The sequence below is a fragment of the Gossypium arboreum genome, chromosome 6, assembly GCF_025698485.1.
Source record: "Gossypium arboreum isolate Shixiya-1 chromosome 6, ASM2569848v2, whole genome shotgun sequence".
Lineage (NCBI taxonomy): Eukaryota > Viridiplantae > Streptophyta > Magnoliopsida > Malvales > Malvaceae > Gossypium > Gossypium arboreum.
The window spans coordinates 11,424,783-11,496,871 of NC_069075.1; the positions used below are offsets into that span (position 1 = coordinate 11,424,783).

At 35.8% G+C, this 72,089-nt stretch overlaps 2 protein-coding genes and 1 long non-coding RNA gene across 6 annotated transcripts; 2 read left to right on the forward strand and 1 right to left on the reverse strand.

The window, feature by feature from the left end:
* Positions 1 to 37,532: 37,532 nt before the first annotated feature.
* LOC108484914 (cytochrome b561 and DOMON domain-containing protein At5g47530-like) lies at positions 37,533 to 39,311 on the forward strand. The gene is made up of 3 exons (XM_017788798.2): positions 37,533 to 38,141; positions 38,359 to 38,613; positions 38,723 to 39,311. Exons 1-3 carry the CDS (start codon positions 37,533 to 37,535, stop codon positions 39,044 to 39,046), a joined length of 1,188 nt encoding a protein of 395 aa, XP_017644287.1. The 3' UTR covers positions 39,047 to 39,311.
* Positions 39,312 to 40,758: 1,447 nt separating this feature from the next.
* LOC108484193 (putative MO25-like protein At5g47540) lies at positions 40,759 to 45,433 on the reverse strand. The gene is made up of 11 exons (XM_017787893.2): positions 44,948 to 45,433; positions 44,538 to 44,699; positions 44,286 to 44,404; positions 43,824 to 43,898; positions 43,420 to 43,513; positions 43,022 to 43,081; positions 42,623 to 42,691; positions 42,124 to 42,222; positions 41,478 to 41,522; positions 41,272 to 41,374; positions 40,759 to 41,180 (listed from the first exon to the last, which is right to left on the reverse strand). Exons 1-11 carry the CDS (start codon positions 45,065 to 45,067, stop codon positions 41,104 to 41,106), a joined length of 1,023 nt encoding a protein of 340 aa, XP_017643382.1. The 5' UTR covers positions 45,068 to 45,433; the 3' UTR covers positions 40,759 to 41,103.
* Positions 45,434 to 45,568: 135 nt separating this feature from the next.
* LOC108486764 (uncharacterized) lies at positions 45,569 to 51,709 on the forward strand. Of its 4 annotated transcripts, none has more exons than XR_001871554.2 (5): positions 45,569 to 46,014; positions 49,544 to 49,685; positions 50,889 to 51,190; positions 51,308 to 51,366; positions 51,504 to 51,709. It is a non-coding gene; the product is annotated as an uncharacterized LOC108486764 (long non-coding RNA). The 4 variants fall into 4 exon arrangements; XR_001871555.2 differs by having other exon boundaries at positions 45,570 to 46,014; positions 51,308 to 51,349; XR_001871551.2 differs by having other exon boundaries at positions 45,570 to 46,014; positions 50,889 to 51,366.
* Positions 51,710 to 72,089: the final 20,380 nt, after the last annotated feature.

Consider the following 72,089-nt stretch of genomic DNA (forward strand, 5'->3'; position numbering starts at 1 on the left):
ATACTCATTTAGGGCAAGGAATATTCATATCAAATTCTGAGGCTAATCCCGCCAATCCAATTATTCCGATTCGGACGATCCAATGAAGTAGCGAGTTGAGAACAGACGATCGTGAGGCTCAAGAGAAGTATAGGAGCTTAGAGGAAAGACTCAAAGCAATAGAGGTACTGAAGCCTTCTCGCATTAAGTGCCAAAGAGCTCGGTTTGGTGCCCGATCTAGTTCGCCTCCAAGTTCAAGGTGCTTGATTTGAAAAATACGATGGCACGAGATGTCCAAAGGCGCATCTTGTCATGTTTTGCCGAAAAATGACCGTTACGTGAATGAAGACCAGCTACTCATACATTGTTTTCAGGATAGTCTAGTAGGATCGGCTCTTCGATGGTACAACCAGCTTAGTAGGGAAAGGATCCGATCTTGGAAGGACTTGGCGTCAGCATTCTGTGAGCATTACAAGCATGTATCGGATATGGTGCCAGACTGGATGACTTTGCAAATGATGGAGAAAAAGCCGTCAGAAACTTTCAGACAGTATGCGCAGAGATGGAGGGATATCTCAGCCCAAGTGGACCCCCCACTAATAAAAACGGAGATAACCGTTATTTTCATCAACACTTTGAAAGCACCGTTTTACGACAAACTAGTGGGAAGTGCCACGAAAGACTTTGCGGATATTGTAATATCTGTGAGCTTATAGAGAATGCCGTCGAGAGCGGTAGAATGGAAGGTCAAAAAAGTTCAAGAAGGGCAGCGCCCACGAAGAAGAAAGAACCAGAAGCCCACATGGTGAGAATGGGAAGCCGTTATGCCCCTAACCCATATCCAAACCAACCTCGACCTCGAAATTATCCACCTCCGAATTTCTATTACCCTCCTCAAACCCCTTACTACCAAACACCGCCTCCTTACTCTTCTTACCCTGTTTACACCACAAGCAACTCGAGACCAACCGCCATATTCCCATAAAATACAATACCCGTCCAAGGTCAACCCAAAAACGAGCAGAGGCCAGCAAAATCCAATTCCGAGAGACCACAATTTACCCCTATTCTCGTGTCATATGGGGAATCGTACCCAAAATTTTTGGAGAAGCAATTGATATCCCGCATTATATGGTACCATTGAGGCCCCATACCCGAAATGGTACGACCCAAACGCTAGTTGTGCATACCATGCGGGAAACCAGGCACATTCCACAGAAAATTGCCTAGCCTTTAAAAGGAGAGTTCAAGGACTAATTGATGCGGGTATCCTACGATTCGATAGTGCCAGTGATACAACTGGGAACCCGTTCCCTAACCATACTGAAGGGAATGTGAGCACAGTGGGGAAAGAAGATGAATGGAAAGTCAGAAGATGTGTTTCAGAAATAAGGACGCCTCTGCAGAAAATCTGGGAGGTACTGGTTAAGAATGGATTGCTCTGTCGCCCCGACGGTAATCTCAGAAAAAAATGTCAGGTTTTTTGTAGTTTCCATGGAATCATAGGGCACAACATTCAGTCATGTGAGGAATTTAAAAGGGTCCTTCAAAACATGATGGATAATAAAGAGATTGAGATCTTTTATAAAGGCGAAGAGGCCGATGGAGGAGAAATATGCGCCTCTGACCATCAATTGTTAGGTTTTCCGTATAGTGTCGACCGACCGTTAATAATTTATTACGACGCGAAGAAAGAGCTGGTGAAACCAAAATTGATAATCGAGGTACCATCTCCTTTCCCCTACAAGGACAATAAAGCAGTACCATGGAAATATAACGTTAATATCGTCACACCAAGATGAAAACCCAAAGCCATATTTGGGGCGTCGGGAAGTAGGTCATTTCACTCGTAGTAGAAGATGTTATTCAAGGAGGTGAAGAAGAACGGTGACTTGAAACAAAAGGAAAAGCACCGATGCGTGGATGAAGAGGAGCATGAAGCGTGCGGCTGAACAAGAAGCTAAAAAGCACGTGGACGAGGAAGAAGCACAGAATTCTTAAAATTTATCAAGCACGATAAGTACAACGTGGTAGAACAATTGAGCAAGCGGTCGGTAGCGAATCTCAGTATTATCTCTGCTGTTGAATTCGTAACCACACCTAACGCTTTCTTTGAAAGTGTTAAATCAAGCTTATGTGGCAAACAATATATCCGTTGAAAAATTGGATAGATGGATGAACAACTTGAATGCGGATAATTTTATTTCTTTTAGTGATGATGAAATACCGTCCAATGGTAGAGGCTCAGTGAAAGCATTGCATATCACAACTTTGTTGTAAGGGCTATATAATACCGAACATGCTTATCAACAATGGATCGGACTCAATGTTATGCCTTTGGCCACACTTTCTAGGATTAGATGGATTTATCCTATCTAAGGCCCTGTCATTCTGATGAAGGGCATTCGATGGAACAAGACGAAGTTATGGGAAAATCGAGATCCCTCTAGAAGTGGGTCCCTACATATACAATGATTGAGTTTCAAGTCATGGACATTACACCATCATACAATTGTCTCTTAGGAAGATCTTGGATACATTCTCTTTGGAACGGTCCATCATCCCTCCATCAAAAGGTGAAATTTATCATGGATGGTCGTTTGGTCCGTCGAGGAGAAGAAGACATTGTAGCATCTATTTCGCCGACGCACCATATATTGAAGTGAGTAAAGACACTCTGGAATGTTCCTTCTGATCTCTTGAATTTGTCAATGCCACATTCGTCGCTGAGGGAAACATAATTCCCGAGCCAAAACAGTCGAGAAATACCAAGATGGGTGTCAAGTTGACTGTAGGAAAGGGAGCCCGAGCAAGGAAAGGTTTGGGAAGGTACCTACAAGGAATAGTCAGGGCTCTAAAGCCAGTACATCACAAGGCCCGATAGGGTTTAGGGTTTCAGTCGGACATGCGTCAAAGAAGAAAACAGTGGAAGAAAGATCAGGAAAGAAGGATCGCGAGAACACTAGGCCGAGAACCAGAATGGGAGCCCATGGAATTCCCTCATTTATCAAGAATATTTACGTCTGCGGGAATGATATACCCAGGGCAGTATAGTGCACAAAGCATAATGTTAATGATCGAAGAGGGTTTTCAGAATATCAGTATAAATGTCATAGACAAAGGAGCTGACACAAGTAAAGATGTCTCAAAGATACGCCTTCGTCCCCCGGGTTTTATGTTGAACAATTGGACTACCGAGGACCTTCTTGTAGTTTATAAGTCTTCAGAGTAATGCTCAAACGTTAACATTCTATTGTGTCCTTAGATATAATAGAATCCTTTTGTAAGAGCTTGCATTCGCTCTTTATCATGAATATTAATGAAGATGCATTTTGTCATGATCTTTTGCATTACCACTAATTTCATAATCATTTTCTCATTTTATAGCCTGTCCTTACATTTGCCTCATGCCATGCCATAACATTTTGTTTGGATGCCCCTTTATAGTTTCCTTTTCTATTCAACTTTCAGGTGCTCAGATGTCAACAGCATGAACAAACCCGTTACGAGTCCTGAAATCGATTTTAAGAAGGTTGTTTGTTTAGGAGAATTCGAAGCCGAAGAAAATGCTGAAGACTATGTCTCGTCTCCTGACTTGCTAAGAATGGTGGAACAAGAGGATAAACAGATTTTGCCTCATCAAGAATCTGTTGAAACAATAAATCTGGGAACTGAAGAAAGGAAGCAAGAAGTGAAGATTGGGACTTCTATTTCAGGGGGCACCAGGCATAATTTGATTGTTTTGCTCCGCGAGTACAAAGATGTATTCGTATGGTCATATCAGGACATGCCAGGATTGGATGAAGATGTAGCGGTCCATAAGCTCCCATTAAATCCGAATGCAAGCCCATTCAACAAAAGCTAAGACGGATGAGGCACGAGATGTTGTTGAAGATAAAAGAGGAAGTCAAGAAGCAATTTGATCTTGGCTTCCTACAAGCCTCAAATATCCGAATGGGTGGCTAACATAGTCCGGTACCAAAGAAAGATGGCAAAGTACGAATATCGTAGATTATCGTGACTGAATCGAGCAAGTCCTAAAGATAATTTTCCTTACCACACATTGATACGTTGGTGGATAACACAACAAAACATTCATTGTTTTCTTTCATGGATGATTCTCGGGGTATAATCGGATCAAGATGGCCCCGAGGATATGGAGAAAACTACCTTCGTAACAATGTGGGGAACATTCGCTACAAGGTGATGCCATTTGGGTTAAAGAATCTGGAGCAACATATCGAGGGCTATGGTGACGTTATTCCATGACATGATGCATAAGGAAATAGAGGTCTACGTCTACGATATGATTGCTAAATCCCGAGGGGAGGAAGAGCATGTAGTGAACTTGAAGAAATTGTTCGACAGACTGAGAAAGTTCCAGCTAAAGCTCAATCCAGCCAAATGTACGTTTGGAGCTACCTCGGGAAAGTTGCTAGGCTTCATTGTCAGTGAAAGAGGTATCGAAGTTGATCCAGATAAAATAAAAGCCATCTAAGAATTACCACCTCCACGCACGCAAAAGGAAGTTAGAGGATTTTTAGGGAGATTAAACTACATCGCCCGATTTATCGCTCAACTTACCAACCAATGCGACCCAATCTTTCGGCTTCTTCGAAAACATAACCCGGGAGAATGGAATGAGGAATGCCAGGTGGCCTTTGATAAGATAAAACAATATTTGTCCTGTGACAGCCCAAAATAGACCCTAGCCGGAATGTGGTTTCGGGACCACAAAACCGAGGCATAACAATAATTTAAAATTTATTTCGATGCCTATAATATGTGAGTATTCATGTATGACATTTTTTGATGATTGATTTAGTGTTATAAAGGTGAATTTCACTAGAAAGGACTTGTGTGAGAAAATTTAGAATTGAGATAGGCAAATGTGGAAGTGGCCTATTGATGCACACTAGAAATGTTGTCCTTGCATGTCAAATTCCCCAAATTTGACTATAGTGGCGGCCATGGTGATGAATATGGGCAAAAGAAAACATGTCTTAAACATGTTTTGCTAGTGGTGCATGTTAGAAATAATAAAATAAGAGTATGGAAAAAAAGGAAAAAAAAGTATTCATCTTTCACCATAGCTCTTGGCGAATGTCCTAAGGAAAGAAAAGAAAAATTTTGCTCATCCATTTTCACTTCTTGGCCGAAAATACTAAGGAAAAGGGGAGGATTTTTGCTTCATGCTTGGTTTGGAAGAGATCTAGAAGGAGATTTGGCTAAGTTTGCATCAAGATTAAGGTATGTATGAGGTTGTGTTAGGAGTTTCATGCATGTCTTGGTTGCTAACTTGATGTGCATGTTAGCCATGGCTCAAATCTTTGTTATGCCATGGAAATGGTATTTGGCCAAAGTTGTTATGGTGATAAAGCCATTGCATGCTAAGTGTGAAGCTTGATGATGATGCATGCAATGATGGATTTTCTACTCATGAGTAAGATTTTGAGTTTTCTCTTTGTTTTATCATGATTGAAGTTGAAAAGGAGCATGATTGTCATATTCGGCCATGATGCATTCTTGAGCATGATTCATGCTTCTTGCATGTTAGTTAAAATTTGTGTTTTGGATGGCTATGGACACCTTGAAAATTCGCCATGCTCATATATGCATATAGATGATTGCACATTATGTTTTGGTTATGAACTAAGTGATGAATATATTGGTTTAAAGAAGAAGATGTGGAAGAATGCTTGTGAAATTGCAAGCACAATTGACCTAGCACACATGTAGGTGCTTGATGCTATATTATAAGTTTTGGGCCACAATGTGCAAAGCATTAATTAGTAAATTGCATGCTGTTTTTGTGAGGTATTAAGTGCAAAATTGACCTCAACATGTACATGAATATTCGCCTTGGGTAGCCTATTGAAGGCCTTAGCATTTCCTTGATGCTCGAATAAATTGTATTGAATTGCTTGATGTAGTATAAAATGTGCATGACCATTGTGTATTCAAGCTAAAGGGTGGCCATATGACCATTTAAACTCCTTGTCATATTCGGCCAAAAGCTAGCACAATGAGGTTTTAATAAATTGAATTTGTTTGAATTAGCTCAAGAGCTTAGAGGGCCACAATTGGACAAGGGGAAGGAGAAAGTGATCGAATAGCCGAAAAAGCCGTTCGACAACATCCGAGGTAAGTCCTCAAGAAGTGACCCTACTTGAATTGTGTGAAATAAAGTATGGATGTGTATTGATTATTGATTGTGTATGCATGAGTATTTGAATTCTACCCGGGCTAAGTCCCGAAGGCGAATATGCTTGTGACTATAATTGCGTTTGAGCCTTAGTAACGAAAATGAATTATGTATGTCCAATGATAATTGATGTATGTGTTCATGGAAATTGAATGATATCCGGCTAAATCTCAAGACAATCATGCTGGAAATTATATCCGGTTAAGACCAAGGCAATTGCGCTAGTGGCTACATCCGGCTAAGACCAAGGCATTCGTGCGAGACATTCTATCCGGCTAAGACCAAGGCATTTGTGCACGTGATTATATCCGGTTATATTCAAGAATCTTGGGCTGGAGGTGAGTGTTGGTTGCTGTAATGAATTCAATTAGTACACTCGAAAAGCCCAAAGGATAAGGTACGTTATATGTGCATTGGAAAGTCGACATGTTTGAGCAACATTCGCTCAATCGACTAATGAATTTCAGTTATTGAATTGATTGATATTTTGTGAAATCATATAATGATGAAGTGTGAAGTAAGAATGTGTATTAATGAAATGATGCATTTGGCTATGTGAATGTATTGCTGTAATTAGAGTTGATTATATTCCTTGAGACTTACTAAGCATAAAATGCTTACCCGTTGCTTTGGCTCTCGCTTTTTTTAGATTTCGTCAAGCAATTGGATTTGGGATCGTTGAAGTCGAAGTCATTCACACTATCAAGCCTCCATTTTGGTATAAATTTTTGATTGAACTTGAGATGGCATGTATAGGACTACCTCTTGTTTGTTAAATATGTTGTAATGTAAGTATGTACGGCCATGCGAAAATGGCTCGAAAAGGGAAGCATGAACTTAGACTAATTGTGGGTTGTATGTATATATTTGGTGTCATGATGTGGCTATGGCTTGGAAATGGGAATGTTGGTCATATGATCAGCCATTGGCATGGATAAAATGACCATATATGAACCTATGTATGGCAAGACTAGTTGATTCATGGAGACTACCAAATAGGTAAGTCCTACCTTAAAAACAGATGCTGCCAGCTGCAGTGGCATGAATGTGAAAAATCACCAAAATTCATAGGAATGGAATTAAATAGTGAATAAGCTATGTAAATGAACCTTGATGAGTCTATTTTCATATGGAAGAAACGAAATGGTCATAGGAGTTACAGGTTAAGAGATATTAAAGCTATTGTGAGACAGGGCCAGAATGGTTTCTGGGTTCCCTGTCGCAACTTTAAAATTCACTATAAATTATCCAAAAAGAATTAGGAGACATACCTTATATGTACAGATTCCATTTTGAGTCTAGTTTCATTAGAAACAAACGACACCAGCATTAAAGCCCTTTACAGAGAGATATTCAAGTTATACCGCGCGAAGGTCAGAGCAGTCGATCCCTGTAACATGGGTAACTTTAACTAATAAACTGTACCAATTGGCCCGACCAAAATCCTAGAAATAAATCCATGGATGGATATATGAGTCTAAATTCAGGAAAATTTACGAAACCAGTTTCCGAGTTTTGAAACTCGAGATATGATTTTAAGGCGACAGTGACGCAGTTTTCCAGCCTGACTGGAAATGTCAAATTGGCGGGCAAAACATGTGAACTTGGCTTGTTAACCCTCGGGTCCGACACGGCGATGGTCTCGGGTTTGGGGTGTTACAATTTTATTGGTATCAGAGCCACGGTTTAGTCGATTCTAGGACTACCGTGATGTGTTTGGGGTCTAGCTATACATGCCATTAAATGATGAATCGATAGTGTGATGATTTCTGACAATTTGAGTTTATGTTTGTTTATAGCAATGGATCCCGATCCCAACCGAGCGATAGCTGATGATGTGGAGAGTGTGGCGCCTGCTCCCGCGCAAGGGACAGCGCCGGCGGACTCTCAACCTATGGCCAGCAATCCTAATGACGAGGCTAGGCAAGCCTTTTATAGTGTGATGAACGAATGGTTTAATCAATACATTTGAACCAACACTACTGTTCCACAACCTCCATTCCCGACAAATGCAACCCCAAGACCTACAATACCTCCGGTGATGACCAAATAAGGTCAAGTAAGCCCCAGTCGATAGGATTCAAAACATGGGGCCACTGAATTTAAGGCTACGGATGATGATGATGCCGAAGCGAGCTGAATTATGGTTAGATAACACTATCCGGGTGCTTGATGAGCTATCCATACACCCGATGAGTGCTTAAAGTGTACCATCTCCTTGCTACGCTGAGTCCGCCTACTATTGGTGGAGTACTCGACTTGTGGTGCCTAGAGAGCAAGTGACTTGGGAATTCTTTCAAACCGAGTTCGAAAAAAGTATATCATCGAGATTCATCGACCAAAAGCGGAGGAATTTCTTGATCTTAAGCAAGGTTCTATGTCCGTTACCGACTACGAACGAAAGTTTGTGAGGCTTAGCCAGACACGCGAGAATGCATTTCGTCCGAAGCTATTATGTAAACGCCGAGGATGGGCTGAATGATGATATAAGGATGTTTGTTGGCATTCTCGAGATACGAGAGTTCAGTAGTACTTGTTGAGCGAGCTTGTAAAGTCAAGAGCTTAGAAAGGAGAGACAAAAAGCTGATGTGGGGATTGGAGAATTCGAAGAGGTCCTCGGAAAGTCTCTTCAACAAGCATCAAGAGATTTCGAGATGATGCGAGCCGGTCTAGAGGCGTTTGGGCTTTTCTAGACGAGGACGCGATCGACCCCTGTGACCACACGAGTCACTTCGATCGCTGATGGTGGAAATGATCGCCGAGAGAGGGCGGAGTGTCCACATTGTGGCAAATGGCATTCGGGAGCTGTTGGTTTCGTGATCGCCCTGCTATAAGTGTGGATCGGCCGACCACTTTATGAAGGATTGCCCGAGGATGCATGAAGAATGTAAGTCGAGTGCAAACCCGGTGCTACCATCGCCGAGGTAGGCCACCTAGAAATATGGGCAATGTCGTTGGCGGTCGAGAGGATCTAGAGATGCTACCATCAGATCCGAGGCTCGTGCTCTGCTAGGACTTATGCCATACGCGCACGCCGAGGATCTTGCCTCTCCGGATGTTATTACCGGTACTTTCACTCTCTTCAATACAAATGTGATTGCTTTGATTGACCTGGTTCTACTCATTCATATATATGTGAAACCTTAGCATCCAAGAAGACTTTGCCTATTGAGTCTACTGAGTTTGTAATTCGGGTGTCAAACCCCTTGGGTCATTACGTGCTTGTTAACAAAGTGTGCAAGAAAAGTCCCCTAGTGTTTCGAGGTTCTTGTTTTCCGGCGGACTTAATGCTTTTGCCGTTCGATGAGTTCGATGTTATTCTTGGTTTGGATTGGTTGACCATGCACGATGCGGTTGTAAATTGCAAGAGCAAGACTATCGATTTGAGGTGCGCGAATAATGAAATAGTTCGGGTTGAGTCCACGGACTTAAACGGGTTGCCAGCTGTAATATCAGCGATGTTGGCCCAGAAATATGTAAGAAAAGGGCGCGGCGTACCTTGCGACGTGCTTTCGATGACAAGGAATCGAGAAGAAACCCGAATCTGTGCCGTGGTTTGTGAATACCGGATGTTTTCCGAGGAATTGCCGGGTTTACCACTGTTCGGAAATAGAATTTGGCATCGAATTGGTACTGGTACCACTCAATTTCGATAGCTCCGTATCGTATGGCACCAACAGAATTAAAGGAGTTGAAAGCTCAATTGCAAGAATTGGTGGATAGAGGTTTTGCTCGCCCGAGTTTTTCGCCTTGGGTGCGCGGTGTTGTTCGTGAAGAAGAAGGATGGAACCATGCGATGTGCAGATCGACTATCGTCGACTTAACAAAGCGACGATAAAGAACAAATATCCGCTGCCACGTATTGATGACTTGTTCGATCAACTGAAGGGAGCCTCGGTGTTCTCGAAAATAGATTTGAGATCGGGCTACTATCAATTGCGAATCCGAGATTCGAGACGTGCCCAAGGCGCCTTGAGCGAGATATGGTCACTATGAGTTCCTAGTGATGCCGTTTGGGCTCACTAATGCCCTCGCGGTATTTATGGATTTAATGAATCGAATCTTTAGACCATATTTGGATCGATTAGTAGTCGTGTTCATTGATGACATCTTGGTCTATTCAAGAAATGAGACCGAACATCTTGAACACTGCGGTTAGTCTTTGCAAATTTTACGGGACAAGCAATTATATGCTAAGTTCAGCAAGTGTGAGTTCGGTTAAGAGAGGTTAGCTTCTTGGGTCATGTGGTATCTGATCGGGTATTCGAGTCAACAGAATAAAATTTCAGCCATACTAAATTGGAAGCCTCAGAAATATTACCGAGGTTGAAGCTTTTTGGGGCTTAGGTTATTACCGACGATTTGTAAAGGCTTTCAACGATAGCCACGCCGATGACGGCTTACTCCAAAAGGACGTTAAGTTCGAATGGACGGAGAGATGCCAAAAAGTTTCGATCAACTGAAAACTTATTTGATGAAGCCCCAATTCTAGTGCAACCCGAGTCCGCAAGGAGTTTGTTATCTATAGCGACGCCTCTCTACTTGGGTTAGGTTGCGTATTAATGCAAGAAGGTCGAGTTGTGGCCTATGCGTCGAGGCAATTAAAGCCACATGAGAAAAATTATCCGACTCATGATCTCGAATTGGCGCCATCGTATTCGCCTTTAAAGATTTGGCGGCATTACTTATTTGGTGAAAGGTGCCATGTATACTCGGATCACAAAAGTCTCAAGTATTTGATGACCCAAAGAGACTTAAATCTGCGACAAAGACGTTGGCTCGGTGTTAAAGGATTATGAGCTGATCATTGACTATCACCCGGAAAGGCGAATGTGGTTGCGGATGCCTTGAGTCGTAAATCGTTATTCACTTTACTGAGCGATGAATGTGCACTTGTCTATCCGATCCGACGGTGTGTTAGTGGCTGAATTGAAAGCCAAACCATTATTGACACACCAAATTCGAGAAGCTCGAGAAAGTCGATGACGAGTTGGTTGCAAAACGGGCTGCGTGTGTTCGAACAAGGACTCGGAGTTTCAAATTGACGATGACGATTGTTTGAGGTTCAAAAGTCGTCAGTGTGTCCCAAAGAATTGAACTCATTTCGATAATTCGAATGAAGCCCATTGTAGCCGAATGGCAATCCACCCGGAGTATGAAGATGTACAATGATTTGAAACGTCGCTTTTGGTGGCATGGTATGAAGCGAGACATCTCCGACTTTGTTTGAGATGTTTAATATGTCAACAAGTGAAAGCGGAACATCGTGCCTTCGTGGATTACTTGACCAATCACGATACCCGAGTGGAAATGGGATCGAGTCACAATGGACTTTGTATCCGGACCGCCATTGTCGCAAGTAAGAAGGATGCGGTTTGGGTCGTGGTAGATCGATTGACTAAGTCGGCCCACTTTGTCCCCCCGTCGCACGGATTTTCAATGGACAAATTAGCGGAATTGTACGTTTCTCGATTGTGAGATTACACGGGTGCCTATTTCTATCGTGTCGATAGAGATCCGAGATTTACCTCGCGATTTTGGAAAAAGTTGCAAGAAGCTTTGGGTACCAAGTTGCATTTCAAAGACCGCCTTTCACCCCCAAACCAATGGTCAATCCGAGCGGATAATTCGGATACTTGAGGATATGTTAAGATGTTGCGTCCTCGAGTTTAGTGGTTCATGGGAGCGGTATTTGCCGTTGATTGAATTCGCTTACAACAACAAACTTTCAATCAAGTATTAAGATGGCACCCACGAGGCCTTATACGGTCGTAAATGCCTTACGCCATTGTTTTGGACCGAGCTCGGTGAAAGCAAGATTTTCGGGTGGATTTGATTAGGGATGCTGAGCAGAAAGTGAAAGTAATCCGTGAAAGTCGAAGATAGCCTCCGATCGTCGAAGTCGACGCGGATCTCGAGGCGTAAGGATATCGAGTATCGTGGGTGATAAAGTGTTTCTCAAGGTATCGCCTTGGAAAAAAATACTCAGGTTCGGCCGTAAGGGCAAGTTGAGCCCGAGGTTCATTGGACCATATGAAATATCAGAGCGAGTCGGTCCAGTGGCATATCGCTTGATTTTTCCCCCTGAACTCAAAAAGGTTCACGATGTCTTTCACGTTTTGACGCTTCGACGCTATAGATCCGATCCATCGCACGTGATTAGTCCATCAGAAATTAAAATTCAAGCTAATATGAGTTATGAGGAAGAACCGATTCGTATCCTATCACGAGAAGTGAAAGAGTTGCGAAACAAGCGGGTTCCGCTAGTGAAAGTGTTATGGCTCAAGCACGGGATAGAAGAAGCTACTTGGGAGACCGAGAACTCTATGAAAGAACGATATCCAAACCTATTTACGGTAAGATTTTCGGGACGAAAATTCCTTAAGAGGGGGAGTTGTGACAGCCAAAATAGACCCTAGCCGAATGTGATTTCGGGACCACAAAACCGAGGCATAACAATAATTTAAAATTTATTTTGATGCCTATAATATGTGAGTATTCATGTATGACATTTTTTGATGATTGATTTAGTGTTATAAAGGTGAATTTCACTAGAAAGGACTTGTGTGAGAAAATTTAGAATTGAGATAGGCAAATGTGGAAGTGGCCTATTGATGCACACTAGAAATGTTGTCCTTGCATGTCAAATTCCCCAAATTTGACTATAGTGGCGGCCATGGTGATGAATATGGGCAAAAGAAAACATGTCTTAAACATGTTTTGCTAGTGGTGCATGTTAGAAATAATAAAATAAGAGTATGGAAAAAAAGGAAAAAAAGTGTTCATCTTTCACCATAGCTCTTGGCGAATGTCCTAAGGAAAGAAAAGAAAAATTTTGCTCATCCATTTTCACTTCTTGGCGAAAATACTAAGGAAAAAGGGGAGGATTTTTGCTTCATGCTTGGTTTGGAAGAGATCTAGAAGGAGATTTGGCTAAGTTTGCATCAAGATTAAGGTATGTATGAGGTTGTGTTAGGAGTTTCATGCATGTCTTGGTTGCTAACTTGATGTGCATGTTAGCCATGGCTCAAATCTTTGTTATGCCATGGAAATGGTATTTGGCCAAAGTTGTTATGGTGATAAAGCCATTGCATGCTAAGTGTGAAGCTTGATGATGATGCATGCAATGATGGATTTTCTACTCATGAGTAAGATTTTGAGTTTTCTTTGTTTTATCATGATTGAAGTTGAAAAGGAGCATGATTGTCATATTCGCCATGATGCATTCTTGAGCATGATTCATGCTTCTTGCATGTTAGTTAAAATTTGTGTTTTGGATGGCTATGGACACCTTGAAAATTCGCCATGCTCATATATGCATATAGATGATTGCACATTATGTTTTGGTTATGAACTAAGTGATGAATATATTGGTTTAAAGAAGAAGATGTGGAAGAATGCTTGTGAAATTGCAAGCACAATTCGCCTAGCACACATGTAGGTGCTTGATGCTATATTATAAGTTTTGGGCCACAATGTGCAAAGCATTAATTAGTAAATTGCATGCTGTTTTGTGAGGTATTAAGTGCAAAATTGACCTCAACATGTACATGAATATTCGCCTTGGGTAGCCTATTGAAGGCCTTAGCATTTCCTTGATGCTCGAATAAATTGTATTGAATTGCTTGATGTAGTATAAAATGTGCATGACCATTGTGTATTCAAGCTAAAGGGTGGCCATATGACCATTTAAACTCCTTGTCATATTCGCCAAAAGCTAGCACAATGAGGTTTTAATAAATTGAATTTGTTTGAATTAGCTCAAGAGCTTAGAGGGCCACAATTGGACAAGGGAAGGAGAAAGTGATCGAATAGCCGAAAAAGCCGTTCGACAACATCCGAGGTAAGTCCTCAAGAAGTGACCCTACTTGAATTGTGTGAAATAAAGTATGGATGTGTATTGATTATTGATTGTGTATGCATGAGTATTTGAATTCTACCCGGCTAAGTCCCGGCGAATATGCTTGTGACTATAATTGCGTTTGAGCCTTAGTAACGAAAATGAATTATGTATGTCCAATGATAATTGATGTATGTGTTCATGGAAATTGAATGATATCCGGCTAAATCAAGACAATCATGTTGAAATTATATCCGGTTAAGACCAAGGCAATTGCGCTTAGTGGCTACATCCGGCTAAGACCAAGGCATTCGTGCGAGACATTCTATCCGGCTAAGACCAAGGCATTTGTGCACGTGATTATATCCGGTTATATTCAAGAATCTTGGGCTGGAGGTGAGTGTTGGTTGCTGTAATGAATTCAATTAGTACACTCGAAAAGCCCAAAGGATAAGGTACGTTATATGTGCATTGAAAGTCGACATGTTTGAGCAACATTCGCTCAATCGACTAATGAATTTCAGTTATTGAATTGATTGATATTTTGTGAAATCATATAATGATGAAGTGTGAAGTAAGAATGTGTATTAATGAAATGATGCATTTGGCTATGTGAATGTATTGCTGTAATTAGAGTTGATTATATTCCTTGAGACTTACTAAGCATAAAAATGCTTACCCCGCTGCTTTGGCTCTCGCTTTTTTTTAGATTTCGTCAAGCAATTGGATTTGGGATCGTTGAAGTCAAGTCATTCACACTATCAAGCCTCCATTTTGGTATAAATTTTGATTGAACTTGAGATGGCATGTATAGGACTACCTCTTGTTTGTTAAATATGTTGTAATGTAAGTATGTACGGCCATGCGAAAATGGCTCGAAAAGGAAGCATGAACTTAGACTAATTGTGGGTTGTATGTATATATTTGGTGTCATGATGTGGCTATGGCTTGAAATGGGAATGTTGGTCATATGATCAGCCATTGGCATGGATAAAATGACCATATATGAACCTATGTATGGCAAGACTAGTTGATTCATGGAGACTACCAAATAGGTAAGTCCTACCTTAAAACAGATGCTGCCAGCTGCAGTGGCATGAATGTGAAAAATCACCAAAATTCATAGGAATGGAATTAAATAGTGAATAAGCTATGTAAATGAACCTTGATGAGTCTATTTTCATATGGAAGAAACGAAATGGTCATAGGAGTTACAGGTTAAGAGATATTAAAGCTATTGTGAGACAGGGCCAGAATGGTTTCTGGGTTCCCTGTCGCAACTTTAAAATTCACTATAAATTATCCAAAAGAATTAGGAGACATACCTTATATGTACAGATTCCATTTTGAGTCTAGTTTCATTAGAAACAAACGACACCAGCATTAAAGCCCTGTACAGAGAGATATTCAAGTTATACCGCGCGAAGGTCAGAGCAGTCGATCCCTGTAACATGGGTAACTTTAACTAATAAACTGTACCAATTGGCCCGACCAAAATCCTAGAAATAAATCCATGGATGGATATATGAGTCTAAATTCAGGGAAAATTTACGAAACCAGTTTCCGAGTTTTGAAACTCGAGATATGATTTTTAAGGCGACAGTGACGCAGTTTTCCAGCCTGACTGGAAATGTCAAATTGGCGGGCAAAACATGTAAACTTGGGTTGTTAACCCCTCGGGTCCGACACCGGCGATGGTCTCGGGTTTGGGGTGTTACATGTCCAGTCCTCCAGTGCTAGTACCGCCAACTCCTAGAAGACCATTGATATTGTATTTGACTGTGTTCGAAAGTTCAATGGGTTGCGTACTGGGGCAACACGACGAGTCAGGAAAGAAAGAAAAAGCGATCTACTACCTCAGCAAAAAGTTCACTGAATATGAGGCAAAATATTCGTCCATTGAGAAATATTGTTGCGCTCTGGTTTGGGTAGCTCGGAGACTCAGACAATATATGTTGTATCACACGACATGGCTAATTTCAAAGCTGGACCAAATAAAATACATGATGGAATTGCCGGCACTATTAGGAAGAATGGCACAATGGCAGATCCTCCTTTCGGAATATGACATTGCCTATGTAAGTCAGAAGTCGATAAAAGGGAGCGCAATAGCTGATTTCTTAGCAACTCGAACGACAGAGGAATATGAGCCTTTAAGATTCGATTTCCCAGACGAAGACTTAATGTGCATCACAGAAATAGAATCCGAGTCATCAAAAGAGAAGTCATGGAAGATGTGCTTTGATGGTGCGTCAAATGCTTCGGGGCATAGAATTGGAACAATCCTGGTATAACCAGACGGGAATCATTATCCGTTCACTGCAAGACTGAATTTCTTCTGTACCAATAACATAGCAGAATATGAGGCCTGTATCATGGGACTTCGTGCAGCTATTGAACGAAACATCGAAATCTTAGAGGTGTACGGAGACTCAGCCCTAGTGGTTTACCAAATCCGTGGAGAGTGGAAAGTGAGGGACCCAAAATTGATTAAGTACAGTGATTTAGTGGCTGAATTGATCAAAGAATTCAAAGAAATAACTTTTCATTACTTCCCGCAAGAAGAAAACCAATTGGCTGATGCCCTGGCCACCTTGGCTTCAATGTTCAAAGCAAGTAAAGAAGCAGAAATAATGCCCCTCCAAATGAGCATATACGAGGTCCTGCACACTGTTGTAGCATTGAGAAAGAGGCAGACGGACGGCCATGGTTCCATGATATCTTAGAATATATCAAGAATCAAAGCTATCCCGAATAAGCGAATGAGAACGACAAAAGAACAATTAGAAGAATGGCAGCAGGATTTGTTCTTGATGGGGATATCCTGTATAAAAGAGGAAAGGATCAAGTACTTTTGAGATGCGTGGATGATGTTGAAGCCAGAAAGATACTTGAAGATGTCCATGAGGGAATCATGGGACACATGCCAATGGTTTCATATGGCGGAAAGACTATGAGACTCGGTTACTCTTGGTTGACGATGGAAAGCGATCGCATTAGTTTTGCGAAAATGCCACAAATGTCAAATCTACGGCGATAAAATTCATGTAGCCCCTTCGCCCCTTCATGTCATGACTTCTCCGTGGCCTTTTTCTATGTGGGGCATGGATGTCATAGGGCCTATTTTCTCGAAAGCTTCTAATGGACATCGATTCATTTTTGTGGTCATTGATTACTTCACAAAATGGATAGAAGCCGCTTCGTTTGCCAATGTAACCAAGACTGCAGTTTGCAGGTTTTTAAAGAAGGAAATCATTTGTCGATATGGTTTGCTTGAAAGAATCATTTCAGATAACGCAATGAATCTGAATAACAAGATGATGAAGGAAGTATGCGAGCAATTCTAAATAAAGCATCATAACTCCTCGCCCTATCGCCCAAAGATGAACGGGGCTGTTGAAGCAGCCAATAAAAATATTAAGAGGATCATTGGGAAAATGACTGAGACATATAAAGACTGGCACGGGAAGCTACCATTTGCTTTGTATGCATATCGCACATCTGTACGGACATCTACGAGGGCAACTCCTTTCTCTCTGGTCTATGGAATGGAAGCTGTGCTACCTATTGAAGTTGAGATCCCCTCTCTACGAGTCTTAATGGAGTCGAAATTAGAGGAAGCAGAATGGGTTCGAGCTTGATATGACCAGTTAAACCTCATCAAAGAAAAACATCTAAAGGCAATTTGTCATGGACAGATGTACCAGAAGAGAATGATCGCGGCCCATGACAAGAAGGTACGGCCAAGAGAATTCCACGAAGGAGAACTCGTGCTGAGAAAGATTCTCCCAATACAAAAAGACTTTTGAGGAAAATGGGCGCCAAATTGGGAAGGTCCATACGTCGTAAAGAAGGCATTCTCGGGCGGAGCTTTGATTCTCACCGAGATGGATGGGAAGGAGTTACCTAATCCAGTGAATTCAGATGCTGTGAAGAAATATTATACCTAAAAAAAAAATAGATCAAGGTGAAAACCCAAAAAGGGCATCTTGATTAACACAAAAGATTAGGATGAAAACCCAAAAGGGCATTCTAATGAAGTAAACCCGGGCTTAAAGATCAAGGCGATTGAACGGTGGGTTAAACAGTGAAACTATAGCATTTGAAGCATTTTTCAGTAGCTCAAAATCTTCTACGTAAGAAGCCATGCTAGAAAAGATTCTTGATAAGAAACGTGGAAGAGTTCGTGTGTTGAATATCTAGAGCATCTGTATCCATTGAATGCGATCCGTTTTCTCTTTATGACACTTTCTCATTATCATTGGTTAATTTTCTTTGTTTGCCACGTTTGAAACAAATAAATGTGAGGTATCCCTTTGTCCCTACCTGACCATTTTCATGCATCTCATTATGTCGTTTATTTTCATGATAAATAGTGAAATGACATACTCTAAACAAAAGAAATGTTAAGCATTACCTGGATAAAGAACTTGATAAGTACAAGATGTGAGGTATCCCTTTGTCCCTACCTGACCATTTTCATGCATCTCATTATGTCGTTTATTTTCATGATAAATAGTGAAATGACATACTCTAAACAAAAGAAATGTTAAGCATTACCTGGATAAAGAACTTGATAAGTACAAGAGCCTCAACGCAAGGACAAAGTTCAACTGAGGGCAGAAGAGTGATATCTGAGAAACGTCGATTACTCGTAAAGCTTGAAGACAGGTATAAGGACTGAAGAGAAAGTCGAGAATCAAAGCAATGAACACAGATCCTCAACAATCGTGGCTAAATGGACATACGACAAACATGCTTAAGGAGCACTGCATAATCATGTAGGCATAAAAGCATTTAAGACAAACATGTGCATATCATGATAACATCATACATGACATATACAGGTACTCCAACAGAGTAAGAAATCTTGAATGAGAGTCGCACTAAATCAAAGGAAAAGACACCCGAATTCTACCAAAGGACAGGTTTTGGTATTTTGATGTTTTTAATTCATGCTTTTCAAGGAAACTCAACTCATATTGCGAGAGATGAGTTGAGCCTCAAGACACGTTGAGGTATTTTTAATTTTTGTTTTCAAAATCAACTCATATTGCGAGAAGTGAGTTGAGCCTCGGGACACGCTGAGGTATTTTTAGTTTTAAATTGACTCATATTGCGAGAGGTAAGTTGAGTCTCAAGGCATGTTGAGGTAATTTCAATTTCTACTTTTAAATTTATATTTTTCAAAAAAATTCAACTCATATTGCGATAGGTGAGTTGAGCCTCAGGACACGCTGAGGTAATTTCAATTTCTGTTGTTAAAAAAAAATCAACTCATATTGCGAGAAATGAGTTGAGCCTCAGGACACGCTGAGGTAATTTCAATTTCTGTTTTCAAAATTCAACTCATATTGCGATAAATGGGTTGAGCCTTAAGACATGCTGAGGTATTTTCAATTTTTGTTTTTCAAAAAAAAAAAATCAACTCATATTGCGAGAGGTGAGTTGAGCCTCGGAACACGCTGAGGTAATTTCAATTTCTGTTTTCAAAAATCAATTTATATTGCGAGAGGTGAGTTGAGCCTCGGGGCACGCTGAGGTATTGTCAATCTTTGTGTTTCAATCTATTTTTCAAAAAATCAACTCATATTACGAGAAATGAGTTAAGCCTCAGGACACGCTGAGGTAATTTCAATTTCTGTTTGTCAAAAATCAACTCATATTGCGAGAGGTGAGTTGAGCCTTAAGGCACGCTGAGGTAATTTTCAATTTCTATTGTTAAAAAAATTAACTCATATTGCGAGAAATGAGTTGAGCCTCAGGACACGCTGAGGTAATTTCAATTTCTGTTTTCAAAATTCAACTCATATTGCGAGAAATGAGTTAAGCCTCAAGACATGCTGAGGTATTTTCAATTTTTGTTTTTCAAAAAAAATCAACTCATATTGCAAGAGGTGAGTTGAGCCTCGGGACACGCTAAGGTAATTTCAATTTCTGTTTTCAAAATTCAACTCATATTGCGAGAGGTGAGTTGAGCCTCGGGACACGCTGAGGTAATTTCAATTTCTGTTTTCAAAAATCACCTCGGGACACGCTGAGGTAATTTCAATTTCTGTTGTCAAAAATCAACTCATATTGCAAGAGGTGAGTTGAGCCTTGGGACACGCTGAGGTAATTTCAATTTCTGTTTTCAAAATTCAACTTATATTGCGAGAAATGAGTTGAGCCTCAAGACACGTTGAGGTATTTTCAATTTCTGTTTTCAAAAAAATCAACTTATATTGCGAGAGGTGAGTTGAGCCTCGGTTCACATGTTGAGGTATTTTCAATTTCTGTCTTTCAAAAAAATCAACTCATATTGCGAGAGGTGAGTTGAGCTTCAAATCACACACTGTGGTATTTTTTCAATTTATATTGCGAAAGGTGAGTTGAGCTTTTTAATTTCTGTGAGAGGTGAGTTGAGCCTCGAGTCACATGTCGAGGTATTTTCAAAATCTGCTTTTCAAGATAAGTTTCAAAAATCAACTCATATTGCGAGAGGTGAGTTGAGCCTTGGCTCACACGCTGAGCTATTTTCAATTTCTGTTTTTAATGTCTCTTTTTAGAGAGTCAATTCATATTGCGAAAAATGAGTTGAGCTCAGGATCACATGCCGAGTAGAGAATAAAGATTGAAACTGATTGAAGACGTCAGATTCTGTCTCCTTAAAGTTGCAGTGGAGTTGATCGAGGGCATCAGATCTTGCCTTTCTGAAGTCACAGAAGAAAACACCACAAACCTTATCTCACTGAAGCAATAGAAGAGCAGATTGAAGTTGTAGATCTCACCTTTCTGAAGTAACAGTGAAGTAGATCGAAGCCATAAATTTCATATCCTTGAAGTTACATTGGAATAGATTGAAGCTACAATGCGTATATCATAAGATGCAGTGGAGTGAACCAAAGCTACAAGATGCGGTGGACTGAAAAGGGACTAACTAAACAAGAAGAGTTCTAAAGCAAGTCAAGACCTAGTAAGACCGGGCAAATTTGGTCTTCCTTGAAAGTCTTTGCTCTATTCCTGTTGCACGACAATGAGCAAAGAGAGGCAGCTGTAGAAGCCCAAATTGCCCGGGCCCGATTTCATCAAAACCCAACCAAACCTCTAAACCCACTAAAACCCTTAACCCATGACCCATTTACATCTACCCAAACCCATTACAAAACCCAAATATTAAACCCAATTCAAAAGCCCATTAAGCCCCCCCCAAAAAACCTAACCAAAAAAAAAAGAAAAGAAGAAAAAAGAAAAACCTAACCCCCCAAAAAAAAACTAAGAAACCCTAGCCACCTATCCACTTTCCCACTTGCCCCATTTTCCGCCCATTTTTGATATCCATTATCTACCACCACCACCTACAAAATAGAAAAAGAAACAATAAAAAATCATGTAAAAAATGGCTATAAAAAGCCATTCAAAAATCATGTAAAGAGGAGGGGGGATTTTACAAAGATTGAAAAAAAAAACACAAAAATCCCTTCAAATTTTGAACACAAAAGAAACATCAATAAAAAGGTTGCATCTTTTTCTTTTTTCCTCTTCTTTCGAATCTTTTTTTTCTTTTTTTTGTGTTGTTTTTTCTTTCTTTATATATACATATATTGTTAAAAAATTTTACCTTTTTACCATGTAGGTGGGTGGTGGTGATTGACATTGACGGCGTGACCGATGATCAACCGATGACCGGCCCCCTTGGCCGGATTTCCTTTCCCCTCCTTCTCTCTTCTTCCCCTTCTTTTTTAGGTATTTTATATATATTATGTATATATTTTTAATGCCATTAGTTATATATTTCTTATGTATATATTCTTAAATACTATTATATATACATATATATATATATATATATATATATATATATATATTTTAAATACCATATTGTGTATATATTATTATTACAAATTATTACTGTTGCTAGTATTATTATAACTATTATTAAATTAGTGTATATTTTATGTACATATGTATATATATATATATATATATTTTGCACATATCATTATTTTATATTATTGTTGTAAATTTTTATGTATATATTTTTATGTATGCGTTTCCTAATATTTTCTTTTATTGTAGATATTATTATTATTATTACATACTTTTATTATATGCATATATATATATATATGTATTTTTATGTACATATTATTATTTTATATTATTATTACCAAATATATCATTTTATTGTTTTTATTTTGTAAATATCATTATTATTGTTATTCTAATATTCTAGTATTCCATGTTAATATTTTTCATTAATGATATCATTTTTTAAGTCCTTTATCTATTTTAATTTCTCACTTTAGGAATATTTTTCTCATGTTTTAATCAATTTCAAAAATAAGGCAATGTACCGATTTAATATTAAGCCATCGATTTCATCGCTATGTTGGGTGAAATTAAATTACTTGTGTTAAAAAACGGACACCCTTTCTAAAAAAAATCAAAACTAAAATTCTCATTTTTCAATCGGATCACGATTAAATATTATATTGAACTCGTATTTTTGAAAATCAAGTCAACACATGTTTATGAGATACCAATTTTGGGCGTCGCGAGGTGCTAATACCTTCCTCACGCAGAATCGACTCCGAACCCCAATTTTTCTCTGGACTTTCATGTAGACCTAAATTTGGCCTTCTTTTTGTTTTAAAATAATTTTATTAGGTGTCCGATCACACCTATAAAAAGGATCGGTGGCGACTCCTTTGTTAATAAAATCGAAAGTTGGTTTTCAAATGTTTAATAAATCGTCACAATTAGCGACCAAGCGAAACTAAATTTTTTTTACGTCGCTACACACACTACATCAGGAAGATCATAATGTAAAGATTGAAGAATTTCATCTAGGGGTTGCATGAATGTAACCTTGCCCAAAGGTCTTGGGAATGTCAATTTTTCCAAACCATCCACTACCTTGTTGCCCTTTTTAAAAGCACGTAGTAAGTGAATAGTCCAATCTAGTTGGAAAATCTCTTTGATGAAACGGATCATAGAAGGTTCACATTAATTCTTTCCAGATTATTGAATTACTTGAATAGCTTTCTTGTCTCAAGCACCACTTTTTTCAACCCAAGACTCCACGCAATTTGAAGACCATCGAGAATACCCAATAGCTCAACCATGAGCACTAAGCAACTCCCAATATTTCTTGTGAATCCTGTAATCCATAATCCATACTCCCGCTTTATGTGTTTTAATTGCTGTTCCTTTTTTTTTTGTTACTATGCTTTAATGAGGTAAAGAGTTTATGCATTGTTGCTCTTTTTTTTTTTTGGTGAAAAAGAAAGTACAAATTACATCAATTCAATTGTCTAAAATTTCAAGAACTTCAATCGGGGCCACATCAAATACTTGTAAGTTCGACTTCCATGTTAGGCTAAATTTGGTTAACCGATTTGTAATAGAGTTATGTTCTCTAGGCACATGTCTAATTTGCCAATGCCTTTTAATTCTCATGATTTGACGAAGCCTTCTAAACAAAGTAATACCTGAATCTTCCAATCCAATATCATTTAAGGTCTGAACCACATCCAGATTATCGGTTTGGATCGTTGCCTGTCTATAGCCTTTACTAAGCAGTATAAGTAGTCCATCTAAGATACCCCATAATTCAACTTCAAAGGACAAACATTTACCCAAGTACCGATTGAAACCCAAAATCCAGTTTCCACTTTGATATTGTAGCATATTGTTATACGCCTTGGCTTAGGATATAGTCACAGGTCTAAACGAGAAAGAATTATATGGTTACTTAAAAGGCAAATTCGTCCTTGATTGACCCCCCTCTCAAAATAACGTTTCTTTTTTATAGAATAATTGCTTATCTTTTTATTTCATATTGGCAGCCTTTTATAGACGGTTAATAATAAAGAAAAGAGTCCTAATAGAATTCCTAACTTAGAGTTTTTGAAGGTAATAAAAACCTAATATGATAAAGAAAATAAGTAAAAATAAAACTCTTAATAAAACCTGATATAATAAATAAATAAAACTAAAATTCCTATTGCAATAAAAGCGTCCATATCATTACTCCTATTCTCGGAGTTGAGCTTGTCTTCAAGTTCAAATTCAAAATAAACTTCAAAACTTATCCAAAATAATCTATCTCATCATCATCTTGCTTGCCTTCAACATTTGGTACTTCTATCTAAAATAACCTTTTACATTTATGTCCCATGAAATAAGACTCATCACAATTATGACACAGCCCATTAGCCCTTCTTTCCACCATTTCTGTCTGTGTCAATTTCTTAATAAATGGTGCAGAAGAACCTATTTTACCATTGTTCCCTATTGGTTCTATTGTTTGTCCCCTTCCCTTTGCAATACTCTTAGTTGTTGGAATGATTGAATTGCTGCCAGTGTTTTGCGAAGTTAGCCAGTTTAGGATAGCTTGAGATGACAATTTGGAAGAGACATTTTGTTTACGCTCCAATGTTCATGAGAAAAAAATAAAATAAAAAGGAACACACAAATTTTACGTGGAAACCTTTTCGGGAAAAAACCACGGGCAGAGGAGAAGAAAATTTACTATGTCGAAAATTTTAATCAATACAAGAGGAATAGACTATGCCTATTTATAGGCTTGTAAAGCCATATTCTAGTAGGATTGAAACACATTATCCTAATCAATATAAAATAGATGGAGTTTAATAAGGTTTAAAAAATCTTATTCTAAAATAAAATAAAAGAAGTCTAGTTCTATATGGATTTTACTTTTATTTTATTTTCCATTGTATTTTATTTAAATAAGAATTTGGGTCACTTAATTCTAACAATCTCCACCTTGACACAAATTCTCAATGAACAAGTTCTTCATCACAAACTTTCAATAAACAAGTTCTCCACCTCTTCCATAAAACCCCTTAAGGGTTTAACTTCAACAATGAACACCAACCAAGTCTAAGAAATGCTCAAACTTGGTTATAGGGAGTGACTTAGTCATCATATCTGTAGGATTTTCATGAGTACTAATTTTGCTCACAACAATATCACCACGAGCAATAATATCACGAACAAAATGATACCGAACATCAATGTGTTTTGTTCTCTCATGAAACATTTGATCTTTTATAAGAAATATGATACTCTGACTGTCACAAAATACTGTGCTGATTTGAAGGTCTTCATTGAGTTCACTAAAGAGTCCCTTCAACCAAATAGCTTCTTTACAAGCCTCAGTAATCGCAATGTACTTTGCTTCAGTGGTAGACAAAGCGACTGTAGATTGCAAAGTGGCTTTCCAACTGATTGCACAACCTCCGATTGTAAAGACATAACCTGTGAGAGATTTTCTTTTATCAAGGTCTCCAGCAAAATCAGCATCAACATACCCAATGACTTCATCTCTAGTTCTTCCAAACTATAAGCAAACATCAGTAGTACCTCGTAAGTATCTTAGAATCCACTGAACTGCTTTACAGTGTTCTTTACCGGGATTCGTCATGTATCTGCTAACTGCACTGACTGCATATGATAAATCTGGACGTGAACAAACCATAGCATACATGAGAGATCCCACTGCACTAGAGTATGAAACATGTGACATGTACTCAATCTCATCATCTAATTGTGGAGACAAAACTGATGAAAGTCTAAAATGGGCTGCTAAAGGAGTACTAACAGGCTTAGCACTCTGCATATTGAACCTGCAAAGAACTTTCTCAATGTACCCATTCTGACTTAGGTACAATTTACTTGTTTTTCTATCTCTGAGAATCTCCATTCCAAGTATCTTCTTTGCTGGTCCTAAATCTTTTATCTCAAATTCTTTACTTAGTTGGGTTTTGACATTTTTTATCTCTCCTTTATCTTTTACTGCTATCAACATGTCATCAACATAAAGAAGTAGATACACAAAAGAACCATCACTATTTTTCTTAAAGTAAACACAACTGTCTAAACTACTTCTTTTAAAATCATGAGAAGTCATAAAGGAATCAAACCTCTTGTACCCTTGTCTTGGTGATTTGTTCAAAGCGTAAAGGGACTTTCTCGGCAAGCAAACATAGTCTTCTTTTTCTGAGACTATAAAACCCTCTGGTTGTTGCATGTAAATATCCTCCTCAAGTTCTCCATGTAGAAATGTAATTTTTACATCTAACTGCTCAAGCTCCAAATCACGCATGGCCGCAATACCAAGCAAAGCTCGAATCGAACTATGCTTAACAACTGGAGAGAACACATCTGTGAAGTCCACTCCTGGAATTTGACTGTAACCCTTTGCAATAAGCCTTGCTTTATATCTGGGTTCTTCAACTCCTAGAGTCCCTTCTTTCTTCTTAAACACCATTTACAACGAACAACCTTTTTACCTTTAGGAAGTTTCACAAGGTCACATGTTCTGTTTTTGTGGAGTGAATCCATCTCTTCTTGCATAGCAAACATCCACTTTTCTGAGTCTTCGCAACTAACCGTCTCAGAATAATTAGATGGCTCTTGATTCGCATCTATATCTTCAGTCACATTTAAAGCATAAGCAACTAGATCAGCCTCGGCATACTTCTTTGGAGGTTTAATTTCTCTTCTAGTTCTGTTTTTCGCGATAGAGTATTGTGGTGAAGAAGCAACTCTATTCTCAATTTTTTTCTAGCTTGAGGAGTTGACTCTGTATTAATCTGATGCTCCACCTGCTTTTGATTTTCTTTATTGGAAGAGTCTTTAAGAGATAAGTTAGGTAGTATAACAGTTTCATCAAAAACAACATCTCTGTTAATCACAACTTTTCTATTTTCAGGACACCATAACTTATACCCTTTTACACTAGCTTTATAACCAAGAAAAACGCATTTAATGGATCTCGGTTCCAATTTTCCATTATCAATATGAGCATATGCAGGACATCCAAAAATCTTTAAATTAGAATAATTAGCAGGATTACCAGACTATACCTATTGTGGAGTTTTTTTCTCAATGGTAACGGATGGTGATCGGTTGATCAAAAAACATGCAGTAGAGACTGTTTCTGCCCAAAATGACTTCGGTAAATTGGCATTTGACAACATACATCGAACCTTCTCCGTGATCGTTCTGTTTATTCGTTCTGCAACGCCGTCTTGCTGTGGAGTATGATGAACTGTCAAGTGTCTCATGATCCCTTCTGACTTGCACAATCTATTAAACTCATCAGAACAAAACTCTAAGCCATTGTCTGTGCGGAGGTATTTTATCTGTTTTCCCGTCTGTTTTTCAATCATAATTTTCCAAGACTTAAATGCAGAAAACACATCACTTTTCTGCCTCAGGAAGAATGCCCAAACTTTTCTGGAAAAATCATCAATAAAGGTTAGCATATAATTAGCTCCACCTCTCGAAGGTACTCTGGATGGCTCCCACAGATCAGAATGAATATACTCCAACGTTCCCTTTGTGTTATGAATTCCTCTAGTGAATCGAACTCTCTTTTGCTTCCCAAAAACACAGTGCTTACAGAAATTCAGTTTGCAAATTCCTTGCCCTTCAAGAAGTCCTCTTTTGCTCAATTCTGCCATGCCATTCTCACTCATATGCCCTAGGCGCATATGCCAAAGTTTAGTAATATCATCATCGACAAGGAAGAGGAAATGACAATTGCATCACCCGAATAAAGAGAACCACGCAAAACATATAACTTGGCAATCTTTCTCTGCCCTTTCATCACAACAAGGGACCCTTTGGAAATTTTTAAAACCCCACTTTCAGCTGTGTATCTGTACCCTTTTGAATCAAGAGTACTCAACGAAATTAAATTTCTTTTCAATTCTAGAACATGCCGTACGTCACTAAGTGTTCTAACAATTCCATCAAACATCTTAACTTTTGTTTCAACACCTGCGATTACACGAAGCATTATTTTCCATCAAAACAACACCTTCAGACACTGTTTCGTAAGTTGTAAACCAATCCCGATTGGGACTCATGTGGAAGGTGTAGCCTGAATCAAGTATCCACTCATCGCTTACTTTAGAATCATTGACAAAAGCACTAGAAGTTCACCATCGCTGTAGTCTTCTACAACATTAGCTTCACCGGAATTTTCTGGTTGTTTTCCCTTTTGATTCACAGCTTCCCTTTTAATCTTATTTTGTAGCTTATAGCACTTAAATTTAATGTGCCCTTTCTTCTTGCAGAAGTTACAAGTTTTACCTCTGTTTGAAGACTTCGATCTACCCTTAGATTTACCACGAGGATTCCGTTCATGTATCCTACCACGATCATCATCAGTACTCCGATCTTGTCTCCTACGAATAATGAAACCCTCTCCCTAAGAGTCGAGTTTAACTACAAGATACTTCATCTTATCATACGAGGTTAAAGAATCATAAACCTCATCAACTGTGATATTATTATTATTAAAATATATATATTATCGTATTTGAAATTTTCATTATTATGGTTATTATTATTATTATTTTAGTTTTTAAATAAATTTAGAAGTATTTAAAGTGTGGGAAAAATCTTGGTTCGATTCAAGACTTTAGCAAAGAAATTAGTTTTTTTCTTCTTAGGGGAACTGGGCAATAAGGCTTTAATAATAAAGTAGGCTAAATTAGGCAAAAAGGAAAGCTTGGTCCAGCAGCAGTGGCGCTAGGAGGTTGTAGGAGTGCCTGGGTTCAAGGCACGGTGCGCTCATAAGTTGCTTTTTATTTTAGAAGCCAGGTTGAGCTAAGGTAAAACTTAAGTATAGTTGCGACCGAGTTATACCACTAAGAGGCTTGTGGCACAGCGGCAGCAGTGCGTTAGGAGTCCCAGGGTGGTTCGGGTTCGAGTCCAGACGCATGTATGTTCTGTTTTATTTTTAAAAGAACTCAGGACGTTAGCAGGTAAGGTTTAAAGGTAAATGCAACGCAATTATATCAAAGAAGGAAGCCCGTCCCAGTGGTCAGCAGTGTGTTGGGCACCCTGGAGGTCCCGTGTTCGAGCAGCGTTGCGTGCGTGAGGGTGCTCCTTTTTTATGTGCTTGCGTCTGAAAAGGGTCAGACGGATTGAAACTTTCCCCAAAGAAGAAGGTGCAAGGTGAGTCATAGCGGAGGACTCCTGCGTTGTTGTTTATAAGGAGAGTTTGAATTAAATTCAAACTATGTTGTTGGCTATAAAGAAGGAGATAGGCACGAGATTTAAATTGGGATTATTCTTAGCCAATTAGCCGAATCTGTTTCTTTTTATTTTCAATTGATTTTTATTTTGCTCATTCACTTTTCAAAAAATCTTCTTCCTTATTCTTAATTTATTTATTCCTTTGATTTTCTTTCCCAATTAGCCGAATCTTAATCTTTTCTCTTTTGATAACCTCTTCTATTTTTGTAACCCTTTCTTCTTCAATTTTCTTTTTGAAAACCAAAATAAGCATACCTCAGAATGAGTTTTAGAAGCCGAAACTAGATCCTTTATTGTTAATTTTCTCTTGGTTCAAACTCATTATTCCTTCCATTATTTTTAAGACTATAGCCGATTGCCTCAAATCCCGAAATCCCAAAAACTTGATTCCTCTTGTACCGATTTCCTTAGCCAATTCTCTTATTTTTCTCATCATCTTTGGCCAATTCTCTTATCCTCTAAACCCCAAGTTTCTGTCGACAGTACCACAGTAAAACCCTCATATTTTATCTTTCTCTACACTATTGCAAAAAAAAACCGAAAATCCCACACTATCCTAGGGACATAGCCGAATACTGAGATCACTGAAGGCTCGACTTTTGTTATCATTTGAGGGCTTAGAACTGCATCAGAATCGAGTAGGAACTAAGGGGAATCGTTGATTGAAGGAATCGGTGGTAAGTCTTTCCAACCTAGTCTTTATTTCGTACTTTAGAAAAAGCCGAAACCCCTAAAGGTTAGGGAGGCTGTCGATTTGGGTTTATAGCCCTAAGGGTTGTGATAATTACTTTATTTTGATAATAGTGTGATCTAGAGGCTGTTGATCAAGGGCTTGGACATGTGGAACAACTGGATCTAAACTTAGTCGCTAACTTCGGCAAAGGTAGGATCGCTAGTGCCTAAGGTGTTATTGGCCGAATATGGTAAGGAGTTAATATGTAGTTCGTTTTCGATAGTTAGATTAACGTGGTAGTAATACAATTGTAGGCAGTTCGTGCGTGGATCTCGTCAATGAATCGTCATAAAATAGGTGTGTAAACGACACCCACTCATAGACTAGATCGGCAAAAGCTGAAAAGCTAAAAAGCCGGCATTTGTGAACTTGCGACCGTGCGAGTGCTTGTGAGGCAGTTTGGTTGTTAATTTTGGTAATGGCAAGCAGTATGATTGCAGAGTGCGCAATTTCGTGCACTTTGGTATATTTGGGCTTAATGGGCCAAAAACGAGTTAGCGGGCCAACGGGACCAATTCGATAAAAATGCTCGGTAAGTGCTTCTGTTAATGTGTTAATGGTTATAATATGTATGTAAACTCTAGAATAGTAAATTTTATTGGAATACCTCTAAGTATGAAAATTACCATTTTACCCCTAAGTGCAAAAATGACCGTTATACCCCTAGGGTTAATTTTGACTGAAATGCATAATATTCTGATTATGTTTGTTGTATGCCATGACATGTATATCTATTGCATAGGGTTGGGTTTTGTTATGGAGGAAGAACCTGTTCGGTGGTCGTGCCACGATTCGATATAAGCGACTTTCTTTGCGGATTATAGTTAGTGCATGGCCGGTGCTAACATCGTAAGTGTAGGGATAGCGTGGGTGATTTATTCCCCACAGGAAGTGTAGGGATGGACGGAGGCAAGTGCAGGGTTGGATGGGGTTATCATGTATTAATCATATGAGACTATATTGAAATGGGCCCAACTGTGCTGATATGGGCAAGGCCCAATATATCTCGACTTGTATAGGGTTACGGCCTAGATTGATACTGATATGGGCTAGGCCCAGTATACTCTGTTACCGTAAGAGGCTATGGCCCAGATTAATATTGATATGGGCTAAGGCCCAGTTAACTTTGATTTCTGAATAGGGCTTAGGCCCAGTAAAGCTTGAACTAATTTGGGCTCTGGTTGGGATACTTTACACAATGAGTTTTCCAAACTCACCCCCTTTTTTCCCATCTTTGCAGGTGAGCCTTAGATCGATGGACTTGGAGCTGGGCAGGATTCAGAGTGGCCACGAAGATTAAATTTCTGGTTTTTAAATAAGTTACAATTAGCTTCCTTTTAAATTTCGCATTTATTTTTGATTATTTTTATTTTGGTTTAAGTTGTAATAAGGCCGCTCTTTTTATTATTTTTAATATTTTGGCTTATTAAATTGGTTAGCTCTAGGGCGCATTTTATAAAAGTTACTTATTTTCAAAATATCACGATTACGAAAGCAAAGCTTAAAGAACGTAAACGCGTTTTCAAAGGAAATAAATATTTTAAATAGACTTAAACTTAATTTGTTGTTCGTGGACAAGTAATATGCTTTAAGTGTGGCAATGGACGTATGCATGTCTAGGATTGGATCCATGAAGAGCTTGGTACTTAAGCAGTCCAATAGACTCACCTCCTCTTTTCTGGCTTCCTACCTAGTGCACAGCTTCCATTCACTTTAATCTATAACGAAAATATTCTTTTCAAAGATTTTTAATTAAAACATGATTTTTACAATAACGCTCCAATGAGTTTTACATCAAGAAGGGTTTTCAATGAAAACACGGTTTTCGAAAAACACCTCAATGTGACATGCCGAATTCGGCCGTAACGTCTGGGCCGGCCTAAAAGTTTGGCTCGAATCTGGGGTGTCACATTGAAGTGTTTTTCGGAAACCAAGTTTCCATTAAAAACCCTTCTTAATAATTAAAAACTTGTACCCTTTTTAAACCTTGCTAGAAAACCTCAGCTGAATAACATTCTTAACAACTTTGCAAAAAATCCTGGCAGTTGCGAAGCTTAATTTAAAAACAATTACGGTTACGTGATGTTTTGAACAACAGTAGTTGCTTTGGAAAACCGTGTTCTAATACTAGCAATTATAAGAACAATAAATAAAATTCCAAATTTAAAATCCAGAAAATTAAAAGCAATAATCAAAACTATAACATAAACAGTGTGTGTGGCTTCCTCCGAGCCCCTCGCAGCCCCGATCCGTCTAAGGATGGAAATTACCTGAAAGGTTAATAAACGAGGTGAGTTTACAAAAACTCAGTGTGAAATTTCCTACTATATAAAAGGAACAGTCAGTCATATAAAAGAATTAAAAGTTGGCCCCAGCCCTACTTACAGTTTCAGTATCAATTGGGCCTTAGCCCATTTTAACAGACAGTACCAGATGGGCTTTAACCCATTACAGAATAAGAAACATTATCAGAACTAGAATCAGAATCAGAATCAGAATTAGGTGATGAAATTAGAATCGAATCGATGTAATGTGAATCAAAATCGAATCGATGTCGTAATGTAATCAAAAATCAAAATGTGAATGCAATCCCAACCCAATCCAGCCTATAACCAACCGCTACACTCTACCCGTACCAGCCCTACACTCCATGTGGGGAATAGCTCAACCCACCCAGCCCTACACTCCACAGTTGCAGCATTGCTACTCAGTTATCAGATATTGTGACAGAGTCACTAGATACAGATATTATGGCAGAGCCACTAGAACAAATATTTGTGGCATAGCCACCAGAAACAGATAATGTGGCAAAGCCACTTAACAGAATACGTGGCACAAAGCCATCAATAACTACATTATGTTAGGCACATAGCCATCAACTAGAGTAACATAACCGGCACACAGCCCTAGGTAAATGTGATCGACACAGAGTCGTCAATAACCATATATTGGCACATAGCCTTAGGCAAATACGTTTGGCACACAGCCATAATCAGGTTGCCACAGAGCCATATGTAGGTTGACACAAAGCCATAATCAGAAGGCTTTAAGCCATTGGTAGCTGTATCATGTTAGGCACATAGCCATCATGACGGTAATATAGTCGGCACATAGCCTCGGGTAAATATGATCGGCACTCAGCCATTGATCGGTCCACAGTCGTCTTGGGCAACCCGTGTGACCTTATCAAATTAATATGAATATACGGCTCTTAAGCCTTCGGTGGATCCACAGTCGTCAAGCAACCATGCGAGCCTAACAGATCAGATCTTCCTTCGTACAAAATCCCAACCCATGCAACATGTCATGTATGCAGAATGTCATGCCCGTATTTGAATCAAACAATCACAGTCAAGTCATTCATATACCAACATATATTCACAATCAAATTCGTCAACCACACAGTCCAAGTCAGTCACTTGGCCACAAGGGCAAAACAATCATTTAACACCTTAGGGGAAAAATGGTAATTTACCCCACAAGGTATCTCGGTAATTCCACCCTACAGTGGTATTTCGATAATTCTACCCTACAGGGGTATTCCGGTAATTCTACCCTACAGGGGTATTTCGGTAATTCTACCCTACAGGGGTATTTTGGGATTTCTACCATACAAGGGTATTTCGATAATTTTGTAAATTGAGGGTAAAACGGTAATTCTGTAAATCAAGGGTACTTTGGTAATTTTACAAGTTGAGGGTATTTCAATAATTTTACAGGTCGAGGGTATTTCAGTAATTTCACAAATCAGGGATATTTTGGTAATTTTACAAACTAGGGGTATTTTGATAATTTTACAAACTAGGGGTATTTTGGTAATTTTACAAACTAAGGATATTTTGGTAATTTTATAAACAAATGGTATTTTAGTAATTTTACAAACCAGGGGTATTTTGGTAATTTTACAAACTAGGGGTATTTTGGTAATTTTATAAACAAAAGGGTATTTTGGTAATTTTATAAACAAAGGTTATTTTAGTAATTTGGTAAACTAAAGTATTCTAAACAGGGATAACAATACGAATGGCCCTAAAGCCTATTCTCGGCCTGAATGGGCCTACATGCTCGTGTGGCCCTTTTAGCCCAAATCTAGCCACAGATATGAGATTCACCTAGCCTAGTCCAATATCTACTACACAATCAAACAACTTATCCAATTGGGCTCGTAGGCTCATTGGGCCCACATGACCCCTTTTGGCCCATCGTGGCCCGAAGTAACCATCCTACAGCTAGAGTAGTGAGAAAATACACACCTGATAGGAGACTGGAGTTAATCCGCGCTCCGAGCACTCTTAGCCGACGCCCAACCCAAACGAGCACGCCATAAAGCGAAAGGGATCAGCCAAGAAAGGTACTTTTACTCTCCTCATGGCTCTTTCTATTTAAAGCCAGCTTCGCATCCACTTTTATGTTAGCTTCCTGATGTGGGGTCCCTTCATCACCAGAGTTTAAATTCAACACCAACTCTTGCCGCTCCCTCTTAGCAAAATAAATGCTCTTTGCTTGCCATGGGATTCGAACCCATGCCTCCCCTTAAATGCTCCACACGCTACTTGCCACTAAGCCACAAGGCTTTTTGTGTCACAATTTCTCCAACAATATTCTTAAGGCCTACCTACTACACCCAGGGTTTGATTCACCTAAAACCAAAATTTTTGCTAGAGTCCAAGTTTGAACCTAGGACTTCTCCAACACTTCTCAGCACACTTAACCACTAAAACAAGCCTTCATTAACGAAATTTTCACGCACAACAGAATATTATAAGCTGCCTTTAACCGCTCCCATGCTCAAGGCCCAAAACTTCTAGGCCCAAATTCAGGGTGTTACAGAGAGACTCGCGGCTATATAAAATCGTGTCTCTAAAGGTTGAATAAGACGGGGGCAACGAACAAAGTAGAATCAACCCTAGATCTTCCTTATCATACTGAACCTTCATGGCCTCTAAGTTTGAGAGAAATTCTTTAAACACTGTTAAGTGTTCGTGTACAGACGCACCTTCCTCCAAACAATGAGCATAAAGACGCTGCTTCATATGCAACTTGCTTGTTAGAATTTTCGACATACATATTTATTCTAGCCTCTTCCATAATGCAGCGGCAGTCTTCTCTTTCATCACATCCTGCAAAATTTCGTTGGAAAAATGCAGATGTAATTGTGTTAACGCATTTCGATCCTTACGCTTCTTCTCTTCATCTGTTAATGTTGAAGGAATCTTATCTATCCCTAGCAGGGCATCCTCCAGATCCATCTGTGCAAGAACTGCTTGCATCTTAATTTGCCACAATGCAAATCTGGTGTTGCGATCTAACAGTGGAATTTCATACTTCAAAGACGCCATTACCGTGATCAAGATGAACAACCCAGAAGCTCGGATACCAATTTGAGAATAAAATAAAATAAAATAAAATAAAAAGGAACACACAAATTTTACGTGGAAACCTTTTCGGGAAAAAACCACGGGCAGAGGAGAAGAAAATTTACTATGTCGAAAATTTTAATCAATACAAGAGGAATAGACTATGTCTATTTATAGGCTTGTAAAGCCATATTCTAGTAGGATTGAAACACCTTATCCTAATCAATATAAAATAGATGGAGTTTAATAAGGTTTAAAAAACCTTATTCTAAAATAAAATAAAAGAAGTCTAGTTCTATATGGATTTTACTTTTATTTTATTTTCTATTGTATTTTATTTAAATAAGAATTTGGGCCACTTAATTCTAACAGTTCAAGCCATATTCATTGCAACTCCAAGGTTTTCCAGTTGTTGCATCTCAATATCAATTCTACGTTCCTCTACCAACCCGGCAGTAAAGAGATTCACTTGTTGTCGAGGTTTAAGATTAGCAGCCCTAGCCAATAGTGATAGAAATTGGCGTTGGTATTCCTCTACAGTCCCAGTTTGTCTCAAGTTGGCAAGTTCCCCCAAAGGGTTATTACTCATAGGTGGCTCAAACCTTATATGACAACATTCTTTGAAGCGCCCCCAATTAAGATTTGCCTCTTTTTCTTCCATTTGATCAAACCATAATTGTGCCTCTCCTAATAGATGGAATGAAGCTAAGCCTACTTTGTCTTTTTTGTTAGTTCGTTGATTGCCAAAAAAAATCGCATCTTTTCAGCCACCTAAAGGATCTCCAACACCATCAAAAGTGAGAAATTCTATCTTAGAGTATCGTGGCACCATGTACCCATCGTGTTCCGAGTCTGAATTCATTTTCCTGCCTCCGCTACTGCCCCGTTCTTCATTATTTTTCTTTGAATCCCCTTTCGTTATCTTTTGGACCGAAAGAGATAATATTGCCACCTGTTCCTCTAATGTTTGTTGCCTTGTAACCATTTGTTCCATGAAAGCCTCCAACTTGGTTGTCAAAGTCGTTTCGTCATGTAAGGCTGCTGGCTCGGATACCAAGTTGTTATGTGCCTTGGCGTAGAATCTAGTCACAGGTCTAGACGAGAAATAATTCTTGTTTCGACCCATGGTTACTCAAAAGGCACATTTGTCTTTGATTGAATCCCTTCTCAAAATGACGTTTCTTTTTCATGGAATAATTGCTTATCTCTTTATTTCATATTGACAGCCTTTCATAGACTGTTAATAAAAAAGAAAAAGTCCTAATAGAATTCTTAATTTAAAGTTTATGAAAAAAATGAAAACTTAATATAATAGAGAAAATAAATAAAACTAAAATAAGATATAATAAAAAAATAAAACTAAAAATTCCTATTGCAATAAAAGCATAAATATTACATACCTCCGGCAGAAGCATTCCTTGCAAAGAAGCTATATCATTGTCAATTCACTTAGTGCCTAAAATCTACAATCAATCAAGAGATAGATTGAGATAAATCATAGCTTTAAATGTGGCATCTGATTTTCGCAACTTAGATTCTTATTAATTTGACTCTATTAAGGGAAAAGGGTTGAGATCATGTCTACATCCTCACCTTTTTTAGCCCTCTTTTTCTTTATGTTTTCTTTTTGTTATAAGTTTGCTTGTTGTTTGAACTGTCTTTTTTTTCACTTGTTCTTTTGTAACTTGTTTGGGATTTTTTATTTTTTTTTATTTTTAGTCCTACTGCTAATCTATTGATCTTGAATAAGTGAATATTCACTAAGTTGAAAAAAAATTAACATTATAAATAGAGGAATTCACTTATATTATATGTGTTAAAGAAAAGATTTACACCAAAGTAATTTTACACATTTACATAACGTTTTGTATAATTAATATTTTAACAATCCACTTAATATAGATAATGCATATCATTTTTAGTAAATTAAAATGTTTAATTGTTTATTTTATATAAAAATTAACCATTAAATATATTAATAAAAACAATATTTTATATCAATAAGATAAAAATATTCAATTGAAGTGAATTATAAAAGTACATAAATTAGTTGAGTTGTGCAAATCCACCCCAATTTTTTTATATATGGGAAGTTTATTTGTCAATTTTTTTTATTTTTTTTTGTTGTTGTTTTAGGAGTAATACTATACTAACATATGAACTTGATTTCAGAAAGTTGTAGTTGCCCGAATCCAGCATATTGTAAAAATAAATATACTCTAATTGATATTTATCAACCAACCGACCAAGAACCTAACATCACCTTCTTACTCCTATATTTAACCCCTTCCCTCTTCTAATTTCCCCGCAAATTCTCTCTTAAGGGAAAACACCCTGCAGTTGGTTGCTTAAAGAACCATGGCAAGCATGGTAGAACTTGCTTTATATCTCTGTCTTTTTATGTGTTTGATTTTAACATGCTATGCACAAACTTGTGCCAAGTATGCCTTCTCTAGCAACCGTGTCTTCAAGTCATGCACTGATCTCCCTGTCTTAAATTCCTTCCTTCATTATAACTATGACGTTTCAGGGAAGCTGGAGATTGCCTATAGGCACACTGGGATCACTTCCTCTAGATGGATTGCATGGGCCATAAATCCAACATCCAAAGCTATGGTGGGGTCGCAGGCACTTGTTGCCTATCAACTGAGTGATGGAAGCATGAGAGCCTACACATCGCCCATTACTCAATACCAAACACAGCTGCAAGAAGGTGAGCTTAGCTTTGATGTCTCGGACTTATCGGCAACGTATTCGAACAATGAGATTATCATATTTGCTACTTTGGGTTTTCCCAATAATGACACTACTCTGAATCAAGTTTGGCAAGAAGGTGCCATGTCTGGGAACACCCCACAAATGCATGCTACTTCTGGTCCTAACGTTCAGTCCTTGGGGACCTTGAATCTGCTTTCTGGTCAGGCTGGAACAATTGGAGGAAGAACCTCAACACAAAGAAAGCAAAACGTAAGTAACTTAAACCGACCGTCATATTTCGTGTTTCATCCATATAAATTATTAAGGTACAACCCTTAAATATTTACATTAAGTTTTATTTACTTGTAACAAAATCCCTTTACAAGGTAAAAGTCATTGTTGAAGAAAGCAAATCGTAAATTGTTATATTTTGGAAATCAAATTTAATCGAGAGTACTAACACATTCCTTGATATAAATTTTTGCAGATTCATGGGGTGCTAAACGCAGTGAGTTGGGGTATCTTGATGCCATTAGGTGCTATAATAGCAAGGTACTTGAAGGTATTCAAATCCGCCGATCCTGCATGGTTTTATCTGCACGCTTCATGTCAGTTCTCAGCCTACGTCGTTGGTGTCGCCGGTTGGAGTACGGGTCTAAAACTAGGCAGTGAATCTCCTGGTATCCAGTATGATGCTCATAGAACCATTGGGATCATACTTTTCTGTCTTGGAACACTTCAGGTACTCAAAGCACACAAAAAGTAATACCATGTATACATATTTATTATCCGATAGATGGTAAATGCAGCATACTGATAGGCTGATAGTGAGGGTTTTGATTTGGATTTAGGTGTTTGCTTTGCTTGTAAGGCCAAAACCAGACCACAAATACAGAGTCTACTGGAATATGTATCACCATTTGGTGGGATATACAGTTGTAATCCTTAGTGTCATCAACATATTCAAGGGATTGGACATCCTGGAACCTGAGAAGAAGTGGAAGAATGCTTATATTGGAGTCGTCATAGCTTTGGCATGCAGTGGTGTCGTGTTGGAAGCCCACACATGGTTTCTTGTACAAAGGAGGAAAAGATCAGAAAGTGCGGGAAAGATGTCGCATGGTATCAATGGAGCACATGGAAATGGGGTTAACGCCCACACTGCGAACTGCTAAGCCACAGCAAACATAGAATTCTGGCCTCCTTTTTCAGAAGCAGAAGCTATTTTTGCAGTCTATAAGTAGTGCTAGGAAGAAACTATGGATGAATGGACAATTGTATTCTACCGGCTACTGGTACCGTAAGATACGCGCATATGTTTCTTTAGCACTTTATAGTGTTTTTTTTTTTCGTGGGAAAGGATAAGGATGGTATGAAACAATTTAATTCACGTCCTGAAAAAATTAAATTTAAATAAAAATTTTAAAATATAATATAAAATTATTAATGGGATATTAAACTGTTGAAAATAGATAACATATCTGTTTTATACCATCATATATATATATAAAACATACACCTTTTCTTTATACTTTCTATGCAGTTTATCAAACAACTTGGGCTGTAATTAATGTTATTTATTTTATAAGCTTTAAATTGGTAATATTTTGTGTAATTAGTGTTACGTAAAACCTTACGAGATTCCTAGTAATTTGTATAGTTACAAGAAGAAATTAAAAATATTATAGATATTGTAATAATTTATGCAATTGAGTAATGGTCGTAAAATTATACATAATATTATGAAAATAGTAATAATTTATGTAATTGAACAATATTATGTGCAAAAGTTGTAATAATATGTAATTATAAAATTACACAAACTATTACTAAATTTTGTACCAATTTGTATAATTAAATAATAGTGTAATTGAAACTTCTGAAAAATTCACCAGAACTCCTCGTAAATAGTGGTTGGCTTAATTTTCTTGAAGAAAAAATATTGTTGAAAGCGCATCCCTTTCCTACTGCCGATGTTGTAAATAATTCACATATTAAGCCGGAAAGGTCTTTCATTGAACTGAATTTAAGCGCGCACATACTGTTCCATAATTACAACTGCTAAGTTCCCGACCCCCATTCCAAAAATGAGATAATTTGAATAAAACTTAGAAGACTCATTCTCAATAGTTCGGATTTTAAGAAAGATTTTTTTTACCCAAATTTCATCCGCTCCGAATATATTATATTATAAAAATATCATATTAATTATATATTAAATAATATATTTATATTTATATTAAATCATTAATACAATAACAATTAAATTTATTATTCAAAACTTAAAAAAAAAACTTACCTAACTAAATAACTCAACCCAAAATATAAAATTTTAAAATTATATTTAATACAATAAAATATTTATCATATTTATTTGTGTTTTCTAATACAATAAAATATTTATTATATCCATGGCAGTGTCTTTTTGTATTTTTAATGTGTTAGAAAAAATTGTTTTAACAATTTTAGTGCATTTAGTATATTATATTTTTTAAAAATATTTTTAAATAAAAATAATCTAAAAAAAAATACTGAACCAAGTCAAACCCGAATTTACCTTTACTAAATTGAGTTAAACTAAACAAAAAAAAAAAAGTAAACTCACTTTTCAGTCAGATCGGACCAAGCTTAAGCTTAAAATTTTAATCTAAATATACCAAGCTTAAGCTTAAAAATTTAATCTAAATATTTAGATTTATTAAACCAGCCCATGATCTACTCAAATAACAATGGAATGAGAAAATGAAAAAGAGAGCCTACCATAAAACTTGAATCGAACCTTCATAAAAATAAAAATAAAAACCACCACGGGCCACATTACTATAACGCAGGTGCAGAGTAAAATTTACTATAACAAATAAAAGGAAAAAATGTAGATTTGAATCAATTATCTGAATAAATTAACCTCAGAGACTTATTCTATTTTCACCTTCATAACATTGTATTATCTTCAGAACCTTTCCCATAATCCCAGACCTATACATCCACAGACGTCTATATTGGCATTCATCCCAAACATTGCAAACTACATATGACCAAAAACCAAGATTCTAAGAAAGAGGATCACAATTGATTTTTTTTTTTTTTCCTTTTACATATTACACGTCCTCTGAGAGGACCACGAGATCACTATATGGTGCAGTCAACTTGTGTTAGTTATTTTTTTTAAAAAAAAAGAAGAAAAAACAAAAAAAAAAAAAGACAAAAAGAGATTACAGTACCCTAGAGTTCACTATGGGCGGTCTCTAAGCTCAAGGGCAGCGATTTCTCTCACAACCTGAGCCTTGTCCGCCTCAAACTGTTCATCCTCTGTAAGACATCAAACAGGGAACAACAAATAAAGTGCCAAGCCTACACATTTACAAGGAAAAACAATGCTACCATTTGTATCTTTTTGTACCTTTATTAGTCTTGAAATCTGCAAACAATCGTAGAAGCTTGCTTTTATTGGCAACGAGTATGCTAACAATGTCTGGAGGCTTATTCTGTTTTGCGGCAAACAACTGTAGAGAGATTCACAAAAGATGTAAGAAAAAGATATAGTGAGCAATTTAACGTATCAAATTATCATGTGTTCCCCAGAGGAGGAAAAATTTAACATGACACCTTGAAAACATGAAAAGCTTCTATTTGAATGCTCTTGCTTGATTCCTGCAATTAAAGGGATTCATTAGTTGCTGCTTGAAGCGAACTATGTATGGTTAAACTCAATTTCGAAAATAATTGTTGGTCTTTAACCATGTTGCTCGGACTCTTCATTTTTCTTCAAGCAACTTTGTCTAATACTCATGTCCAATGCATGGATATGGAGATAAGACCTCTAAAGATCCTCCAAATATATAGAAAAAGGTTTCTAACCATAACATTTCGGAAGCATACCCACATGAACATACTCCCGAGTCCGAGTAACATAGGTCTTTAATACTTGAGCATAGAAAATCTTGGTAATTGCAGCTACCGGGATGATCATATTCATAGCTACAGGCTAGTATTATACTTAAAACATTAATTACACGAAGAAAAAAATTTTGCTAGTTTATGCCAGACATTTTTTATATTAGTCATTAGCAACTCGTTTGAGGGTTATTTCATTTTTAAAGCTTTATGTAAGATGCGCAATAGACCAAGTCTGGTAGAGTTTATTACCCAGATAAAATAACAATAAGCAATCGAAACTCTCAAAATTTTATCATTCCAAAATGATGTGGAATAAACAAAACATGAAGGCAAGAAACAGAAGGAAGTGTGGTACCCTTAGAAGATTCATAAGAATCCTTAAGTTATCCTTTGAGCTCACATATCTGGTCATGACAGCTGCATTTGAGCGGTCCAACAAAATATCTCCCAACAACTATAACATTAAGAAGAGAAAACATTAAGAATAATAGAAAAGGCCTCCCTAGCAACTAAAACTGGAACTTCAATTTGCACCGACACATAACTCAAAAAATAACAGGGCCTTCATACTGTTATGATTTTGGCATTTAAAAGAGGAAATTCAATTGGATTGAGTTGTCAAATCTTAACCAACACTTTTGGATACTCATAACTAACTATAGATGTTTCGGATCCCCGAATGGTAAGACAATCTTTACACTCCTTACACTTCTCAAACATCCTATTTCTAGTTTGAAATCAGCAAATGAACCCTTAAAAACTTATATGAATTCAAGCATGTTTAAAAGCACAAGTTTTTGTTTCGATTGAAAAAGAATCACTAAAATAGTCACTGTTTTTAGCAAGGGGCATACCTTGATAGCTTGTCGTCTCGTAATGTAGTTGCTTGATTCCAGCAACTTTGAGTTATATTCTGCAAAAAACTGAAACAACAAATACGATTTGTTTCTTTGAGCTCTAACTAATGAAAACTTTCAACATTAACATTTATATATGAAGAAATCAATGGGATCTTAATGTAGCTACTTCTAGCACCATTACAATCAACAACCATGTGAATAAAATATCTAGTCAAAAATGAAAGAGCAAATAAAGTGATTCCAATTGAAGCAATTTTCAAGCTGATAATAATGGAGAGTGAAAAAAGTACTAAAAATAATAGTGAACTGAAAAGATTTTCCTAGAACCCTGCTCATATTTAGCATCAAAACACCACAATTTAAAAGATGAAAGAATGGAGGAGCTACACTTACCCAGTCATAGTTCTTGGAAAGAAATTCAGCTACGGTGGACTTATGCCTTGTCAAGAGCTCCTATAAGAAAACAAGATATTACAGAACATCAGAAGTCAGATGCACAATTCAAAACCCTTAAAGAAAGAATGGAGGAAGATGAGGAAGTTCATGAGAAGATGACTCAACATCAAATAACAACCTTTTTGAAAAACTGAAATTGAAAAGCATCTTCATTTCATCAATCAACATAAAATTGAAAAGCAAACCTTACCTACTTTAAAAAATAAAACAAACAACAGGTTGTTCTGAGACCAGATTCCAATGACAAATGCAGAATGAAAAGTGCAATAGTAAGAAGCAGACAGAAAATGGGAGGAAACAAGATCATTATAGTACTTAGATCAGCAGTACACAACCTTAAAAGTTGCAGCAGCATCAGCAGCAATGTCAAAATTTGGAAGTTGTATATAGTCAAAAAACTTCTTCATGTGCTGTGACTCCAAAACATATCTGTAAATCAAACAAAACAGGACACATAGAGCTAATAATATATCCAAAAATCTTCCATTAATTTGAAACCTTTCAATGCAAACTTTAGGAGTTGAGGCTCTCTTTCAAATGTAAAAAGAATACATATTATAGAAGAAAACATTTCAAAGGTAAATATTGGAGAAGATTGCTGCTTGAACGCAACCATGATGGAAACACTGCTGATTAGAAAGAGGAATTAGAAAAAGAATCGGGGTATTCATTTATATTCACTTAAAAGAAGAGATGCCAAGTCATGAAGGCATAAGTTAACTAGGTTGAATTTTCTCACCTTGCAACAGTCTGATGCCGTATGCATTCTCTCAACATTGCACCATAATGTAAAGCCATGTCTGTGTTTTCATAACTGAGTAAACAGCATTTAAAAATCAGAATACTGTGATCAAATGATGGATACAAAATAAACCTCAATTTTCCAGCATAGCCAAAATATTGCATAAACCAGATATCATCTTAGGATTATAGCTCCAATATAAACATGGCAAATGTTAGGCACATAAGTGAGTCCATCGATAAGAAGAACCCAGTAATGGAAGTGCCGCCATAGTCTCTTTTGCTTAATCAAAGAACCAAACAAAATGCTGCAAACTATCAGTAACTTATCATCTTAGCTCTGGCATTAAGTTGTCAAGACTTGATAACACAAAGACAAAGATCCAACGAACCATTGAAGTTACATTGAAAACCAACCTATAAAAAGTAAAGTAATAAACCTTTTAAGATTTCCACTTACCCTGCTATTAAAATATCTAAAAGATCTAAGTTCGCTTCCAAGTAATCAGAAGCAATCAACCGCGAATTCACTTGTTGCCTTTGCAAATTGGCAACAACTTGAGTGGCATCTTTCCTTGCCTGCAAAGGAAGCCACTTGTCAAATAATCATAGAAGCAACAACGGGGACAACAACAACTCTTGCCAAGGAAATTCCTCATGTAAACATTGTTGAGTAAGTTAAGTCATCTTAACTTTATAGTCAATCAGTTACCTCTAAGTTCAATTTAGGAAGGCAAGTGATCAAGAGCCGCAGCGTATTCTCTCTGAAGAACTCTTGAGTCAGTTGTGCACAAGCTTCTGAGACTGGCTCAGATTCACTATTTCCATAAAGAATAGATTTCAACTCCCTTAAATTCTTAAACAATTCTGCCATCTGCGTCAAGATTAAGTTAAAATATAAGGATTAGACACCGAACCTATGTTAATTTCGGCAAATCCAATAACTGCTCAGGCACAACAAAATCATACATATTCGATTCCAATAGTAACTATATCACATGCTGCCGTCATCAAAATCCAAAGGGGGCGATCCAGATCAACAAAGAAAAGAAATCGAATAGCAATAAAACCAAGTCGAAACAATTAAGATGCTATGAGTAAAAGGTGTTTTCAGTAACGAACTTTCTCTTCCCGCTTGGATTCACGACTTTCGGAGGAGCGGGCGGCGAAGCTGAGGAGATCACGCGTTTGGCGCACGATATCGACGGGAGTTCGCGGCTTGGATTTGAAAAGCCCCTTCATCTTGGTAGACGATGACTTATCGTAGAGGATTGATGATGTAGAAGTACTATCAGGTTGTGCTGCGGGATGCCTGAGCCTCTGTGCGACGGCTCTGCTCGTCGCACCGCCCGGCTTGCTTATACAAATTCCTATTCTTTCACTAAAAAAGAAAATCGCTCCAAGTTTTTCAGTCACTTTTTCAGTTAATGTTTTGGAATGTTTAAACAAAGGTGAGTTTTGGTTGATTTGGCTTCTTTTCCGATATTTTCTGCGATTTGATTATTTCGATCACTTACTACTTATCCAACGGCTCTGCTCAGCTTTGGGATTTCCCTTTTTAACATGAATTACTCAACTGTTGGTCGTTGGTTACTGTCCTTTACTTTAAGAGCATGTTTGGTTGGAGGAGAATGAATATATTATAGCCCAATTCAATGGGCTCATCACCGCACTATTGTTTGGTTTATCGCAATTGTCAGCCCGTGTTGAATATGGGCTTACTCAGGGAAGAGAAAGCATTGTTCCCTGCCCTCCCCACTGAATGGGTCATTCAGGACGTGTGGAATAAGAAATTAGTCTCAAAAATTTCAATTTTACCTTTTATCATTTTGAAACCTTCTTTACTCAACTCGACAACCGTGCTCACCCAGCCTCCATTGCTTGTTTCACCTCCGGCCACTAGCCCTAAACTCTTCTCGGGCATGCCATATAGAAAGGCAAGAAGAGACTCACCTTTGTTTTTCTCCGTTCTGAAACCTTCCTCACTCAACCCGACAGCCCTTCTCACCCAGCCTTTATTGCTTGCTTCGTCTTCGGCCACTAGCCCCAAATTCTTCTCGAGCATGCCATAGAGAAAGGCAAGAAGAAAGCTACTTCTTGTTTTCTCTCTCTAAATAAAAATTTACAAAGGCTTCTCCTTTCTTTCTTTGTTTTCTGTAACAAACCCAGAAGTTTTAACCTAGTTTCAGGTATTTTTCTTCATATAAACTATGATCATTTTCCTTGTATGTTAATAACTTAATATCATTCATTTACTGATTTTTAGCTCTTTTGGTTTTATATTGCACCATTTAAAAAAAAGACCTTTATGTTTTTTTATTAGTAGGTGATTTCTTTTTTTTTTTTTTTCCTTTACTTCATGATTAAGTATATAGGCTTTGTTGGCTCGTTCTAACAGGAAATTGGAAGTTGTTTTATTTTGGGTTTAAATTGTTAAAAGCATTAATTAATCAAAGGAAAAGAAGCGTTTTTAAGGGGGATTTGGGGTTGCATGTGTTCTTTTGGTGTTCTTATTCATTTGTTGTGTGAAAGAAAGCACTTGTTGTTAATTGAAGTTATTTGCAATGCATTTGATTGGTTTTATTTTACGAGTGATTGATTTTGTTGTCATTTAGAGTATGCTAAAGTGAATGGTGAATAGATTACTAAAAAAGGTGAACGGTTTTATCTGTTAAGGATGCAAGTCTATCATCTGTGCTTTTAGGTTCCTCCTTTAAGTTATTCTGCAAATTTGTTTTGACATATTCATCACACACACTTTGTTCCATGTTTGATACTTGTTCCTTTTTAACTTTCATTGTTGAGAAAAACTTTGAGATAGACTTCTTTTCATGTGTCTTCAGTGGTACCTACAAGCATAGTTGAAGAAGTAATTAGTGGATTTCTTGGAATAAACCCTGACACCATGAGTTTCTAGTTAAATGCAACCTTTTTCCTGTAACAAAGCTAAGCAGAGCAAGACAATGAATACAAGTTAAAAATCATTGAAACCAAATAGAAACTCATTCGTGGAGTTGTATCTGGACCAATGATCTAGACCAACTGTCAGCTGATGAATCCCTAAACTATGAAACCAAAAAACATAAATTCCTTTAAATTCGAAATGCTAGTCATCTCCTATTTCACATCATGAAATATTCCTATTTAGCTTTTTCTTCTTTGTTGGGTTATGTTATTTATGTGTTTCTTATTCATTGTGCTATGGGCATGTTGTTTTACTTCTTCAAACATATTGCTTTACTTTTTCTTCTTCTTTTTTTAGTATTGAAATTGTATTTTTATTTTTGCCTCTCATCCCAACCTCCCTTGCTTGCTTCGCCTCCGACCACTAGCACTACTCCCTTAGCCCCTTGGCTTGCTTGCTCCACCCATAACTAAGCCTCTTGTATTCACTGAATCACTATAAGCTCTTTTGCAATTAAATTATTTGATTTTTTTCTTACGGTTACTGAAATTAGTATTGAAGATCTGTGAGACTTTTAACTTAATTCTCTCTAATATGATCCTGGTCAAGATTGTTAACTCTACCATAAAAAATTACATTACCAGAACATAAACCAGTAGCACTTCAAAGTTACCAAAATAATTACCTATTGTCATTTCAATCATTCTTCCATGGTTCTAAGGTTATAAGCTCTCTTGGAAGAAATAAGAAAACCTACATTGATATTCCCATCTAAGAAAACATCCTTCAATACATTCCGCTTCAATTATTGGATAGAATATAATTCTGGTAATGTCTTATTTGCATTTAACTCTTTAACCTTCTCTCCATCTCATATATATATATCGACTTTGAAGGCTTTCTGAGCATTGCCGTTTCTCATTATAGTTATTCTTTTTAGCTTTGCATTATGTGCTTTGAAGATATATGCATCACATTTTGTTTTGAGATTGATTTATACTATGATTTGAAGATATATGTTCTTCTTGGTTGAGAAGGTTCTGATGTTGATGGATGAGCTCTTCGAGATGTCATTACTAGGAGACATAGACATGGAGGAAGTTTAGTTATTTTTTTAGATCATACTAATATTGAAAACAAGAGATTGATAAATAGTGTTTTCTTAATATAGGTTGTTATTAACTAGTTAATATTGGTTATACAAATTGTGAGGGATTTTTTTGCACCTTTTAGGGGACAAAGATATTATTTGAATGAACGGCATCAAGGTCACTAACCAAGTACTCCAAAAGAATTTTTCAATTTAAAGCATGCATCAGCGCGCAATGTTATTGAAAGATATTTTAGTTTATTAAAACTTAGATGAGGTATACTTAGGAGTCCATCATTTTATCCTGTAATGGTGCACAATCAAATCATTATTTATTGTTGCTTACTTCATAATTTTATTTGAATTGAAATGAGTCTTGATCTTATTGAAACGGGGCTAAAAGAATGTTTAAATAGTAATGTTGATAACATGTTAAATTTGCATGATCTTTTGTGTTTAAATTGACTAAATCTTGAATTGATCCCCGCTAAATTAGTGATTTTATGTTTTAATGTTGTCAAGAATGCAATTGGGATGTTATGACTCAAAAATGAGCAAAAAAAAAGGACAAATTTGTAGAATAGTTAATAAAGTGGGGCCGAATCAGAAACTTGGAAGTAGTCAAGGAGTCATCAGATTTATTTTGACTTTGTAAAAATTAAAATTAGAAGAAAATCTGATTTTATTTTTATTTAATTTTAATTTTGTGTGGTGGGTAGTTAGACCAAATTTAGTAAATCATATGTATATAAAGAGGGCCTTTGTGGTAGCTTGAAAATAAACTTGACTTCACTTGAAATTAAATTCCCTTCCAAATTCCATGCGTCAGTAGCCACTGCTACCCCATTTTCATTTCCTTTGTTTTTGCAAAATTTGTTTAATTGTTTTCCAAGTCCTTTCTCTTCTCAACTTCCACCATTTTCATTCAAATCCACTCTATAGCCAACCAAAGCATGATTAAATTCATGTTTCACTAAATTCTAGCTTAGCTTTAAGCAAGTATTCTTTTAGATTAAGAATCGTGAGATACGTATCTATTCTAAAAATCCTTTCAATCGATATTTTATTATTTTTCCTAATTATCGGGATTGACAAATTCATCCCTTAAAGTTAACTCGATTTCAAATAAAAAAGCGTGTGGGGTTGGAGTCATGTTTGCAGGCAGTTGAGGAAATGAGTCGGCTGTATTGTATTTGGATCTTTAAGGACAAATCAAGGGAGAATTGATTAGGTTTCAACAACACCTACGGTTGAGGCCGTTAATTCAAGTTGGGTTTTTCAAAATGTAAGGTTGCCAGAATCTTGAATTGAGAATGCGTGTATCTCGGTTGGATAATCGGTAAGGGTTGGTTTGTAGGTCATACCGGGACCAGCTACCAGAGGAAGAATTGGCGGTTAGAATGTTCTTAATTGCTATAACCAGCTTATTGTTTGAAGGAAAAAATTAATTTTCGAATGTGATAGAGGATGATGAACCTAATATAATCAATATCCATCCAACTAATGCATGGGAAAATTAGAAGATGGAACTAGCAAATTAATTGTTAATGAATGACAAGCATTTATAAATTAATGGGGCCAAAAGTGATGTTTGAAAGACTTAATGTTATTTTATTTATCTTTGATGTTGTGTTTACGGTATTTTTGTATTAACTAGACTTGTATTAATTGAATTTTTTATCTATTAATTGATTGTGTGAAATTTTCTTTAAAAATATGTCAGGAATTTTCACAATCCATTGCAACTTCCAAAAAAATCTTGAGGAACCAAAAGGAAATGAGTTTCGGAAGAAAATGTTGCGTTGATTTCAAGTATGGTAGATTTGCACAATGTTGGAACTTTTAATGCAGATATGGGATTCAAGGTTGGTTATTTACTTGAACTGGAAAGAATAATGGAAAAAGTTTTACCTCATGCAATGCTAAAGGCTAAACCTAATTTTGAATCAATGATTAGGATATTGAAAATGTAATAGCACATTTTTTTCAGTGGTGACGGAACAGTGGTTTCAGGACTACAAATTTTCATCGTGTCGACTCACAAATATTATTTATAGAATATTTATGGAGTCATTAAAGTCATATTAATTTTTGGTTAAGAAATTTTATTGTTTAGATAGCTAATTAAGGAAAAATGACTAAATTGAAGGACTTAAGTAGCAATTAGGCCCTATTTAATATGGTTGGACGGCAATTTGATTGAAAATGATAAAATAATATGTCTAATGGCAATTTTGCATTTTAATGAAAATTAAAACAAAATTAAAGAAAGAATAAAACATTTTCATCTTCATTTCTTCTTCAATTTTCTGAAAATCATAGCTAGGGAGAAGAAGCTTCAGTTTTGGTTGTTTCCATTGCATGCAAGTGAAATTGATACATATTTCTTATAGTATTTATGTTTTTGATATCGTTGCAACTAGGTCTATCTAACTCGTACCTTCGTTTTTGAATCTGTTAAAAATTTTAAAAGTTTTCATTGATGAATATTGAATATTTTTTTAATGATAATTATGTGTTTGAAGTTTTGATTGTGGTATTTGGTTGCTTTGCGAAGTGTTTTTTGTTAGATTTTGATTCAAGGATTAAATTGTTAAAATGTCAAAATGTCAAAATTTCAAGGTTTAATGGTGATTAAGAGGTGTTTTGTGGATTTTTTTGAAGCCTTGGATATTCGGTTGTAAATTTTGACTTGTGAAAATTGTTAATTTGATTATTTTCGGGTTAAGGGACTAAATTGCAAAAGTTATAAAAGTTAGGGGTAATTGTGTAATTTTTAAAAATAAAAGGGTATAAAATGTAAAGTAAATTGGAATATGAAATGTAAGCTAATAATTGAAAATTTTATATTTTATCAAGACTCTGTTGATTTACGTGGAAAAAGGAAAATTATGGAATAGTCCTTGAACTTTTGCAATTATTACAATTCAGTTTAGGTAAGTTTATACGGTTTATAATTTAATGTCTATATGAATTGTATGAAGATATAATATGATGCAGTAGATATTAATTGTTTTATTAAAGATGTAAAGTTGTTTGAGAATATATTATTGAATTTTGTTATTTAGGTCGGATGAACGCTAGATAGAGTACAATGTAATGACGGCGTGTTATACAAGGTTTGGAGCGGAGATTGATGAGTTGTACTTTATATGTTTTTCCCGAGTATACCAAGGTTCAGAATTTGTTGCGAACCCTCATGTTATATTATCTTGTTCTAGCGTGTTATGGGGGCGGATGTATAGCTCTTCAGAGTATTTGGCGTGTTATTGGTTGGATTAGCTCTTCAGAACATTTGGCGTGTTATCGGTTAGATTAGCTCTTATGAGCGTTTGACGTGTTTTCGGTTGGACTACTTGTGCTTGTATATGTAAGTCATTCATTAGATCGTAAATTATTGTATTATACTAGTATAATGACTTTGAATGGCATGACATGCAATTGATATCTAAAATTGATTATATTGCGAATATGTATATATTCTCAGAGAACATTGGTTGAGCTTTGAATTGAGAGATGCAATTCACCGGTATGTAGTTGCAAATGGTAGGAAGCATGTGTTATTCATTTTCTATTAATTGTTATATTTACTTCGGTAAGATTTATTATTTCTGTACGTTGAACTTACTAAGCTTCAATAAGCTTACTTGTATTTATTTCTGTTCTTGTGGATACTTTTGAAGGTTGGACGGTCGGATTAACACTCGAGTCACACTATCCACCCGTTTTTGGTAGTTTTTGGAACGTTTATTTTGGACTATATGGCATGTAATAGGCTTGTTTTGTCATTCCTCTTTTGTTTTGATATGTAAATCTCTAATGAATGAGCTTAAGTGCAATTAGGCAACTTATTATGGTATATATGGATGAAGGAAGATGTTTTGGTAAAGGTTTATAGCATATGTTATCTTGCATTGTTGTGAATTGAGATTCTTATGATAGGCATATTGGTTAGAATTTTAAATTGTGTGAATTGACATGTTTATGTGATGATTTATATTTTCATATAAGTGAATAATTGTGGTACCATTGAGGGTACATTAGTTAGGCACTTAGTATGGTTGATTTAGCATGATTTGACCTTATTTAATGTCACTTTGAATAGGTCTAATGACTGGTAAATGGTTACTTAGTGTTCAAGAAATCTTGAAATGGTAAACTTGACATTTAAGGTTCATTTAGGTGCACACGGCCTGGGACACGCTTGTGCCATTTGGTTATGTGCCACACACGGCTTGTGACATAGCCGTGTGTGTTATCTCAGTGTGTTACACGACCTGCAACACGGCCGTGTGGCCTAACTCAATGAGTTACACGGGCAGGGACAAGACCGTGTGTCCCTATTTCGAAAGTTACACGATCTGGGGCATTCCACACAACTTGGCCACACGACTGTGTGTCCCCTATTTTTAAAAATTTTTAACTTTTTGTTAAAACTTATGCTTTGTTTCAAATTAGTCTCGAATTTCTTCTAAGTCATTTTTAAGGCCTTAAAGGCTCGATTTAGGGAAAAATGCATGTGACTGGTTGGATTTTTATTAAGGTTAATCTATTTAATGTTATGATGTTAAATGCTTTCCAATTGATCAGTAATACTCCGTAACCCTAATTCGGCAACGAGAACGGGTTAAGGATGTTATAGAAAAATGATAGGGCAATCATTTATGATATTGTCAGAGGGTATAGGCAGATTATTGTTGTTGAAGATGCAACGTGGAAGTCATATATAAGTGTAAGAATTTTTTATTTTTATTTTTGTATTTCTTTTCTTGTTTTGACTTACTTATATCTATATAGTATATAATGCTTATGAAATCTTTTTTTTTTATAAAGTCATAAAGAAGTCGAGATATTTGGAACTCGAAGTTTCCTTTTTTATGAGCAACTTATTTCCATATAATAATAAGATCGAGCCATAGGAATAGATGCTCATACAACTGCTGATATTTTGAAGAATTACATGCAGAGGATGTTGCTAATAAAAGGAATCCCAAAAAAGGAAGCAATGACAATGGATGCAAAGTTTATCCTTCCTTAGATAAGATGGATGTCTCGAGTACACAGTCGCAATCGTCTAATCCAAAAAAAATTGATTTTACATTTCCAAAGAAGAAGAAAAAAAGTTCTGAGGCTAGGGGATCAAATTCTTCTACTTCACTTATCGATGCTGCCATGTCATTAGGGGATAATATAAGGACAGTTAGCCTTAAATTAAGAAGGAGCATTGCCTCTAAAATGCTCATTCAAGAGATGTCAGAAATGATCATTCAAGAAAAGGTACAAACTCTTTATGTGTCTTTAGGTGAAATAGAATATTTAACAGATGATGAGTGAATTGATGCATTGATCAAAATTTCTAATCATCCAACACAAATGCTCGTTTTCCTAAGTCTACCACCTTCTATGTGATTAGCATGGGTAAGAAAATTTATTTCTAGCCATTGAAGATGTGGTTGCGGTGGTGAATGAATATAACATTTTGTATTCCATAAAGGGTTGTCACTTTGTATATGTGTAAATGAATGTGGTGGTAGAGTAATATAACATTTTGTATGTAATTGTAGGATGATATATTGACATGGAAGTATGTCATACTAATATTGTCACTTTTTGTATGTGTAAATGAGTTTTCTACTGTAATTGGACCCTTGAAATCTGACCATGTTCGTTATGTTATTTAGATGCTGAGATGATGGTTGGATTATGTTGGTGCTACTTCTTTAAAAAGTTTTTTATTTTGATAGTAGCACTTTTTAACAATACTAGTAAACAAAATAATTTTAAAAAAAAAAAGAGAGAAATTTTGATAGAGAAGCTTTGTAGATCTAAACTTTTGGAAGGTTTTTAGGAAAGTCAAAATGGAAAATAAAATAGAAGAGATCAAGAAAAGTTGTTGGTAAAATTTGGGTAAATTCATGTTAGTGACTGATGTGGCAAAAGGCAGTAGCAATGATGGAGGTCTATTGGATTCTGGAAAAATATTGGAGAAGAAGATGAAGATGAGTTTGAGGAGAGAGAGGGACCAACGAAGATGAAGAAGATGGAGAAAAAAATTAATATAATTTAATATAAAAAGTATTTCTAAATTTCAAAAATTTAAAATATTTTAATATAATTTAAAATAAAATATTATTTCTTATTTTCAAAAATATAAAAATAAAATATTTTTAAATAGTTTAATATGATTTAATAATATTTTAAATATTTTAATATAATTTAATATAAAATTTAAAAATATTTTATATTTAAATATTATTATTTTGATAGAAAATGTTATTCTTTAATATTAAATTGATGTTGAAAATACATTAAAATATTTAAGGGCATATTAAAAACACGAAAAATATATATTTTTCATGCTCTTTTTAACTCAAATTCATGTAGTTTCGTAAAATTCTTTTCAAGAAATATTTAATTATTATAATTATTTTGTACTTAAATTATTAACATGTTGAATTTTAATTAATTTTATAATTAATTTTGATTAATTTTAATTTTCGATAGATTTGTACAAAGGGCGAAAAACGGCTCGGTAGACACTACTAGAAGCACAAAACCGAGAAGCAATTTTGAAGCATCAAGGCGAACTAATTTTTTAGCTTAAGACGGTCTAAATTATGTGTATTAATTCATAATATAATTAATTTTAATTTTAATCCAATCTAATTTGGGTTAAATAAACTATTGTTAATTAATTATGAAAAGGGGTCTAGTTGAGCTGAACCGAGAAAACCGATCCAACCGAGCATTGGGCAGCCTAAAACCGTCTCACATGCTGGCCCAATTAGCTTGTTTGGCTAATTATTTGGCTTGCAAAATAGCCCTTGAAGACTCCTTCAAATTGCATTCAAACCCCTCTACAATTTATGCATTTCTAGATTTGCCCCTACCTTAAAATAGCAAGTTTGAAACCCTCAAACTTGCCACGTGTTTACGGCCATGGGGGAACTCTATGGCTGCTGATTTTTGCTAATTTTAGCAGCCATCTCAACCTATAAGTACCTCCCTTTTCTGCTCACTTCAAACACATCTCAAACTCATTCATTTCTTCACTTCTCTATCACTTTTCTCTCTTCATTCATTTTCTTCCCCCATTCCCTTGCCGAATTCACCTCTTGAAAAAGAATTAAACCACCATTTGGATCAGCATTCAAGTGTTTGTAGAAGCCTTGGTTCACCAAGAACAAAAAGAGAAAGAAGAGCAGAGCAAACTAGTCAAGCCTCAGAGAAACACTGAATTTGATTCTTTTTCCCTATCCTTTTAATTTTTTTTATTGTTATGATGAACATGTCTATGAATATTTGTGATGTTGATATGTTTAATTTAATTAATATGGCTTAAATTTAATTGTGTTAGGTTGATTGCATTTTGTCTACTTAATTTATTAAAATTGTGTTTGTATTGTTATAGGCCTCGGTAAGATGTTTGATTAAGTAAAACCATGACTAAGTTATTCTTGCATTACAATTGTAAGGTAACTAATGAATTAATTATTTAAACGGACTGAAATTGTAATTAATTGACACAATACTTAATCAGTGCATGTTTAATCATCTAAGGTAGCTTAGGGTTAAATTAGCAATGGTATCTAACGTTACATTAGCCTTGCATAACTTGCAAGATTATTGTGATTAAACTGTTTTAAAGTAGAAATACATTGTTACCTCACGAAATCTTTTATGTGCTTATGAGATTGAATTAATTATTTGAATTGGCATACAGATATATACAGGAGATTATTTTAATTTCACAAGTATGTATGTGCATTAGCACATTTGCTTATTAAAATTTGTTTAATTGGTTGAATTGACGTAGAGATATAGTCAAGAGATAAATGAATTTTGGTCGATAAGTATGTTCATAAGTTAGCAGATTGCCGAGTTGTCGTGAATTTATTCGTAACAACATAAACATGAGTTTAATAATTCTAAGTTAAGAAATGTAATTAATCTAAAACAATTATGTCATCTTGATTAAAATCATCTTTTAAAATTGTGCATTGGAACTTTTATTTTATTTTTATTATTTATTTTAATTTGCTAAAATCCTAGTTTTTAATCACCTCTTCAAATCAAAACATTTTTCTTCACCAAAGTGTTTTTAAAATTTCATTCATAAATAATTCTTTTCACAATACATGTGGGTACAATAACTCGACATTTATTTGTCACTTTATTACTTGTTGTGATTGTGTACATTTGCACATTTCCGTCATTCCACATATTCTTGATTCAAGTTTTTTTTTTTTTTTGCTATTACATATTTATTCCTCTCAACCAAATGCATGAATACTACTACAATACTCATTTCATTCCATCCAACCAAACTACTATTATGCCAATTTAATTCCATCATGCCTTTATTTCGTTTCCATAGAATGACTATTCCATTACAACCCTCTTCTATTCTAGTGAACCAAACGTACTGTAAGTTGCTGAGTTATATTCTCCTCCAAGTTAACATATAATTAAAAAACATCACATATGATTTTGAAGGAATATGCAATGTTATTGGAATCAGATTTGACAGATTAGATCATGGATCTAACACTAATTAAATATATAATTATTTTTTTATGAATTGATTCAATTAGCTCGATTGTTTTTTTTTTTCAATTTTTTACCAGTTTCAAACAGTTCATTTAGAAATCGGTTTAATCCTTTTTTCAGACTAGTATACAAATCAATCCTTGATCCAACTAACCAATCCAATTCCAATAACATTGCATATTCCTTCAAAATCATATTGTATATTGATATCATTCAAGCAAACTCTCACACACACTATTTGTGGATCGATCCCATTTATTGTGGATAAATCCCTTAGCCAATGAGTCTATGTTGGAGTACAAAAACATATACATCTATATATTATCTAAAGTAAGATGTTTTAGGAAATATTAATTAGTGATGAATTTAAATTATCTTTTTAGAACATGTTGAAACATGACTTTAAATTATCTTTTTAGAACATGTTGAAACATGGCTTTAAGTAGCAACAATAAAAGCAACATGGTTGCGCAAATCTAAGATATAATAATAATGATAATGAAAACAAAATGAAAGGAAAAATGTAATTTAGTGGAAAGAAAGAGAAAACTTTCATTTTCTTTTTCATGCAAACTTTCGAAGCTTAAGGGGGAGAAGAGTTCACGAACGACCATATAAATTTTGAGGTCTCAAGCTTAAATTGGTTAGTCAATTTAATCCATTTTCTTGTAATTTTTACGTTTTTAGAATCCCGATACTTGGAGTGTAACACCCCTTACCCGTACCCGAGGTCAGGCTAAGGTACGAGGCGTTACCGGACAAACATACAAACATTAAACTAAAATACAGGCCATAAAATTTCATTCATATTTCAAAATGTTCATTCACTTACACATAGTCCTTTATTTGAATCTACGGAGCCAAAAACATACTTTAGAAAGGGTTCGAGACTAAACCGAGAACTTACAAAAATCTTGAAAATTTCATGCTTTAAGGTTCCACACGCCCGTGTCCTAAAGTCATGTTCCATACACGGCTAAGACACATGGTCGTGTCTCTGCCTGTATGGAATATACCTAGGCTATTTTCCAAGCTTTGGTCAACCTTAATCTCTTACACACTTATACATTTATACCAAGATTATCATCTTACCAAATATCTTCAGCTTAATCATCAAGCATTCATATTTAAAGCTAGATCATATCTTTATAAAATACCACAATTCAGATCATGAGAATAACATGTTTGCTGAAAATTTCAATTCAACTCCATACCCAACAAGCATTACATTGAGACTAGTCATAGATATATATATATACATGTCATGATACATATCATTCTCTTTCTGTTTTCTTAAAAACACATATCATTTATTTCATTATATCAATATTTCATATACCATAGTTTCCATGTATTCCACATATATTTATTTTCCTCATCCTCCTCTCCATTCCACATCCTTAATGTATATAGCATTCTTGTAAGTACGATTTCACAATTTACTAATAAATGCTCACAACAAACTATCCACACGAGTCATAGTCACTTACTTATTCATAATTCGAGCTACAGAGCTCCAAATTAAGATTCGTAAATTTCCCCTGGAACTAGACTCACACATCTTTCCACCATAAAATTTTCATAATTTTTGGTTTAGCCAATTAGTACAGTTTATTCATTAAATTTTCCCCTGTTTCACTTTCTAACAGTTCTGACCTCTTTTCACTAAAAATTAATTATCTCATAGTACAAAACTCGGATAATGTTCTTGTTGATTTATCTTGAAAATAGACTCATTAGGAATTTTAAAAATATAAGTTTGAGCCTCTAATTATTTTTTTCAAATTTTTGTGATTTTCCAAAGTCAGAATAGGGGATCACGTAATCATTCTAAACCAGTTTCACAAAAACATAAATATATCAAAATATAGAACTCCTTTTCTTGCTCTGTTTCTTTTATATGAAAATAGACTCATTAAGTTTTGATTTGATATCTCATTCAGTCTCTGATTCAATTTCTACTATTTTTTTGTGATTTTTAAAAATCACATCACTGCTACTGTCCAAAACAGTTTTATTGCTAATTCACTCTTTCACACTTTTTTTGTATTAACCTCATTTTAACATACATATCACAAATCATTTTCACCACATTTCATACATCACAAGTATAGGCCCATGATTACAAGGTCACCATAAAATCATCCTCACGTATAATTTACTTGTTTATAACCTTACCACATCCCGGTCACTTAATGTACACATCATTCACATAACCAAGTTCCTGCACTTATTCATCACAAAACTCACAAAGCAATACATGGAGAGTCTCCCGTTGAACACTTCGGATCAATCCTCGATACTTGGTGGTTTCAGCACATAGCTCCACCCATCATATAGTTCGGCTCTCTTGTACACATGGTGAACACTCAGTACCACCCATGTGACCTAGCCAATTTATCTCGTAGCTCTCTTGTTTACATGGTGTCCTTCACCTGGAACCACGCATGCGACCTAGCTATATATATCCCGTAGCTCTCTTGTCTACATGGTGTACACATAGTATCACCCATGCGACCTAGATACATTATAATGTCTTGTAGCTCTCTTGTACACATGATGTGCACTCAGCACCATACATGTGACCTAGCTACATACCATCTGTATCATCCAATCTTTCCGAAGGTTTAACCGGGATTTCTCTCTCTTTTCCAACAATTTCACCAATCAAGTAATTATCAACAAACATATTTCCAACATTATTGTAAAATATCATAATACAAGTAAAATTGATGTATTACTTACATATAAACTTACATCTCATTTAATATCAAGGTAATAACATTAAATTACACATTGCCTTATTAAAAATCATATGAACTTACAATTTCTCATAATATCCATAATCATAGAAATCACATTTATGTATGATAATTCAATGCACTTCATGTACCATAGACATATTTTTAAATCAATTCATAAACTGGGCACCATAAACATTTAATTTAACATAATTCAATTTAATTCACTAAATTTAACTTTCAAATATAAATTACAGCATTATTGTTGTATTATTATCACACCAACTTACATACTTTCAACACCTCGGCAATCATAGTAAATATATCAATTTTACATTGAAACATGCAGAAATTAATGCTTATTATACATATGAACTTACCTCGATACTAAAACGGCCATTTTACCAACTTTCCCAATTTTTGATTTTTCTCTCATTCTAGGTTCAAATCTCGTTTTCTGAGATCTAAAACATCATATTTTACTTATTTAATTAATGTACTATTCAAAACATTCCTTAACTCAAACTTTTGAAAAATTACAATTTTGCCCCTAAACTTTTGCATATTTACACTTTTTCCCCTAGACTCGGGAATTAAACTTCATCCCTTATTCTTATGTTTTATGACATGCTGATCACTTTTCCCTCCTATGGCAACATCAAATTCTCACTCTAACATATACTTATGGCTATTAGGTATTTTTACCGATTAAGCCCTTTTACTCGTTTTCACTCAAAACCGAGTAGCACAAGTTGTCTAACATAATTTAAAACCTCATATTCTATCATAAAACATCAAAATAAACACATTTCACCTATGGGTATTTTTCCAAATATGAATCCTAGCTTAAATTATTGCTAGAATAAGCTTAATCAAGTTATCGGGATTCCAAAAACGTAAAGAACTTGAAAAACGAGGTTAGAACGGACTTGCTATTGAGCTTGGAAAGCCTGAAAACCCTATCCATGGCTTCCCCCATGCTAATTTCGGCCTCCATGAAAAAGATGAGTCAATTTTGGCTTTATTTTCCCTTTTTATTTCTTTTAATTACTAAATGACCAAAATGCCCTTCCTTACTAAACTTTCAAAAATTCCATCCATGTCCAATTTTTGTACATAACTTAGAAATTGGTCAAATTTCTATTTAAGACCTCCTAATTAATATTTCAAAGCAATTTCATACTAGAAACTTCTAGAATGCAAGTTTTGCAACTTATTCTATTTAGTCCCTAACTTCAAATTGAGCACTTTATGCATAGAATTTCTTCACAAAATTTTCACAAAATCATGAAATCATATCATAGGCCTCAAAATAATCATAAAATAATTATTTCTATCTCGGATTTTTTGGTCCCGAAACCTCTGTTCCAACTAGACCTAATTTTGGGCTATTACATGGAGCTAGCTAATCCATGTTATAACTTTTAGTATGGTTTAAGACTGAAGATGTTACCATTGTTGATTAGTTAGAGTTTTAGGGATTAAATCTATATTTTTAAGTTAGAAATGGAAAAGGACAAAATTATGGAGTTAATTATTGATTTTGAGCAATTGGGAACAAATTGTGAAAAATTTGAAATTAAAGGGTGGAATTGAAAATTTGGAGCTAAATTTAGATTACAATGGAATTAGTATAAAAATTCGATGTTAGATGTGGATATTAAATTAGTCTCGATTTAGGGACTCAATTAAGGATTAAGCAAATGTAGTATAAAAATTGAAATTTAATGAGAATTGAGCTGTGTATTATTAATCTATTTTAATTATTTTATTCCGTAGTGAACATCATTCCGGAGTCCACGAGTAAGAAGGGGAAAGACAAGGTTGACGTCGAGTAGCTTGGAATATATGGTCTGTGTTTCTATAATCCGAACTAAATTATGAATTATTGCATATTGAGTTGCTTGTGTATGGTAAGTAATTGAGGTGAGAACTCTTGTACATTTGGGCTAAATTGAATCAAATGAAGATTAAAATGACTCAATCATGAATATCGAGAAATGTGGTATTTTTATGATTGTTGAACTGAATACATGTATTGAGAAAATGTGGTTGCTATCAAATTGAATATGTGCTTATATGTGATAATATACATTTATGAAATTGAGACATTGGTTGTATTGAAAAGTAAAATGAAACCCTATTAACTGTTTCGAGCTAAGTCGGATATAAATGGCATGTCATAGAATAGGAAAAGTATAGAAATTACTTCAACTTCAAGTCGATGAGACACTGAGTGTCAATTTGTTTCGGTTTAACCGATGAGACACTAGTGTCAACTTATTATAGCGCTGAGTGCAATTATTTGCTTTGGATTTATCCGAGAGGCACTATGTGCCAAACTAGTGTGTTGGTTGGATCCATGTATCTGACCAAGTCCGAGTCATGTTAATATGGAAAATAAATTATACAAATCGATGTGTTTGATATTGAAATGGCAAAAGATGAGAAATGGAGAGATGTGAAACGGAATATGAAATGGTAGATTTTGTCATGAATATTGATGAATTATGAGTACTGAATTCATGAATTGGAAATGGAGATGAATTATGTCATTATATGAATTGATTTATCAAATGCCTCATGAAATGTTATTATCATGTATTAGAACTTGCAAGATTTATTAGATGTGAGCAAAGAATAAGTAAATTAGTATTATTCACATGATATACTATATAACATTACTTATTTGCATTTTTACATCTTAATTATTTATATCAAGTTTTAATTGTTCGGATTAAAGAAATACCACTAAGTTATACTCAGCGTACGATTTTGTTTTTCGTGTTCAAGTTAGGTATTTTTCAATGTATCGTCGACTCTGCATCCAACAACGATCCCGTTTTCAAGTTGTGGTGATGTTCTATTTTGTTATGGCATGTACCTAGATGGTCCTTTGGTTGATGGTTATTTTGTTAATGGGATGATATTTTGAGTTCCAAGTGTAATGGTATTTATATGTTCTTATGGTTGAGGTTGAAGCTATACCTTGGTATGTTAGTCAAACTTGATGTTTTGCATATGTTTAGCTTTAAACTTGGTAGCCTAATCAGCTAGAATATTAGCTCAATTATGATAATTTGGTATGAATAAGTGTTTGAAAGGTTGACATCTTATACTAATGTGTTTGAAAATATAACATGTGGTACTAATAATGATACATTGGTTAGGCACTTAAGATGGATGATTTTGTGTGTTTTGAGCATATTGAGCAGTGATTTGAATAGGTTAAATGGTAGATAAATGGGTTGCTTAGTGTCCAAGTAAACACGATTTGGTAAACTTGTATTTGAAGGTACATTTAGGTACATACGGTCTGTCACACGGCCGTGTGTCTTGTTAATTTAAGTACAGGTTTTACACGGCCTGTAACACGGTCGTGTGACCCAAGTCAGTGAGTTACATGGATAGAGACACGGGTTGGGACACAACCATGTGCCCCAACATCAAATGTCACCCGATTGTGTGATCCCTATTTTTAAGTTTCTTTGAAAATTTTCCCTAAACTTTCTGAATTGTTTCAATTTATCCCTTGTTTGTCTTCAGACTATTTTGAAGGTTTCGTAAATTCGTTTTAAGAGTTGTAAGAGTATTTTTATTATGATTTTAAATGAAGTAGTGAACCTAAATTAGGTGAAGTAGGTTATTCTACTAATATCATCGATGATAGTAGGCAGAGTTTAATCTAATGCACTAATGCAAATAATCAGAATGGTATTGTTGCGAACCTAACTTCTAACCTTTAAGAGGGGATAAATAGTGATAAGAGGGTAGTTTGTGTAAAACCATGCTTAACATCAGTTCTTATTCTTAGTTGTTCAAGTTAATGAAATGGGAACATTAATTAAGTATGTCCTGATTTCTATATAATAATGAATGATAATAGTTAGCTTGCATAATTGCTTATGTTGAAATTAAATGTTCTAATTGTTTCCGTGATCCTAATCCAATGATGGAGGTACGTGTAACACCCCAAACCCGGCCTAGACATTATGGCTGAGTCTAGCGACATCACATGGAAATGAATTTTGAAAATTAATTTATTACGATAAAATTGTGCTCGTTTATTACTCCTATTGATTCCAGAAATCACCTACTCTTCTAGTCGATTGTTTTAAAACATAATTCGTTGCAGAAGCTTTAGAAACCATTTATTTTATGAAAAACTGAGTTAATTAAGTAAATCCGACCATTTTAAAAAATCCCTTTGTTTTAGAGAAAACCGTTTAAGAGATCGAGAGTTTAGAAAATACTTTAGCTTTTTGAAAAGAACCGAATTTTTCATACAACTAGCAGTTATAAATAAATAAAACCCAAGTTTTATGCAAAAGTCCCAAAGAGTTCACAGATTACATTCCAATAATAATAAAACTATTAACGAAAGTACGCAATTTAAAAAATGTGTGGCCACCGTCGAGTCCTCCGTCGCACTGACCCATCTAGGTCTGGAGATTACTTGTGCACATTGAACAGAAGGGGTGAATTTAAGTAAACTCAGTGTGTAATCCCACAGAAAACAAACAATAGCAAATCACAGTGCACAGTTAAAACAGTCCTGGGCCTAAACATTTTTCAGTATCAGTAACAATTTGTGCCTTAGCCCATCCCAGTACAATATCAAATATGTAGTGGGGCTTTAGCCCATCACAGTATTAGTGGCAGTCATGCAGTATTCAGTAACAAAGTCCTACCCAACCAGCCTCTACACACCATCCCCGCCCAACCCTACATTTCATATGGGGATTAAATCAACCCACCCATCCCTACACTCCAAGTAGTACTAAATGCGGCACAAAACAGTAGTTTGCAGCAGAGCTACCATTATATTAGGCTTAAGAGCCTTTCAGTACACTTCCTCCAAATAATATCAACCCACCCCAATGCAATGCAACATATAATGGAATGTCATGCTATCACAGGTTTATCAAATATACATACAGTTCAGTATTCATGCTTATATATAACATGCTCAGTACATAACTCGCATAATCAATTTCACACAGATAAGGGTCTAAATGGTGCTTACTGACCCTACGGAAGGTTCACAGTCGACTTGGGTGACCCGTGCAACCGTAACAAACATTTCAGTAAAAATGGGCTCAAACGCCCATGTGGCCTGCCCGTGTGGCCTACACGGCCCAAATTTCCACACGGCCTAGCCCAAAATTCTACACACCCGTGTGGTTTTCTCATGTGAACCCACACGCCCGTGTGGCCCACACGGTCGTGTCTTATGCACACGGCTTGGCTTCATCGATCACATGCCCGTATTAGGGCACACAGCCTACCACACGGGTGACCACACACTATATTGTTCCCGATGCAAAAGCTACTCCCAAGTACTCCAAGGCCTAAAATTGAAATATCAATATCAATTTTAGCGATTTTTCAAGCAAACTCGATAATTAAAAATGAATAAAAATTGACTTACCACCAACAATAGCTCCCCAAAAATGATACCAAGACACGATATATGCGATTTATCACCCACAGCCTCCTCTTAAGCCATTCACAGAAGGATAAACGCATTACTAAGTAATCAATATCAACCACGACGGAAGAGACCAGGCAGACTTACCAAACCCGAATCAAAATACACCTCTATTGAACGGTTTAAACTTACCTTCGGTCAAACCATCGCGATTCTCACGAATCAAGAATCTCTAGCAATCAATTATGAGTCCTTAAATCTTCCCGAAACTGACATTAACGAACTCTTGTTAATCGCCAACTTAAAAACAACGAATAGAAACTCCGTTAAACAGAAACTTACCGAAAAGGGGGAGAGGACCGTTGTACAGGAACGAAGCAAAATAAAAACCGAAAAGGGGTAGAGAAGAAAGGTAAAATTTCGGCAGGGAAAATATGAGGAAAAAGGTCAAAAATTTCCTTCAGTAAGAGGGAGAAAATTTAATTTGAGAAAGGAATAATGGTTAAACTAAAACACTAACCCAATCCCTTAATTCGCTTCACACACTTCCCACTACGCATCCACTACTCGGCATTTTAGTTTATTTCAAAATCCTACACGGCACAAATAGCAAAAATAACTCTCTTGCACGCACTAGGATTCGAACTCAAGACCACCAGCATACCAACACTCTACTTAACCACCAGACCAGTAGGCCCATTCTGATATAAGCTTATCAACAATTAAATAAAAGCCTATTGACCAAAGATTGGGCTTAAATCATAAAAATACCAAAATTTTCCCAAGTAATGGCTTGAACTTGGAACCTCCCACACACACCCAGAACACTTAACCACTCAAGCAGACGGATATTTGTGTCACACATTCGCAAAAACAAAAATTTAAATTTTAGGGCGTTACAGTGGGTTAGGGGTGTTCCATCATTTGCATCCTCGATTATTTGTGACCTATATTCTGGTAAAGACCTCAGGACTTTTCTCACCATTTTTACATCAAAAAAGCATTCACTAAGGCAAAAGCTCTCGTTAGAATTATCACATAATCTTGCATAAAATTCAAAAATAGACTCATTTTCATGCATTATTAAATTTACAAACCTACTTGTTAAAATTTGAAGTTTTAACATGTCTAGGACATCACTTCTTTTATGTTGGTTTTGTAATATTATCCAAGTCTCTTTAGCATATTCACACACAAAAATAACTTTAAGTTGATTCAAGTCAACTTCACTGATAAGCTATAAAAGTAACATATTTTAATCCCATTCTTAATACATTTTTGGATGATTAATTATGCAAATTAGTGAATTTGATGCTGTTAATCCTTTAAATTCATGTTTCTATACTCAGGAGAGCATTTGAGAGTGAAATGAGCGAAAAATGAGCCCAAATCGGACAAATAGAGTTATTTTCAGGAGTCACATGGGCTGGACACACGCCCGTGTGCTAGCCCATGTCAGCTTCGCACCTTGCTTCCCAAACATGTGAAAAAACACATTTTTTAGGCTTTCTGAGCATTCTAAAATCTATAAATACCAATTAGAAGAAGACATAAGGGGGCCATCAGGGAAGATCGAAGAAAACACTTAAAGAACACCATCAGAGCCAGCTCAGAAACGGATCTCGATCAAAATAAAAAATCTCCTTTTAATTTTTTTGAAGTTTTTATGAGTTTCTTTATATCTTGTAGTTATTCTGACTTTGAGATGTTTTCATTCAGGATTATGAACTAATTCCCTTGATACCTAGGGAGGATGAAACCTATGATGAATCATTTTATTTAATGTTTGCTATTACGTGATAAATAATTGATTCTTGTTCTCAATTATGTATGCTTATTTCTTTTTTTAATATTTTTGGGATATTAATTCATGTTTAATTTGCTTATTTCAGTGGAGGAAACGTCCTTATTTAAGAGTATATCTAGCATTATTGAGTAGAGTTGTATACAATCTTAGAAATATGACGACATAAATCTACCAGATTAGAGTCGAATCTAATAAGGGAATCCATAGATCGAGTTAATGCAACGATAAGGGTTTTAATTAGAAAGAGATTTCAATTAACCAACCTGGAGTCAGTTGTTTTTACTCTCGAAAGAGATATTAACATAATTTAGGGATTTCTACGGATCAAGACACAAGTGAATAAATGATTTAATTCAGATTCATAATAATAAGTGAAGTCTAGGTGGATTTTTTCCTGGGTTTTGTCTAACTCATTGGTTAATATTCGATTATTTCCTTGATTCATTCTCTATTGCGTTCTTAGTTAAATTAGTTTAGTAAATTTAAATTAAAACACATCACTCCAAATTGTCGACTAAATAATAGAAAAACAGTAATTACTAATACTTTTAGTCCTCATGGATACGATATTCTCTACTCACCATAGCTATACTATTATTCGATAGGTTCACTTGCCTTTGTCCTATTTATAGTTAGTTTAGTGACCATCATCCACTGAAAATGACATTTAGACCTTATGAATTTCCATTTTCAACCCTTCTTTATTTGGTAGTGTATTTGTTTTTTTCTTTAGGACATGTGGTGCTATTAGCAATAAGCACAATAGGCCTAATCCACCCATCTTCAATAGCTTCCAAGGTTGCTTCATTGATAAACACAATGAAAGCCATCATATGTGCTTTTCAATATGCATAGTTTTTTGAACCAAGCAGCAATGGGGGTTAAGTAATTGAACTACCTTCCTTTATGGATTCTATGGTTGCAAATTGAAAATAATATCACCTTCAAGAAACTCTTGAAGCTTTCTCTGATACTAATTGAAAAAACACATGATCTGCTAAATGTCCCAATTTGATGTCTCAACTAATATTGCAATAAAAGTTTGAATAAGATTATTTAACAACCAAATTATAAAACAAGAGTAAGGCAAAGAGAGAAATTAACATACAATGCTTGTTAATGCAGTCCAGATTCACCAATCTTACTCTGCAGAGGCTTACTCAGTGAATGATTTTATTAAACAATAAATCCAAAACCCTATTAGCTAAAGCTCAATCTGCCCTTAGACAATAGATAATTGCAACCCCAACGAAGTACCCTAATGTTAAAATCATTCACCCCAAATAACCTCACTTACAATAAGATTTACTCTCCAATAAAATGTCCAACACAATAGTGCAAAAATGCAAAGTAAAAAATTAATAAAACACTCAACAAAAGCATTGAAGATACATAAGTGTGTGGTAATATAGCCTATTTGTAGGTTAAGAATCAATAGCTTCTCCAAGTAATTTTAATGAGATAATTTAATATATTGATTTGAGATAATTATCCATACAATCTTCTCTTTTAATTTTAAAAAAATACATCCTCTTCAAGCAAACCTGATCAGCTTTATATCCAAGGAAAATAAATTGATTTTAGTCTTAATAGATAATGATAAGGTTTGCATTCAATTAACTTCTCTTCTCTTTTTCCATTCAAAATTAAATCCACCAACCAAGAGAAAGATAATTGCAACTTCAATCTAAGAATTATTTTCTCATAAAAAAGCTAAACAAGATAAACCAAGTAAAAGATGTCAAAGAAAAAAATTACTGCACTTTAACTGTCAACATGTTGTAAGTGTTGTTTGAACAATGAATGAAACATGCTCGTGCAAATATTTGCAAATAATAAATAGCAATGATTTGGATATTTGAGAATATTTAATTTTTAAATTTGAATATTTATTTACTTATATTTATGTTCGGCTATGGCAAAACTAGCCTAAAGTAATAAAATAATTTATCAAGATTTTGTCTTTGTACTTTAAGAAAATTGAGAATTTAAATTAGTTGTTGATAAACACATGAAATTTGAACTTTTGATTTTTACCAATTTATTACATATAAATTGTTTAATTTTTTCTAATTTATTGCATATAATTTATTTAATTGTTGACTTAGGTTAACAATTTATGATAAGGTTTTACAATATTATCCAAGCCAGAAGTTAGTCATATGTTGGTAAGTATATGAATTTGAACGGCACTAAATTATTATTATTTTGGATAAATGTAACACCACTCACCTGTATCCAACACCGGGACAGGGCTCGAGGCATTATCAGACTTAAACCTTCATAAACATACAAAATTCGAGTCACCAAATTTCGCCCAAAATTAAAACTTTTAGAACATATGCATATCGTCCCTTATATAGGCCATCGAGGCATACATTAGGGTGGTTCGGGACAAAACTGAAAACATTCGGTAAACTTTGGGCAACTTAATAAATTTCTAGCTTTTGAGTGTCACACGCCCGTCTAAGTGGGCCGTGTGGACTCACACGCTCGTGTGATGTGGGGCACGCCTATGCCCTTAGCCCGTGGGAAACACTGACTTTTAAACACGGCCATGACACATGCCCATACTGCTTGTCCGTGTACAATACTGACTTTGGGACATGGCTACGGCACACGCCGGTGTGACCTACCCGTGTCCTGTACTAACTTAAAATTAAACATCCCTGTTCAGGGCATTAACAACTTATTACCATATTACACAGTTATTCTATGGCCATGACCACCTTGAATGGTCCTAAGGCATTTACCATGTACATATGCCATATACTTCTTATACATAGTGAACAAGCATAATCACATACCCACATCACAAGACATTTACACATATCATGGATGAATAGGCTTACAAGCCAAAATCATTATAAGCCAATACATTTGGCTAATCACAACAACATCGAGCATAGAAAAACTAAGTCCTTACACATGCCACTCACTTGAACACGTTCAACATATACATGTCAATACTCCAAGGGTAAAGGCTCGATAGTGTGATGCTGCCTCCGACGATCTCCAACCCCGAGCTGACCTGTCAAAACCAAAAACATGGAAAGGGGGAGTAAGCTTTACGCTTAGTAAGTCCATATGAAAATAATAAGCATTATAATAACATGTTTCCTTAGGTAATAGAACTATAATTAGGCTTTTATTCATTTTCTGGTCAAGCTGTCTACGCGAGTCATGGTCGATAAATTATTTATAACTCGAGCTATGGAACTCCAAATTAATATCCTTTAATTTAATTTTCACAGAAACTAGACTCGTATCTCTTCTTATCATAAAATTTTCAGAATTTTTGGTCTAACCAATAAGTACATTTTATTACACAAAGTCTCCTCTATTTCGCTGTTTGACAGCTTTGACCTATCTTCACTAAAATTTATTTATCTCCTAGTACGAGACTTGGATAATGTTCCCGTATCTTTTTCCTAAAATTAGACTCATTACGGATTTCATTCATATGAATTTTAACTCATAATTATTTTTGTACAATTTATGGTTATTTTCCAAAGTTGAGTCAGGGGAGTCTGAAATCACTCCGACTCTGTCTCACAAGAATTCAAATATCTCATGATACAGAATTCTTTTGCTCACACCGTTTGCTTTATGTGAAACTAGACTCATTAAGCTTTAATTCCATGTTTTATTCAGTCTTTAATTCAATTTCCACAACTTTTAGTGGATTTTAAAAGTCAAACCAATGCTGCTGTACCAAATCTGTCCTAGTGCAACAAGATAATAACCATCACAATTTGTCATAGAAATTATTCTCATAAATATCATTCATTCATTTGCACCATTGTCATAAGTCCATTTGATTTCACATGTCAAGTACGTGTTCATGGGTTTCGGGTACTTACCTGTGCTATCATTTAACACCGCACTCGTCCAAACATGACAACTCACATGCGTCATAATATTATCATATAACATACATTATGTATCATGGCAAGAGCCTTTTATTTCATTTCTCATACTAATCTCGTTGAATTTCTCGAAATCTCAATGGATATTTCATTCACCGTCAATTCATACAAGTGATCATTTCATATACACACTCCCGCGAACCTCACATCTAACGGCGGGATTACCAGTCCAGGCTAAATCCCTTGTAACAACAAGCACTCTCAATGAGCTCGGATCTGAATTACCAGCCCAGGCTAAATTCAGACCCCAATCGGATTACCCGTCTAGGCTAAATCCTTAATGCACACATATTCTTTGGGAGCCTTGATCACTTAAGGAACACCCGTCCGGGCTAGATCCTTTCTATATTTGAGATCAACGGATTACCCATCCGGGCTAAATCCTTTTCTACAACACATGCAGGATCTCAATTCATGTAAGCCATGGTTTATCCATCAAATTTCTCTTTTTATTCAACCGTGATTTTTCTCTTTTCATCAAGTATCTCATTATGCATAGTTTCTCATGCCATGTACATCCAATTTAACACATTTCCATGTTTATTTAGACATTAGTCCATAAGATAAACATGGTATTACATATAATTATAATTTGGCATTTGTTACAATATATAATCTTCATATAAACTAAATAAATATCCATCACGCAATGTTAACACATCAATTTAAGTTCAAGTATGAACAATAATATTATTGCATTGTCATTGACATATGAACTTACCTCGATTTCGAGTACGACTATTTATTTCGAGTTTGTGCTTAACCTTGTTCAACCTTGTTCTAAGTCTGAATCTTATTTTCCTTTATCTATAATATCATATTTAGCCTACTACTTAGTCACATTATTCATAGGGGGTCCAAAAATCATATTTTTACAAATTGTATTTTGACCCCTAAACTTTTGTATATTTGCACTTTTGCCCCAATGCTCGAAAATTAAACTTCATCCTATTTTCTTATGTTTTATGACATGCTGATCATTTTTCATAACTATGAAATCTCCCAATTTCCACTAAATCGCCCATTTATGACCAATTTTACAACTTTTACAAAACGGTCCTTTCGGACGTTTTCATCGAAAACCGCTTATTAAAAGTCGTTTATTAAACACCCAACACTCATTTTCTACCCTTATAAATCAACATGCATGCATATTATGCATGGGTAAATTTTTAAACACAAACCCTAACTCAAAATAATGGTAGAAATAGCTAAAACATGTTAACAGGATTTCAAAAATGTAAAGAACTTTAAAAACGGGGCTCGGATCACTTACAAATGAGCTTGGAAGCTTGAACCAAACCCTAACCATGGCTTCCATGGGTGTTTCGGATGGTACATGGAGAAGATAACCAAATTTTGGCTATTTTGGCTTTTTTAATTCTTTTAATTATTAGTTTACCAAAATGCCCCTAACTTAAAAATATTTTATTACACCCATTTCATGTCTATTTTTTTCCAAAAATTAACTAATGGTCTAATTACCATTTAAAGACCTCCCATTTAAAATTTCATAACAATTAGACACCTCTAACATGTAGAACTCAACTTTTGCACTTTTTACAATTTAGTCCTTTTGACCAAATTGAGTGCCCAAACGTCGAAATTTTCAAACGAAATTTTCACAAAATCATTCTGTAAAATCGTAGACCATAAAAATATAATAAAAATAAATTTTCTTCTGTCGAATTTATTCTCCCGAAACCACTGTTCCGACTAGGCCCTAATTTGGGATGTTACAATAAACTACATACAGGGTCACTAAACTATTAATAAATTTATGTTTTAGTCACTCAACTTTAAAAATTTAC

What these genes read in the sequence shown, in the direction of transcription:
- LOC108484914 (XM_017788798.2), top strand. Translation starts at nt 37,533, where the DNA reads ATGGCAAGCATGGTAGAACTTGCTTTATATCTCTGTCTTTTTATGTGT. An exon ending in CAACACAAAGAAAGCAAAAC is followed by an intron (nt 38,142 to 38,358) that starts GTAAGTAACTTA and finishes AAATTTTTGCAG; the next exon opens with ATTCATGGGGTGCTAAACGC. An exon ending in TCTGTCTTGGAACACTTCAG is followed by an intron (nt 38,614 to 38,722) that starts GTACTCAAAGCA and finishes ATTTGGATTTAG; the next exon opens with GTGTTTGCTTTGCTTGTAAG.
- LOC108484193 (XM_017787893.2), bottom strand. Translation starts at nt 45,067, where the DNA reads ATGAAGGGGCTTTTCAAATCCAAGCCGCGAACTCCCGTCGATATCGTG. An exon ending in TTCCTAAATTGAACTTAGAG is followed by an intron (nt 44,405 to 44,537) that starts GTAACTGATTGA and finishes CTTCCTTTGCAG; the next exon opens with GCAAGGAAAGATGCCACTCA. An exon ending in TTCTTATGAATCTTCTAAGG is followed by an intron (nt 41,523 to 42,123) that starts GTACCACACTTC and finishes CTTTAATTGCAG; the next exon opens with GAATCAAGCAAGAGCATTCA.